Here is a 72,089-nt window from a genome sequence, read left to right as displayed (position 1 = left end):
GGTACCCCCTCATAGTATGGCGTTTTTTATGGATTTTCTTTCTTTATTGTATATCAGACAATATTTATTTTATTTTAAGGTAAAACAGCTATAGAGAATAGGCATATAGAGATACCACTATTAGAAGAACTAGGAATCATTTTTGGGTTGTTTTTTTTTTTTTTTGATAAATGGAATCTGAACTTAAAGTTGATGAATGCATTGGACTCTTGTAAGTTAAGGAGCTGAAACCTTCTCAGCAATGCCTCTGCTGTGTCCATTATAATGCTAACTGAAAGTAGAAATCAGAACTTCTATTTCTGACATCTCCCCACCCCAATTCTCTCATTCAATGAAGAAAAAAGTATATACTCTGACCATGTTGCCAACACAGACTAAGATTAGCGAAAATTTCTGGTGGAAAACTAAAGTGGAGAAAAAAACAACAGTTTCTGCTTGATACATGATGCTAAACCATATGACTTACTTTTACTGACTTGCCTAGCTGTCGTGTCAGTAAGGAAAGTCAACTAAAGAAAGTCCAACTAAAATGATTGACTTGGAATCCTTGAGTCTTGCTATACACTAAACCTGATTATAGATCATTCAGACTGTTTCCCTCAAGGGTTCTAGCTAGAAGCCACAGCATAAAACATAAATTCATTGTCCCTGACAGTTTCGAGGTTCCCCCTAACTATATAGGTTTATTTTATTTTTAACTCGTCTAGTTTCAGTTAATTGCCAGAAATACAACCCAAATCCCACATAAAAACTAAATAAATCCATAAAACAAAGGTTGTCCCAGCCATGAATAATTCATTGTAGTCTAGTCTCCACTGCGGCTAAATATAATCTTGAAAAGAACATAAGTAACTTGCTATTGCTGCTTGGTTTTGTTTCTCTGCAAATACATTGTTGTCACCTGTTAAATATAAGCAAGCTCCCAACAATGTAACCGGAAGGTCAGAGCTGGATATCAATTGAGCCCATGGACATACGTTAGGAAGGTGCTGATAGATAACAGCAAAGGCAAAGGAGTTTAAGAGAGGACCATGACAAGAAGGGCCTCGTCTTTTATTTGTCAAAGCATCTGGCCTGTGTCCGTGGCTAGGTCATATATCTGACAATATCCTCCCTTTTAATGCTTTGCAGATCCAGGGTATATACCCTAAGTCTGAACTCTCCGAAGAAATTATGTCAAGCAATAACCAAGGAAGTAGGATTGTAAAAATGAACCAAGGAACAAGGTATCTGGACTCCGTGATTTAAGCAAAAGGGAGCGTATGCTCCATAAGGTGGCAGTGTGAGACCAGAGAGTCATAACTGATTTCTGGACTTCATTCACTCTTAAAACCCTCTAGGATTCTACTCAACATTTACCCTTGGGGGAGTTGGGGAGAGGGGAGGCAGGAGAGAAGTTCACTTTTAATTTTGGAACTTATCTCTATGCATTCAGAGTATGCCTAAAATTCTCATAAACTTATCTCCCCTGGTTTATTATGAATAGATAACAAATTCCTAATGTGGGTAGGAAACAAAAGTATTTTTATAAAGCCTCTGTGCTAAATGTATTCATTATTTTGATCTGATGACTTATGTGATAGTGATGTTTTAGAGGGAGGTATCAAATCTAGATGATTTATCACCCCAACCCCTTTAAAAAACAATCATTTTCTTTTCAAATACTGCGAATAGTTAGAAATTGTAATGTGTGCTGGCATAGGTACACAGCCATCAAACAACCTTGACTTGGGACTGGATCTATTAAAAATGAGATCCAACTGATAAAAACTACTTAAAATCTTAGTAGGCATTCTTTCCTACAAGCAAGGATTGCGACCACATATTAGCAAGTCTGCAGAGAAAGTTAAAAGTAGAAAAGACTCATTGTGTCTATGGAAATAGGTTTCTTTGTTTGATTACTTCTCGTGAGGACTTCCATGGAATAAACATCAAAGACTCAATTCTCATTTATGGCTAAGAAGAACACATTCCCCACCAGACAGTATTTCCTGAGCACTAAATATGTACTTAATGTCGTGCCAGGTGCTGGGGAGGTACAGAAGGATTTCAAATTCAACCTCCTGAGCCAACTCCAAAAAAACACACAGAATAAAAAACTCCAGTTATCTCCTTGATCATTATTCCAACTAGATCTCAGTCTACTCAACAAATTCAAACTTCTTTACCATCACAAAGTTATGGCCTTTAAATCATACCTATCGATATCTTTGGGGATTTCTTAGGTTCATAGAAAAATACTGTTTCAGAACTTGAAGGAAGTGGAATTTGCAACATCTAACTCGGTTCCTTTTGGTTCATTGGATCATGATGTGCTGGCTTTGCATGCTTTATCTTTTAAAAATCCTTATAGAAACTCACTGGGTTTATCTCCATTTTTCAAATAAAAAAATCGAGGCTTAGGCAAATATTTTCTGAATTTGCTCAATATTTGAAATAAAAATTGAAAAGCAAGCTTGCAAAATTGAATCCAAATCTATGAAATTGTACAATGGGATGATGCGGTATCATGGGTTCTTTTATATGGCTTTTCCTTAGTTCCTTTGAAAGCACTTGAAGGGATTTCCCCCCATAGGTCCTCATGAATCATTGTACACCTTCATTCTAGAGCCCGACAAAAAGGAACAAGAAAGGTTTGATACTCTGTATATGTTGATATATATAAAGAACTTGTGCTTTTAATTAGTATGCTTGGTCCTGGGCTACCGCCTTTCTTATCATTAGTAAACATCTTGCAATGATTGGTCACTAATCTACGCCAATGATATTTACATGGCCTGCAAATAAGGGATTGCTTAGTTGATGTCCTGGTAGCAGGGTCATACTGTGAAGTTGATGAGGCATTTTTGGATATATATATATATATATATATATATACAGCCATCACCACAGAGATTGTGTAGACAAAAGAATGGGCCGGAGAGCGGGAGAAGGCGGTATCAGGAGGAAGCAAAGAGAAGAGAGAATAAGCCAAAAAGAATTCAAGAAGCCACCTAAAAAGGGAGACTCCAGATAGAGCAAGATATGACAAAATAACAATGTATAAATTACAAAGGGCACATGAGGGAGGGGGGAGCGGGGAGGGAGGGGGGAAAAAAAGAGGACCTGATGCAAAGGGCTTAAGTGGAGAGCAAATGCTTTGAGAATGATTGGGGCGGGGAATGTATGGATGTGCTTTATACAATTGATGTATGTATATGTATGGATTGTGATAAGAGTTGTATGAGTCCCTAATAAAATGTAAAAAAAGAAAAGGGAAAAAAAAGAAAGAAAGAAAAGAAAATGATGAGGGCAAAGAATGTACAGATGTGCTTTATACAATTGATGTATGTATATGTATGGACTGTGATAAGAGTTGTATGAGCCCCCAATAAAACGTTTAAAAAAATGTTCCTGTATTGACAAGATCTATAACACAGAAAACAGTGAGCTGTTCTTCTGGTACTGAAGAACCATCATTTCATCAAGTTCAAAAAGCCAACAAATAAATCAGCTCATGGCCATCAGATGTTTACATGGCTCCCAAACACAAGAAACCAACTCTCTCTGAGGTAATTTTCTGCTTCGTTTTGTTTCCTTTTAAAACAAGCTTCACTGTATAAAGGATTCTGATCGTAACCTTCAAAAGAAAGGTAGTATCTTGAAGTAGAGCTAAAAATCTACATGAAAATAATGTAGATAACAGGCAGTGGAGCTTGCAGTTTCTTCTACACTTTAATTTGAATGTGTCAGTTCCCACAAGTGTCTCATGAAAACGCAACATTCGCAGCACACTGCACATTAGAAGAAATTTGCTTCTGAAGAGTCGAGCCCTTTGCTAGAAATCCCACATGGGTCCAGGCACAAGGATGCACCGTTGATGTTGAGTTGAGTTGATGACAGTGTGCAGTAGATTGCGCGGGTATCCTTCATTTCATTTGCAAAAACCTGTTTCCTTTTGCTGTTCTAGAGTCACAGAATCAAGAGTGGCCCAAAGCTATCTGAGAATATCTTCCCCAAAGAAAGATACTAAATCTTCCCATTGCTAACGTCACATGTTAGTACATCTACTAGAACCTCTTGAACCCAGCAAGTCTTGGGATAGCATGCAGTTCATTGCAGGGATCTATCATTCTCTTTCTTTAACTCTTTCCTTCCATCTTTGCATGTCTTAAGAACTAGGAATATCAAGTTGTATCATAGTAAATTGCCAGCACAGGACAGAGTTAAACTTGAATTTGAATAAAAGTGGTTTTTAGTATTAGCCTGGTACTAAAAATTCATTTACGGTTTTTCTAAAATTAAAGATTAACTAAATATTCTGTTTTTTTACTTGCTGAATCTTGCAACTCTAATCTCATTCTACCACAAATGCATATTTGACGACTGTGTCAATGAACGCATTGTTGTGAGTACTAAGTACATTTTTTCAAAATAGATTAAAGCAGCGGTTCTCAATCTGTAGGTCGTGACCCCTTTTAGGATCGAATAACCCTTTCATGGGGGTTCCTCGACTCATAACAGTAGCAAAATTACAGTTATGAAGTAGCAACAAAAATAATTTTATAGTTGGGGAGGTTACCACAACATGAGGAACTGTATGAAAGGGTTGTGACATTAGGAAAGTTGAGAACCACTGGTTCAAAGTATTTCATCTTGAAATTACGGTCAAGATATGTTTCAAAAGTTTTATAAGGTAAACTATTCATTAGTAATTAATGAAGCCAAAAACCATTGGATTCATTCAAATTTAGATTTTCATACCTCAGGTCTGTTTAAAATTTGGCCCTTTTGGATATCACTCCTTGAGTAGTGAAACAATGATGCTGGTCTTCACTAAGGTCTGCCCGCAGATCACTCCCTAACAGTTGGTTCCCAGACCAAAGTTTTGCCACTCATTTTAATGTGTAAAGTTTACCTCCACCAATACTGTTTCTTTCCTAATTTATCTTGTACTATTTTGACCAAAAAGGCTGAAAATATCCTACAATTTGTCCTTTGGAAAAAACAGTATTCTGATATGGATCTCTAAGCCCAAATCAGAGACTTCCATATATAAATTGCTTTTATCTCTTTCAAAATTTCTAACTTTGTCCTGAAGATAAGATATCTAAATTTAGCAAATAAAAACACAGGCTCCAAGTTAAATCTAAGTTTAAGATAAATAATGAATGGTTTAGTACAAATATATCTCATATAGTACAAATATACCTCATGTAGTACCCTTCATGAAGACCTCTTTAAAGGGTTGACGGCAAAGAGATAACTTTGAAGACTAAGGTGCACCTGACCCAAGTCATGGTATTTTCAACCCACTCATGGGCATGTGAAAATGGAACATTGAATAAGGAAGGCTGAGAAAGAATCAATACATTTGAATTGTGGTGCTAGTGAAGACTATTAAAAACATAATAGACTAAAAAAAAACATAATGAACTGCCAAAAGAACTGACAAATCTGTTTTATAAGAAGTACAGTGAGAATGTGTCTTAGATTCAAGGATGTACTTTGGATGTTATCAGGAGAGCCCAGTCCTTGGAAAAGGACATTGTGCTAGCTGGATGACTTTATTTCAACCAGACACTCCTAGCTAGGGATGGAGTCAAAACTACCAATGGAGTCACAGCCTGACGACACCTCCTGCCCCTGTGGGTTTTTTATGAGAGGGAACAAATCTGAGCACTGCCCTATTTTCTGCCCCTTTGTCTTTACATACCTTCCCACTGGGACTTCATTGGGGTTCTATGTGTGCCTCTAAGGTGGCCTTCTGTGGGCCACTAGGCCCAGAGAATTATTGGTGCTCAGCAATTATGTTAGTCTGGGTACATTAGAGAAACAAATCCATAGAAACTCATATGTATAAGAAGGAGTTTTATATAAAGGGTAAGCGCACATCAAGAAAACATTCCAACCCAGTGCTGTCCAAGCCCACAAGTCCAACATTAGCCCATATGCCCGACACTAATCCACAAAGTCCTCCTGCATTTCACAAAACACACACAATGATGCCAACTGCAGGAGGAAAGCCGAATCAGTGAACATGTAAGCATCTCAGCACTGGCAGGGGTCTCCACAAGGCTGTTCCAGCACCCAGGGCTGCATCAGGGTAAGTCCATGTGGCTTCTCCTCAGGGATTTCTTGCAGGAAGTGAACCTTGTCAGCTGAAGCAGGGAACTGGATAAGGCAGCTGTACCCTGGTCCAGCCATCAGAAAGCAAGCGACCGGAGAACTAGAAAGTCGAGGCTCACTGAGCCATTTATCGCTCCACCCTTCAATTAACCTCACATGTGTTTATAGGCCAGGTTGGCACAATAAACTTTAACACTCTCAGCAATGCTTACACTAAACATGCATCCACATGACTCTGTACTCCTGACCTGAGGTTTCCTTGTGTCCTGTTTTACCTTTCTGGGTCACTGGCCAGCAGCTCCATGAATCTGAAGAGGACCCCACTAGCATCAGCTTTAGGGACTTCATTTGGACTTGGATGGGGTACTTTCTTGGTGTAAAGTTGCTTCTTAATGTAAATATCTTTCTTGTACAAAGTGCGACTGGTTTGTTTCTCTAGATCACTGGGCCTAACAGGTTATAGTACCAGTTGAGTGGGGTGCTGGAGAAACATATGAAAATTGAGAGTGGAGGCTAGCCTGACCTCTGCCTTGTGGCAGATGGATGCAATTAGATTTTCAGTCCTTTGGATAACCAGAGCTCAGATGTACCCACACAGTTTTCTTGCTGATTTTCTGGAAAAGGCATGAGAAATGAAACTTTCTAGTCTGTCTTCACTGATTCCTACCTGAAATAGAGCAAAGAGATGTAATAGGTGCTAAATTTCAGCTCAGTGGAGGAAGAGACCTCTTTAATTTCCCTGAGGCAAGTACCAAGCTACCCAGCCAAGATGTGTAATCGTGGGCCAGGTCCTGGTTTGATCCTACCTGGGCCTATTGCCATATTGCATGTGAATGGGATAGCTTAGATAAGAAAATATTGAATTTGAGTATTTTGAAAGGAATTTAGTTTAGGATATGGCTATATAGGATTATGTTGATTTTTCCCTCCTACTGTTATTGACACAATATGTAATAGAAATAAAGATTGTAGATTAATGATTAGAAAGAGTTTTGTAAACTGCCTTCAGCCCTTAAAATTGGATTGATTAAATGTGTATAGGAATTGCCTTCAATGAAGGCTTGTTGCTAGGGATCATTGAAGTGGTTCCAACCCATAGCACCCTGTGCACAACAAAATGAAACACTGCAGGGTCCGGCAACCTTCTCACAATTGTTTCTATGCCTCCGTGCATTATTGCAGCCCCCATTTCCATCCATCTCATTGAGGGCCTTCCTCTTTTTCACTGGCCCTCCACTAGACCAAACCTGTCCCGTCCCACGGAACATTCAACGTGGATCCTAGAGGAGGGAGTGGGAATTGGGGGGACAAAAGACATGCAGAATGAAGACAAGACAGCATCCTGATCAAGTCTTGTTTTAATGAACAAAGAGTTACAGCTTATATCGGCCAGTAAGGGGTGAGCATCCACCGCACATGCAAATTAGACTACTTTGGCAACAGGCCAATCAGGGAACTCAGGGGAGTGCTCCCTACCTGTGAGTCAGTAAGGGCTTACAGTCTTCAATTAGGTATGCTGGCAGGAGTGGCATGTTTATGCAAATCAAGCACAGGTGGGGACAATCTTTTACCCAATCAAGGGGATGCAGGACACAGGTGCTTATCTCAAGAGCATCACACCTTGTTTGCTCAAGCTTTACAGCTGCAGTGCTGTAGGCTGGGGTGGAAGAATATCCAGAGCTCAGGCTAATGAATTCCAAGTAACGGCCGGGCCTCATGGCTCCGGACACAAACCTGATGGCTTTCTACAGGGACAGGTCTCTCCTGACTATATGTCCAAAGTACATAAGAGGAAGTCTTGCTATCCTTGCCTGTAAGGAACACTCTGGCCATACTTTCAAGGCAGGTCAATTTGTCCTTCTAGCAGTCCATGGTACTTTCAGTATTCTTCTCCAGCACCACAATTCAAATGCATCAAGCTTCTTCAGTCTTCCTTATTCAAAATCCAACTTTCACATGCATAAAACAACATTAAAAATGCCATGGTTTGGGTCATGGGCACCTTAATAACACCCTTGTTTTTCAATACTCTAAAGAGATCTTGTACAGCAAATTTACCCAAGGAAACTTATCTTTTGATTTCTTGACTGCTGCTTCCATGAGCCTTTATTGTGAATCAAAGCAAGACAAAACCCTTGACAACGTCAACCTTTCTCCCTTTATCACGATGCTACTGGGTGGTCCAGTGGTGAGGATTTCCGTCTTCGTTGCATTGAGTTTAATCCACGCTGAAGGCTGTACTCCTTGGTCTTCAGCATCAAGTGCTTCAAGTCCTCCTCACGTTCAGCCAGCAAGATTGTGTCATCTGCCTGTCACAAGTTGTTGATAAGCCTTTCTCTGATCCTGGCGCATTATTCTTTCTCATATAATCCATTTTTTCTGATTATTTGATCAGTATAAGATTGAATAAGTATGCTCAATATAAAACCATGTAGTAGATATAACTTTATTGATAGCTGCTGAATATTGAGTGTGCATCCAACCATAATGAAATTCTTGACAACTTGGATATTTTTTCTGTTTATCACGGTGTTTTCTATTGATATCATTGTCAGGATTTTAATTTTGTTTACAATGAGTTGTAATCTGTAATTGTGACTGCAGTTCTTGATCTTCATTTGCCAGGTTTCTTCACTTTCAGCATGGAAGGTTATGCCCTCTGCATAGTAAATATTGTTAATAAATCTTTCTCCAATCCTGAAGCAGTATTCTTAGTATATTTGCTCAGCATACATACTAAATAAAGATGACAAATGCCTTTCCTGATTTTTAACCACATGTCATATTCTTGTTTTGTTTGTATGCATGCCTCTTGGTTCATGTACCGGTTTTACATGAGCACAACAAATTGTTCTAGAATTCTTATTAGTCTCAATGTCATCCATAGCTTGTTATGATCTACTTGGCAAAGTACCTTTATATAGTCAATAAAACACAGACATCTTTCTGTTATTCTCTGTTTTTAACCAAGATCCATCTGACATCAGCAATGATATACTTTGTGGCACCTACTGTTCTGAATTCAGTTTGAATTTCTGGCAGCTCATTTTTGATATACAGCTGTAAACATGTTGAATTATCTTCAGCAAGATTACGTTTTGGTGTGGTATTAATTGTAGGGTTCTATAACTTCTGAATTATGTTGTCTCATGTTTCTTTTAAGTGGGTATAAATCTGGATCTCTTCAGGTAAGTTGTCCAGGTAGCTGTCTTACAAATGTCTTCACCCGGACACTAAAGACATTACGTTGAGTGAAATAAGTTGTTCTCAAAATGACAAATATTGTATGACCCCTTATATAAGAAGACAACAATCTAAACAACTAAACAGAATCGAATGCCCAACACTTCTTATACACTTGAACAAATGAAATAGATGATGTGTTAATGATAGCTCAACAAAATTAATTTAAACCATAATTTAGAATCCAGAAATAATTCCACATGTTTATGATCAATTGGTTTTGGACATGAGTGCTATATCTATTTACTGGAGAAAAATAATCTCCATAATGAATGTGTAGGGAAACTGAATTTCAACATGCAGAAAAATAAAACAGGATCCATTTTTCAAACAATACTCAAAAACATAAAAAATAAATTAGTTTTTACATCAAAGTGTAAAAAGCAAAACCATTAATTTCTTAGAAGAAAATACAAGGGTAATACTGGTGGGTTTAGCTTTAACAATGGATGATCTAATATAAAAATGAAACAAATAAATGAGGCTACATGAATATTGAAAATCTTTTTTCATCAAAAGACTATAGAAAGAATGCAAAAACTTGCTTCCAATGGCAAGATTATTGTGGTAGTTACATAATCTGTTGTCAAGTTGAGAGGATTAAGGTGAAGGGGTGGAGTTTAGCCTGTCAATCAGTTGGCAGCTTGATGATCTCATTTGGAGCCACTCAGGAGATAAATAGCTTGTTGGAGGCAGGACACAGGCTCGCTCCCTGGGCGATATTGCTGCTGATAAAACACATGGAACTATGCTAGTGCCCTGAGCTGGTGGAGCCACATGGAGACCCCTGCCAGCGCTGAGATGCTTACAATGCCACTGGATCCACAAGACTTCCCACCCACTGGCCTGTGATCTCCCTGCATTAGGTATCATTGCATGTGTTTCAAGAGTCTGGAGGCGACTTTATAGATTGGTATTGGACATATGGGCTAATATCGGACTTAGGGACTTGATCTGGACTTGGCTGGGATGTTTTCTTAATGTACAATTACTCTTTATATAAAGCTCTTTCCTATACACATATGAGTGCATATGAATTTATTTATCTAGTCTACCCAGACTAACACATTGATATTTGGGGAATGTATATCTGATAATAACTTTAATGGCAAAATCAATATTAAACATGGACAACTTAACAACAAAAAGACAAATCATTCAAATCATAAAATGAAAAAAAAGGCTCGATAGACTTTTTACCCAATAGAATATTCAAGTGACTACCAAACACATGGGAAAAGATGTTCAACATATTAGCTATGAGAGACTGGCAAATGAAAGCCAATCATCAGATCACCAACTGAAGAATAATTCCACAATACTGAAAATCATGCCTAAATCAAGTTGACACCAATTTGGTAGCTGAAGGGTACAATTCATTCCATCATAAGAGGTTTAACAGTGATGGAAAATTTACACGAATTTAGATGGCATGGCCAATTATTATCATTTCTGACAATAAGCTATCATAAAAAGTTGAATTGGCAAAAGTTATGTGATAGATATGTTTACAACAGTGGCATTAAAAAATAATGTTATCTCCTATCATTAAAGTCCTTGATTTGATGTTTTCCTTGGACACTTAAAAGTGTAAAATTCTCCATTGAAAGCTCAAAGTTCTCCTTACCTTTTCAGACTCACCCAAGGCCACTGTCTACTGCTCTTTCTATGCTCCGTAAACATTTCCTTTCTGCCATTTCTGTTATTCACCAATATATTTTCTTTACGCCAGTGTCCTTTTGTCTGGGTTTCCATTCCTCCTCTCTATAGCTAATCCTCTTCAGGTCTCATTTAAAATATTCCTTTCTCGGAGAAGCCTTACCTCACTCATCCTACCGCCTGCAAGTTGCCCTTTCCTCTTCCTCCCCAAGTTCAAAGAACATTTCAAACAGAATTTGAGTCCCTCAAGGGTGCCGCTTTGAGTTTGGGTCAATCAAGGATTACAGCATTTTGTGGGGAAGGTTAGCAAGCTGGAACTAACACTTTAATGTGTGCTTAGTCCTAGATGGAGGACGTATTGAAAAGCAAGAGCTTTGAGTTTTAATATTTTTGTTTACTAAGGGTTTCTATGATTTTATAACAATTATTTTTTTCTTACCCTTTACTATATTCACATTCATATCTCTATTTTTAGGGTGATTTAATAGGTTTGTTTAAGCCACACTTGACTATTGGCTCCCTAAAAGTAGGAACTATATCTATTTTCTTATGTCCTTGTAATTAATAAAGAAGTGAGTTAAATTAGATGTTCGATCAAGATTTGCTAGTAAACAAGTTCATGCATAGATACTTGTTAATAAATTTCTTGAATCAGTTGGAATTTTAAAAAAATGTTATGGTAGTTTTTTGTTTTTCTTAAAACTTGAGACTTTGTTTGGTTCTCTTTGCAGCTGGGGTAGTTCTCCCGGGTCTGATTCTACCCAAGCTCCACCAGCTTCTTTTTCAGCTGCAGTCGAGTCATGGGTTCCCTTTGAATGTTTATAGAGCCATCTGGAAAACAGAACATGACAGTGGACACGTCAGCCTGGAAATAGAGAGCTAGGCCTTGTGTTGAGAAGTGGGGTATGGAAACACCTGATTCTCCTCGCAATGGCTTTGGACAATTACTTACATCGTTCCTTTTAATTGTCTAACCTCCGGTCTGAGTTTCTAGGAAGATTGGTTTGCTGCTACTTGTGGATGGTTTTGATTTCCTGGCTTGGAGAGTAGAATACTGCTTGAGCAAGTTGGTGTTAAAAGTATGTTGACAAAATACAAATGTGTTTGGTGCTTGTGTTCACGTTCCTTCCAAGATCAAAAGCCAGAGTGGTTTGGTGCTTTGAATCAGTTACAGGGGCAAGGGAGAGTGAACTCTAGTTAAGGAGCTGGTACTGTCTCCCAAGATATTGATGTGACTATAAGAGAAATCAGGTGAGTTTGGGTTTGGGGAACCCCAAGGGATAGAGAAATGGGGAGGCTAAAACAGGCACGTATTCTTTTTTTTATTTTTCATGGTCCCTTACATTGCCTTCCATGCTAGAAAAAACATCTGAAGGTGTTTCTGGACACAATAATTCTCTCTCTCTCTCTCTCTCACACACACACACACACACACACACACACAAGAGGGCATGGAGAAGAGAAAGAGGGCAGGATTTTTACAAGGAAAGAGTATTAAAAATGCGAGTAAACATTTCTTTTCGACCCTGTTGCAACTGTGTTGACTCTAAGGCCCTGTTTACTTGGGCAGACAGCCTCAGCTTTCTCCCGGAGCAAGTGTCACCAGGGCTCTTCTGTGTTTCTATAAGAAGCCTGTAAATTCCACTGTTATATGTTCAATGAGTTATAAAATTTCCAAAACTCACCAGAATAGCTCAAATGACAATGTTGCTACCAGGACTAAAGTTATTTCAAAGTTGTTTCACACATTAGCAATAAATTATCTTATGCCTTAATTTATCAGTGTATTGAATTCTAGCTTCATACTAGGATGTACATTGGAGTTTCAGCATTATTTTAAATTTACCCAGATAATTCTGCTATGCAGCAATGTTAAGAATAGGTCTATAACTAAACTGAAAAGTAGGAATGATATCTCCCACTTAAATATGTATGTATATTATATTTTTGAACATATGGTGTTGCTATACAATTAACTCAATTTAGTAGTCATCATTGTTTCTTATAGGTAAAATAGGCTTTTTTAAGATTGCTGAGTTTACTTAGCTCCCTGAGAAGGGGAGCTGGAGCTGAAGTGGAATGCAACTCAGATCTTTCTGACTTAACAGCTTCGGTGCTAAGCACCCTCTTCTATGTCTGCCTCAGTCCTGGGTCCTGTGATAGGCACATTGAAGATTCTCAGTGAGTAACAGATTGCTTTCAACTAATTGAAAGAATGACCAACAATAAAATTGTTTCCACATTGATATCCACAAGGAAGTTTCTTATGTCACTCATCTTACTTAGATACATATGATCCTAGATGGAGGAGTCCCAGAACTTGCAGTCACCAATCCACACTCCAAACACAGCACCTGCCTTTTAACCAGGGTTTATCTGGGGATAACAGGACCATGGCTGCTGAATTTCTGCAGATCTGGCTGCGGGCCATCGGATAGAAAAACAATAGCCATTTAGCTTGGATAGTGACACCCAGAACTGCTTTGTGCTGCGTGTTGCAAATTCCGCGTTGTTTCCTGTGAGCCATCCTTCTGGAGTGGACTCCTCAGTACCGCATGGGGCCTTCAGTGATGTCTGCCAAACAGTCTGTGCTCTGACCTTTGCACCTCTAGGTCTATAAATCAGACAAGGCAGAGAGCACACTGATGCTTCCAGTGGAGGCCCAGGAGCTCCGTGGGATAAGTGAGCAGAGAATAGAAAGGGTGGGGTAAGGGTCAGGGCAGAGTGAGGAAGGTTAGGCGGGGAACAATGAGAGACCAAGGGAGCAGCTTTATTCTCTAAGAAATTGGTTGCTTCCTTGACGTCAGAATCCTATCATGAGGGGAAGATTGCATAAGGTTGTGGGGATGACGGGTCAAGTAAATATTTTATCATGAGTGATACAACTTTGACTTGGCGTTCTTTGTAAACAACTGGGAAGAGAGCTTTCTCAGAAAAACAAATTAACCAGTTAATTTTAGAAGTTGGAAACACATGAGAAATTGGAAAAGCTCATTAACAAGTCCTTAATATTTTAATATGCTATCAAATATATTAATTTATTCATTAATCCATTCGAGCAGCTTTCTCTTGGTGTCAGGCACTGAGCTCAATGATGAAGCTAGGGCAGGCTACAAGGCTACCTTGTCCCTGTTCCTACATAATTGGCAGCCTCATAGGGACATAAACCTGGGGTAATAAGTACAAGTGTGAGGAATATTTTGGAAGAAAAATGATATGTTTTTATATTTAAACATGTTTTTATTAATAATGTCATGATAAAATTCACTTTTATTGTGGCAAATATACCCAAATACGTTAAAAATGTGCTCCTAGGGTTCTAGTTCACCCATAAGTTTATCCCAAATAAAATGTGTGTAAAGATGCATGTGTGATTAGGGGGTGGCTACAGACAAGTTATCTTAGTAATAAATATGTCTTAGTCTCATTAGGGAGTCTTTAAAATAAGATGCAAACAATCAGTGTCTTCCTAAGGGATCTACTGGGATAGTTAAATTCAAATTAGAGAGGTGAGCTCAAAAGCTTGTGAATTTTTTTGGACTCGAAAGGGGTAAGCTTACTAGTCCTGTGATGTTCACAAAAATGTATCATGGTGACTTATTTTTTTAAATTAAAAACTACATTGATGAGGAAAAAGTCAGGACAATTATGCATTAAAAACTACATCAATGAGGAAAAAGTCAGGACAATTATGCTGAGGAATTTTTTCCATCAAAAAAGTGAACCTGAAGAGTTCATGAGGGAGGGAGGAAAGAAGAAGGAGGGAGGGAGAGGGAAGGAAAAAATAAGAAGCTGATACCAGGGGCTCAAGTTGAAAGAAAATGTTTTGAAAATGATGATGGCAAAAAATGTACGAATGTGCTTGACACAATGGATGGGTGTATGGATTGTGATAAGAGTTGTATAAGCCCCATTAAAATGATTATTTTAAGTTAACCTACTTATACTTCAAGAGTAGCCAGGGATGGCCTATGATAATTTCATCAGGCAGTATTGGTCCAAAGAGCTCTAAATCCCTCACAACAAGATTGGAGAGATAGAAACAGTGCCTTCAGAATTATATACACTGATCGTGCCCCTACATACGTTTGCCATTGGCCCTCTCGGAGCTTTGTGGGTGGGCTGTTTAAGACCATTTAAATAAACGACCTTGCAGCTTCAAAAAAAAAAAAGAATTATAGACACTGAGATGCAGGATGTGTCAAAATAACAATCCATGTACATTTTTAATATTTTGTTTGAGGCATCTATTTTTATTACCTTTTTCATAGTTCAGTTTCTTTCCTTTTTTAAAAAATTAATCATTTTATTGGGGGCTCTTCAACTCTTGTTACAAACCATCAATTGTATCTGACATATTCATGCATACATTCCATCATTCTTTTCTAGACATTTACTTTCCATTGAGCCCTTGGGATCAGCTCTTCCTTTTTTCCCTCCCTCCTCCCTACCCCAACCCTCATGGCTCCCTGAGAGATTGTAGATGGTTAATTATTTTCAAATCTCACTCTGACCTCTGTCCTCTGTCTCTCTTCCCCTCTGGTTTCTGTTGTTCTTCCCCGAGTGAGGGTGTGTGTGTGTGGTGATGTGCTATTCATTGCAATTGGTGTCCCCCCCCTCCACACTTCCCCTCTCCTTGCTCCTACCCTTTTGTCATCTCCATTCCCATTCCTGTTCCTGGGTTCCATGTGTTGTGAGTTTTATCTCTTGCCGATACCTATGTACATGCTCCTGTCTAGTCTAGATTGGGAAGAGGCACTAAGGTTGTGCTAGTGCGGGGTGGGGTGGGGTGGGGGGGTGAGGCAGCCAGGGAAGAGAGGTTTATTGCATGACCCATTAGTGCTTTACTGTACCCGGATTGACTTACCCCCTCCCTGTGACCCCTGTGTGGGGGGATGCCCCACTGTCCATAGATGGGATTTGGGTCTTCTCTCCAACTCCCCTCCATTCTCACCAATGCATTTTTTTTGTTCTTTTGTTTCTTTACTGTTTGTTGTAAATCTTCTGATGCCCATTGCCCAGTCTCGACACCTCATGATCTCACTGGCCGGTGTTCTTCTTCTTTGTGGCTTGCTGCTTCACTCTTGGATAGCTGCTTGTTTAACTTCAAGCCTTTAAGACCCCAGACATTATATCTTTTGATAGCTGGGCACCACCCTCTGTCTTCACCACATCTGCTTATGCACCTATTTTGTCTTCAGCAATCATGTAATGGGAAGGGAATGCCAATTTGTTAGAACAAAATGTTCTTGTATTGAGGGAAGGTATGAGGCGAGGCCCAAGGTCTGTCTGCAGTTTCAGTGTATTGCCTAATAAATATATGTATATACTATTGTTATGGATTAATGTATTTACATAAGTGCACACCTCTGTTAATCTCCCTATCTATGTCTTTGCTTCCAAGAGCTTGCCTCTGTTTCCCTTTGCCTCCTCCTGCCTACCATCACTTCCCCCTTTCACCTCTTAGTACTTCCTCTCCACTATCTTGGTGTTGCTCTAATACTCACAGGATCTCTTACCTCTCCTAGATACTGGTTCCACTTCCCTATTTGGCCCCCTGTCCATTCATTCTCCACACCCTTGTCCCCACTTTCTTCTTCCCCCTCTTCCTTCTGGGACCATTGGTCCCAGCAGTGATACTTTTTACTCATCTAAATATATCTGGGATAACAGAGTTATACAAATAGCATGCTTGCTTGATAAACAAAAAAAAAAGGAAGTTTGAATCCATCAAGTATTGCCTAAGAATAAAGACTATTCATCTACTTCCCAAAATTCAGCCACTGGAAAACATGTAGAGCACCATTTTGCTCTAATATTCATGGGGTCACCATGAATTAGAACAGCTGGGGGAGATATTTTGAATATATATGCATACATATGTATGCATATATAACACATTAGCTATTTCAACCATTTTTACTTGAATAGTTTGATTACATTCATTATATTCCTCATGCAATGGCTTTTGTGTGCTGTGTTTGAGATAGCAATTAAGGGGTGAAAAAAGCACTGGAACTACAGACAGAACACACAGATTCACGTCCTCCTCCATCATTTACCAGTTTGGGGGCCATCTGAGCTTTCTGATACTGATTATAAAATGAAGTTCTGTGCTACTTGTTAAAAAAATGGTGAGAGGATGACATTGTCTGAAATCCACAAACATTCCAAAGAAAAGGAAAATCAAACTCCACATAATCATTGCTGAAGGCCATTCCTATGAAGTCAGATTTCCTCAAACCTACAACCTTCTTCCCAATTCTGACACCAACCCTCTCTCCCACAGCACTCTCTACTTCTCATCTTGGATTGACAGTTCATTACAGTGGTCACAGAGAACTCATAGGCAATCTCATGATGATGGGATTTATTAAGAAAGTTAACGGATTAAAAATGCCCAGAATACAACCATTCGGACAGGAAACTCTCTTCTCCACTGTGCCTGCAGCCAGGCTTCTCTCTTGTCTTTGGTCTCTCATCCACATAGCCATTTGGCCTCTGTAATGCTGGTGCAAAGATGTGAAGTTCTTTTAGGGCTGTGAAAAAATGTCCAAAAAGGCACATGACTCCAGCATAAGTCTCAGCCCTAAGGTATTCACTCCCAGATCCATGGGTCAGAAAACCCAATTCCCCTAATAAAGTGCCAGGAGGTACCTCAATCCATAAGCCGTCTTCTGCCTAAAGGAACTCGGCTTTAATTGTATCATGCCCTGGGGAGTCTACTGCTTGTCTCATGCTCTGGCTCTTGATTCTGCTGCTGCGACTCTTCTATTGCGCCCTGATAGTATAGCTGTCTCATAGATCAAGGAACACATTTCACTTCTGACTCTTCTCTCTTGATGTTAATGAAACACCTCTTCCTGTTTCTGGGATGGCTCATTTTATACCCAACAGATGTAACCCTGTTAACAATTGAACCCGATCAGTATCTTCCTCACCTTCTCTTACCCAGACTCTTCGATAAAAACCCCTTTGGTAGAAGTAGCAGTCTATGGTTCAACTCTCAAGGGCATTAAGTAGATTCTAACTCCTAGCAACCATGCAGACCAGGATAGAACTACTCCCGTGGGTCTCGTGGACTGTAAAATCTTTACAGACAGAAAGCCTCGTCTCTCTCACATGTAGGGGCTTGTGGGGTAGAAATGCTGACCTTGTAGTTAGCAGTCTAACATATAATCCACCACGTCACCAGAGTTCCTACACGATGGCCAGAAGAGTGATTGATTGAGTAATTCACTGTGGGACGTTATCTCAAAACACCATCAGCCTACCTATTTTTCACAATGACTATCCTGAGGCTCTTAACTGCTTCTGACACACTTAATATTGCCACTTTTATGGTGTATTACAAGCAATAAACTTTGCAGCAAAGTGGTTTCTGCATTATCATTCCAATATCTACTGTGACCCAAGCTCCATCAGCAGTCACAACTGTGTAATGAAAACAGTTACCACAGAGAAAACCAGAACCATGAAAGTAGGTCAGACCCGAACTATCTTTGCACCATGTGGTTAGCCGAAACTTCAAGCTTACTTGCTCTCTGACACCTAACTCCCTCTTGAATAACCTCGTCTTAAGAGAGGAAACTATTCCTTGGCATGCTTTTGGTGAATTTGAAGTAAATGTCAAATTGAATTTTACATGCAAACTTACCAAACAGGATGTGTCCATTTTAAAAGGGTTTTTTTTGTTGTTGTTTTTTTTGTGACTCTCTTCACCACTGTAGTTATATATTAGTTGTTTTTCCACTTTCAGGTGATGTTTGCTTGTAAATAAACTTATTCAACCTTATAGCCAACGTTTCACATTTGAACATAATGTTAGAAAGCACTAAGCTTTTCTTTTCTCCCCCCACCCCCACCCCCGTTCTTACCAAAGTCAATATTTGTTTGTTCTCAAAGTTGTATACTCAATGGGATTAAACAGGAATTCCTTAGCTATCAAGGACAGTATTTGCTTGTGACAATGACTTCAAAATTTCCTGATTTTTGTTGTAATTGTTGTTATTGTGGTTGTTTTAAGAATATTTACACAAAAATCTCAATCTCTGCATTAAGCATATCTAAGTGGACAATAGAGCTTACCAGAAAGGTTGCTTCAGATTCAACTGTGCTGCTGTCCCTGGAATCCCGGGAACCCTCAGAATGCGTTATGTAAACCCTGAATTAAAATGAGAAAGAAAGCCGCCCAGCTGGAAACTGGGAGGCAGCACATGAAAGAGAAGGATCACAGACTTTGGACTCACAGACACGGCATAGCTTATGCTAGACATGCACATATCAAATCTTGGTATTGCACTTTATGCAAATGATAAAATTATATATATGTTAGCATTTTATCCATTTAACACTATGGAAGTCTCCTACCCTCACTGTTTCATGTAGTAGGTACATTTGGGCAAAGTCAAGACACATTACAGGCCATAAAATCAGTTCATTTTCTTGCTTTCTTTCAGTAAATAGTAGGCCCCTTAAGACCTTATGTTTTATTTCTCCAGTCAAAATGGTATACATTGTAGACTACTCAGTTGAATGTATAAAATGTGTGACAAGTTGGTGATCAACCTGATAAATAGGAATGCCTAGGGACAGACATTAGAATAAAAGGTGAAACTGAAAAAAATGTTTTAGTTAAATAAACCTTTAGCTGCACTTTACAACATTTTCAAGTTAACATCTCTCCCCCATCCCACCTGCCTTTTTTACCCTTAAAACCCAGGGGCAGTGAAGCAGCTGAGCATTAAGAATAAGCTTAAACTACTCAAGTGTTGTCAAGAGTCTGTCTCATCACTGTATGTTATTCCTGTCTGTGTACGCTCACTTCCCCACCACTCACCCTCTCTGTATGTCCGTCCTTCTCCGAGTCTCCCAACACCCTATGCTACTCTCTGTGGTCTCTTTAGATTCTTCAAACCAAGTTGAAGAAGAGACATTTCCTAAATAAAGAGTTCTATGTTCTCACTCATAGGAGAGGTGGGAGGAATCTCCAATGCTTAAAGACCCAGGGAAAACAAGAGGTTTGGCCGAATATGGAGAAAGACCATCTCCTGTATCTAAGAGCAATACACAGAGGAATATGGTCATATCACACACACACCCACGCACACAGTTTTTGTTGGGAGAGGGTGTTACAAATGTAAAAACCTGAGTGGGAACCTTAACAATCTGAGCTTTAAACCTCCCCAAGAATGCAGAAACCTACACCAGATACAGTCAGGTAATTCAAAGAGAGGACACTAGTGGAAAGAAACAAGAAACGCCCTGGAGTTTTGGCTCTTCTGGCAGAACACTAGAGGAGTTGCCTCGCCCTCTAGTGCTGCAGGCTTTTAAAGAGGAAAGGGGGAAATGTAAGCTGGTTCCTCCTTCCCCACAACAGTTCCAGCAATGACACGTGTTCTAAAAGACAGTGGCATTTATCTCTAAACACACCTGGGGGCAGGGTGGATGAATCCATGCTATGGGGTGTGGAAAATGTGACTGAACTGGAGGTGGGTAGAAATTAAGTGGTTCCCCCAATGCCCTGGGGTTAAGAGAGACTAACCAACCCACTGGATTCCTATCAATTAGGAATGATTTAAATCAGCTGGATGCTAACTTCCAAAGCCAGCATGAACTTAAAATTTGATCTTGTCCCAGCTTACAAGGGCAAGATTAGGTGAACATGCATTGGAGAAAATTGTAATGAGAGAATTTGAATTTTGTTTTTTATTTTAAATTATATTGAACTCTAATTAACATATCGTACAATTTAATAGTTCAGTCTTATCAAAAAGGGTTATGCATTCATAACTACAATCAACTTTGGAACTTTTTCTTTCTCCTTTGTACCAAATTTTATTAGCTACCCATTTCTCCCACCCTCTCTTTCTGTCTCCCCAGGCGATTACCAAGCCATCCATCCTAGTTTCCCTAGACAATTAACACACTAAACAAGTGAAAAGAGCAAACAAGGGCCCAGCAAAACTGACCATTAAAAAAAAAAACACACAGAAAGATCTCAATCTAAAAAAGAAAACAGACAATATTAGAAATGTAGAGTAATTTACAGTGGGTCCAGAGGAAGATCAAATTTGAAAGTGTTTAATTTTAGCCAAAGTATAGTTCCTAAAATCCACTTTATAGTGTTTTTGTCTGATATTAGAATTATTAATGTTCTTAGCCTGTGTACATTAGGAATTCACTGGAGATTTAATCTATGTGGGGACCCTGTAAATGGATTTTGGGCTACCACTATTTCCAGTTTTCCAGAACAAGGTATTTAGAACTTAGTCACTAGTACTATTCCCTCCTCCAGATTTAGATCTTATTATTTTTATTCCTTAAAGCACACAAGCTGGTGGGCTTCTTTCATGTGTGGACTTAACTGACTCCTCACTTAGAAGGTTACTTATTTTGAGACAAGCTTTTAGGATCCCAGATGGTATTTTCATAATAGTCAGCCACATCTGACTTCTTCACTAAACTTTGCTATGGTACCCATGTCTTCAGTGATCTCCCCATGAGGGCAACTACCAGGTAGGGCCATGCCATAAGCACTCCTTGTTCTTATATTAGGGCTACAATTATGTGAGAACTCAAAATCCATTCATATAAATATTGTTTCTGTAAGTCTCTGGCCCCCTTTGGGAAATATCATTGTCATTTTGTTGTAGTACATCATAGATCTTCTCCATGGGGCTTAAGGCAAGTTATTGATAGTAATATGATTCTAGTCAATGGTAAAGCACTTTTGAGATAAGGCTTTTAGACATGTCTAAAACTTTTTATCAGATTCCAGTACATGAATTTTTAAAATATGGATGACTGGACATCTAGTAGCACATGCCATAAGGGTTGGATATATGGTAACACTTTCAGTAACACACACTGTGGAGGGCATAACTATGCCTCATAGAATAAAACATGTCACATAAAGGCAGAGAAAGCATGAAAAACAGCAATTATTTGCTGGTCCTGAGACACCATTTGTTGGGCACCTTCATAGCAATACGTTCAAACCTACCCAAAGTCCAGCTATCACCAATTCCTCAGTCTTAGGACAGTGACCATTGGCTCCTTCTTCCACTAGAGCATTTTAGCTGAAAGTTCAATGGAGCATTTCCATTCCTTGATAATGTTACAAGTGATTTTAAGGTAAAGGCTGGTTCACTTAATGTCTTTTCCAGTTCAAGTCCTTCTAGTATGGTCTATTAAGCATGTTGTGTAGCTCATATGGACAGAGTCTAATGTCTCAATTGTCCGTAGCATGTTGCCTGGGTCACCAGGGGTTGGTTGGGCACTTGGTCAAAAGTGCTCAGTTAGGAACATAATTTCATTTTCCAAGCAATGGAAGGCCAATTAAGAATGCTATATACAGCAAAATTATCCTTCAAATATGAGGGAGAAATAAAGACATTTTCAAAAAAGAAAAACTAAAGGAATTTTTAAAATGCCAAGCTGTATTAAAAATACTAGAGTTCTGTGGATAGACAATCAACAAGAATAACAGATAGCAATGTAAAATCATCATGAAAGAGACCATTATTTGGAAATAATGCTACTTAGATCTTTCACAAAGTGAAAAACGGCCACAAGATGCAAAGCAAGGAACCAAAGATAATATTTTGAAATGAAAACAACAATCATGTAGTAGAGACAACAAAGTAGCTATAAAACAGCCCAATAAAAAAGAAACCAAGTAGTTGATAAAAGACAACACCTGGGAGAATTCTGTGAAGATGGCGCTGATGTAGGATGGCTCATGTGAAGAGCTCACTGTGGGATCGGCACATTTGCGGGCAAGGTAGCCATGTTGATGGACTGGGATGTGTGAGAACGTGTCTCTAGGCACCCAGGGTTCTTTCCTCAGCAATCCCACAGAGAGCACAACTGTGCTCCTCATGAACCAGGTCTCTTTTGACAGCGCCCGCCCAAGCTTTGCCTCCTTTGTTGGTGCAGCAACAACTGCAGGCTGCCCCCATCTCTGCCCACCCATGATCCTTATGGTCACTTGCAGTGTGGGAAAGTGGCCCAGGAGAGTTTATACTTTATGGGAATCTCATGGACTCCCGCTCAGACTCCTGGAGACCCTGGATGTTAGATGTTGTGGCAGCCTGTTAAATAGAGTTCCCATTTTGATAATCCCTAATCGAGGCCCAGCTCCCTCCCCTGGTGGCTCTGCATGTAAATAGCCCCAGCTAGTTGGAGAAAGATTTAGCACAAGAGACACAGAGAAGCTGCTGGAAACTGAAACACAGCAGGCTCCAGGAGGTTAATAGAATTGTTCCTGCTTTGCTTTGAGAAAGGAAAAATAAAACTCCTCACCCTGCCAGATGAAACAGGACCTGGCATTTCTGGGTTTCTTGGCATCTTTCCCACCACAGGCTAGATCACTCTCTGATCAGAAAGCCCCCTTCCCTGGGCCAGCCACTATAATAGACCATTTATACCCTAGGACCACGAATAAGGACCCATCAGTTCTGAGTTGTACAGGAATCTACTGTTACAAACACAACAGCGGAAAGTCTGCACTCTCCCTACATGATACGCAGGGATGATAAGGGACTCAGGTAGATTCATTACACCTCTCCCTTACCCCAATTGAAATAACCTCTGGAACATGTTCCCTCCATCTCAGCAACCTACAATCACCTGTACTTTACCAAGTAAAACCACATTTCCCATAACCCCCTTCAACTCATTTAAAATTATTATACCTAAGAGAAGGGTTCCTAGGATTAATACCACTACTTCGGAGCCCCTAAGCACTAATCATCCTATTAACTAAACTAACACTCCTTCCTCATCTGTACATAATATGTTGCAAAGCACCTAACTGATCCTCCCCTAACCTAAAGAGCCAGCCCCTCCCCACTACATGTCCCAGAAGATTACACGCCACCATCAGCTCACCCAAGATGCAAAACTAAAATCAAGTACTGAAGATGATCCCAACCCAACTGTTTACACAGAAGAAGCAACCCTTCATATACAAGTGGAAAAATGCTCAACACTTTTGTTTAGTGTTGTACAGGAAACGAGGAGATCAGTCCTGAAAACTAATGAAGCAATCAGGAAACTAGAATCCTCACATCGAAGGGAAATCCAGGAGTTAAGAAATAACAGTTAAAATAGTAAGGAAAATATTGGAAGAAAGTTTCCCCAATATCACAAAGGACAAGACGATAACAATTCCAGAAGCAGAGAGAACACCAATTGGATTAACAGCCCCCAACTCCACCCCTGAAAACAAATCAAGACATATTAATCAAGGTACGTAATTTCAAGAAGGAGAGAATCATGAGAGAATAATGCAGTCACATATAAAGATAAACAGATAAAAATAAGCTCAGACCTCTCCACAGAGACCATGCAGGAAAAAAGAAACTGGAGCAACATATTCTAACAGTTGACGACAACAACTGCTATCCAAAAATCCTTTATCCAGCAAAGCTCTCTATCAAATTTGAAGGAGATATAAAACTTTTCCATAATAAGAAAACATTTAAAGAATTTGTAAAAACAAAGCCAGCATTACAAAAAATATTTTCCAGTTATTTATGGGCAGAAAACCATCAACTCCAGCACACAAACATGGGACCACAACATGGTATAACACCACTCAGAAACTAACTGACTGAAAAGAGTACCCAAAACATTACAGATACAATGGAGAAAAAAAGACAAGGATAAACTCCTCACACACACGCACGCACACACGCACACACACGCGCACACACACGCGCACACACACACGCACACACACACGCACACACACGCACACACACACGCACACACACACGCACACACACATGCACACACACACACGCACACACGCGCGCACACACACACCATCCTATAAAGCAGAAGAAAGGAAAATAACACACAAATAGTAGAAATGACAATACATTTACATTTAATAATATGGAATGTTGACAATCTAAACACACCTATTAAAAGACAAAGAGTAGCAGACTGGATAAGACAACAAGACCCATCAATCTACTGCCTCCAAGACACAAATCTCACACTCAGACAAAAATAGACTTAGTCAAAGAATGGTGTAAAATCTACAAGCTAATAACAATTTTAAAAAAAAGGCTGGAGTGGCAATACTAATCTATGACACAATAAACATCAAATACATGATATAGCAAGAGATGAGAATGAGTATTACATAAGGCTCAAGGGATCAATAGACCAAGAACCCATAGTAGCAAAAGAAAATAAATAATAGAATTTAGAGCAGAGATACATTAACTGGTAAACAGATGAACAATGGAAAAAATCAACAGCGCAAACATTGGTTCTTTGAAGGGATCAACAAACTGGACAAACTGCTAGTAAACTTAACCACGGAAAAGGTGCAGATGTCAATGTTTAGAATTAGAAATAAAACAGGGGAAGTAAAGACAGACCCTGATGAAAATAAAAGATTAATTACGCAGTACTATGAAAAATTATGTTGCTACAAATTCAATAATTTGGAGCACATGGACAAATATCAGGAAAATCACTCTCTCCCCAAATTAACCAATATGGACACTAAAAATTTGAATCGTCCTAGAACAAAAGAAGAAATGGACAAGCTCATCAAGAAACTTCCAACTAAAAAAGCCCTGGTCCAGATGGCTTCACAGGAGAATTCTACCAAGCATTCAGAGAAGAGCTGACACCAATTCTACACAAGCTCTTCCAGACCATAGAAAGGGACAGCAAACTCCCAAACTAATTCTATGAAGCCAGCATTAGCCTGATACTCAGACCAGACAAAGACTCCACAAGGATAGAGAATTCCAGACTAATGTCTCATGAACATAGAAGCAAAAGTCCTCAACAAAATCTTGGCCAATAGAATCCAACAATATATCAAACCCATCTGCAGAGGAGCTAGTCAGATTGAGCCACTGGCTCTAACCACAGGCAATAGTCCCTAACAGCCTCACTATCAGGCAGAGACCATTGTGATCTTGACTATGCTGGGTCAAACTTGATACGTGGCCAGTTGACCTCTCTATAGAAATGACCTGATTTTTTCCTGAGTATAATGTGTGTGTGGGATGGGGTGGGGTGGGGAGGAAGCATTTAGGAACTAGAGGAAAGTTGTATTTTTCATTGTTGCTACATCATACCCTGACTGGCTCGTCTCCTCCCCAAGACCCCTCTGCCAGGGGATCTCCAGTGGCCTACGAATGGGCTTCGTGTCTCCACTCTGCACTCCCCCCTTCATTCACTATGGTAAAAATTTTTGTTCTGATGATACCTGATCCCTTTGAAACCTCATGATCACACAGGCTGGTGTGCTTTTTCCATGTGGGCTTTGTTGCTTCTGAGCTAGATGGCCGCTTGTTTACCTTCAATCCTTTAAGATCTCAGAAGCTATATCTTTTGATAGCTGGGAAGTATCTCTTTCTTATTCCATGAGAGAAATTTCTTCCCTGGCATTTTAAATATTGGTAGGGGCCTTTTCCTCCTTACCCATTATATGTCATTTTGTCTTTATACCATTATAATTCTATCCTTACCACCTTATTGGGTTTTATTTTGTATTGTTTTCAGTTGGGTTTCCCAGCTGTGAAGCACAGGAGGAGTGGATGCATATTGATAATAACTGACACAAGGGGCTATAGGGCATGCAGTGGTAGGGGGTGTGATGGGAAGGAAAAGGGACTTCAGCAGTCAATAAAGAAGGCAGGAGGGGGCAGGGAGAACTGCAATGGTCTGTGACTGTGCAACCTATTTTAAAGGTGATTTAATCATGGAGTGGAGGGGAGGATGTTTTCAAATCAATGTGGACATGATTGTATAATTCTCCTTGATGTGATTGGATGATGGAGCCATTGAATTATATGTGTACATTATGTGCCAATAAACTATTGTGGGGGAAAAAGGCAACTGTCTTAAATTTGGAAATAAAAAAAATCAAAAGCATACTAATCTCAAACAAAATGACAGAAACTTCAACAAACTAAAACAGAGGGAAAAATAAAAATCCTCTGAACAGTAAAATAAAAAATTTAAGTGTTGAAAAGGAAATCCACAAATGAAATAAGGTCAGCATAGAAAATCAGAATGGAAAAAAAACTAACAACATCATAAGTGGCAGTAATAAAACCATACTTAACAAAAATGGTAAATGTAAATGGATTAAATTCACAAGTTAAGAGACAAAGGCTAGAAGAATGGATAAGAAAGAGGTTAGTTACAAGAAAAAAGACTGACACAAGCAAACCAAAAAAGCCCTCAGTGTCCTCAAAGGGATCCCAACTTGGCGTGGCCGTGTGGGACGAAGTAGAACTGTCCATGTGGGTCTCCAGGACTGTGCTTGTTTATGCAGGCATGCGGAGTCTCAGCTCCTCCTGTGGAGTGCTGCCAGCTTCAGCACACTTACCTGGTGGGTAGCAGCCCAATGCACCAGAGCCCGAAAATCAAAGAACAGGAGAAAAAATACCAAGCGAATGGTGTTTACGAAAAAGGTAGGAACAGAATACTAGTGTCTGACAGAGTAGATGCCAAACTAAAAGCCGCCATCAGAGTCACACAATACATTAATCAAACTTGAATATAGTTGAAGAAATAAATAGGCAATAATACCATAATAGTAGGAAATTTTAATGCATCATCTTTGCGCAAAGGCAGATCAACTAGAAAGGCTATCCATAGCTATAAAAGAAATAAATAACATAATTTATCAACTTGATCTCTTAGAAGCAACACAACCCAATACACATTTTTTCCAGTGTTCCTGGAAGATATTCTGTAGTATACGTGTTAGGCCACAAAGTAAGCATCAATAAATTTTAAAACATCCAAAAACTACAAACTATATTTCAGATCATAATGCTATAAAATTAGAAATGCAGAACAGAAAGATCAAGCAAAAAATCGATTCAATAGAAATTGACTAAGCCATTCCTTAAAAACCATTGGATTGGATTGAACAAAATTCTTGATAACAAAATAGTTTTCAAAATACATCATGAAGAAATGGAAATCATACCTGGTATGCATTCAATATTAGAAAGACAATCAGTGCGATCCACCATATAAACAAAACCAAAAAAAATCATGTTTACATCAACTGATGCAGAAAAGGCATTATATAATTCAACAATCATTCTTCAATAAAACATGAATTCTGCAACACTTAGTAGAGAGAAATGGAAAACATTCCCTTATAGTATTAGGGTTTACATAGAGGCATTGAACTAAAAAGAAATGATCACTGCTCATTTCAAGAGGTGATGCATGGTCGACTCAATTGTACTGTGTCACTGAAGGCATTCGTGAAAACCAAGAATTGATAGACTACCAACCGAAATGTTTCAACGAATGGATGCAGCACTAGAAGCACTCTAAGCCAAAACATTTGGAAGACAACTCTCTGGGTAGAGTGTGGTAGAGATCTATGTCAGTAACCATTACAGAGAAAGGGGCCCAACAGAATGTGTTTCTGCGATCAGTGCTGCCTCTCCTCCCCCCACAGAGGACTATTCTCTTGCCGAATCTCTCTCTCTCATAGGGAGCAGCACGACTTTTGCTGAGGTTAATTCTAGGGGAGCTTCAAAAGGTTTGTGGAGAATCAGAATTATAACAGATTTCCTGTGAACTCTTTTTTGTTTGTTTTCATAATTCTATTTTTTATTTTAATAAACCATTGGGGGAGGGGTTTCTTACAGCTCTTACAGCACTCCACCAATCAATTGCATCAAGCACATTTATACATATGTTGCTATCATCATTTCCAAAACATGTTCTTTCTACTTGGACTCTTGGTATCAGCTCCTGTTTTGTACCTTCCTTCCCCCAACCTCTCACTTTGTGAACCTTTTATAATCTATCATTTGTGTTCATATTTTACACCCATCTGCTGTCTCCCTTCACCCACATTTCTGTTGTTTGTCCCCCTCGGAAGATGGGTTGTACATTGATCATTGTGATCAGTACCTCCTTTCTTCCCCTTTCCCCCTACCCTCATGGTATCACTACTCTCATTCTTAGTCCTGAGAGGTTTATCTGTCTTGGATCCTGTGTGTTGAGTGCTCTTAGCTGTACCAGTGTACATGATCTGATCTAGCCAGATTTGCAAGATAGAATTGGGGTCACGATAGTGGGGGTGAGGGTGAGAGGAAGCCTTAAAGAACTAGAGGAATGTTGTGTGTTTTGTCGGTGCTATTCTGTACCCTCGCCGGCTCCTCCTTTCCTTGTGACCCTTCTGTGAGGGGATGTTCAATTGTCTACAGATGGGCTTTGCATCTCCATTCAGAACCCCCTCATCCACATCGAAATGGCTGTTTGTTTGGGGTCTTCTGATGCCTGATATCTGATCTCATTGAAATCTCATGATCACACAGATTAGTATACTTCTTCCATGCGGGCTTTATTGCTTCCCTGCTAGATGGTCGCTTGTTTAACTTCGAGTTTTTAAGACCCCACATGCTATATCTTGTAATAGCTGGGCACCATCAGCTTTCTTTAGCATATTAATTTATGCACGCACTTTGTCTTCAGCAATTGTGTCCGAAAGGTGAGCATCTCAGAATTCCAGGTTATTAGAACAGTGTGTTATGCATTGAGGACTTGAGTAGAGGGTCAGTGTCCATCTGCTACCTTAATATTTAACCTATAAATATATGCACATAGACCTATATCTCTTGTTATATATAAATATATTTTTGAAGCCCCTTTGTACATATGCATATTCACACGCATACACATTATGGATCTAACAAATATTTTGTGATTATTTTATCAGTGAGGTCCTTATGGTCATCTTCTGTCCTATGTTCTTCCAAAATCTGCAATGGGGATAATTTGGCTATGTTTAAAGGAAGGCAGAATTAGGGTCTTTAAAAAGATTACACCAATTTTTTTCAATACCTATGTTAGGGTAGCCAGAAATGCATTTTTGTGAATATTAGGAATCTGGCTACAGAACCTTTAGATCTTTTGCATTTTTCCACCTATTCAGTAACAAATGCCAACTGTGTGTGTTTGTGTGTACAAGGAAAATATCATTGACACCAATGACCCATTTGATGCCCTACACTCTAGAGCTCATACACACAGGCTTGTTTCAGATTCTCTACATTAACTGAAACACAGCCCTCAGTTTCCTTAGAAACAAAGGATTTCAGGAAGATTGTGGTAATTTTTACTGGGAATTGATGCATTTGATATTGAACAAGCAATTTTGAAGTTTACTATCATCATGAATGGTGCCAGACATGCCTCTGGAAATCATAATCCACAGGTGATGACAGAGAAGTGAAAAATACAGTGTGAACAGAGCTACCATATAGTAAAATGTGCAGTGTTTTTGAGTTCACAGGATGCTCTTCTTAAGGAAACTTTGAGTCATGAAAAGATAAGTTGTAGAGTCTTTAAGGGCAAGGAGAACACCAAGTTGAGACAGCAGGGATGAGAACAAGAGGACTGGTATTTAAAGAGGAAGGGTATTTTAAAATGTCTTCCTAACCACGGATGAAGGAAATCTAATCTCAAATGTCTGACTTCAAAAATCAGGTACATTGTTGACTGTGATTTTTTATTTGATATTTTCATACACCACAGAACCCCACTAACTGAAATGCCCCACAAGGTTCAGAAACCTCATCCTTTCACCAGAAGATAAAGCTGAATTTGTAGTGTGTTTCAAACTCCTGGCTCTCCAGAGAATGAGTGCTTATTGTGTAACAGAAGGCCTATCTGTCAGCAGCTACATCACTCATCCTCAGGCCCTGAACATCATGTCACACATTCCTGACTCTTTGCAACATCATAAAAAATGTTGTTATCAAAGATTGATGTCCCCTATCTCTGAACTCAACCTCGTCATCGTTATATATTACTAAAGACAGGCATAAATACAGCATAGTCGTGCTGGGAAACACATTCCAGTTGTCTGCGTGCTCCATTTCCCCAGCAGGATTGTTATAGCCAGAGCACTAAGCCAAGGAACAGACGTGTAAGTCATTACTGCACAAAGTATATGGCTGAGCCATTTTGCTTGGCTTTAACAACTTCCATTGTCCCTGCCTGTGTTTCTAAATTACAGTCCCATCTCTACCTGATGTACTGCAAAGTTCCTGACAAAGATGGTTAAATATGTGCCTGGTATGTCTCTGGGTGGTGCAAACAGTTAGTCACTCAGATACTACCTGAAAAGTTGATGGTTGTGTATCCATCCAGAGGATCTTCAGAAGATAGGCCAAGTGATTTACTTCTGAAAGATCATATTGACCACCTTATCATACACAGTACCAATCAGACACAAATGAGCTCACCATACTGAAATTTAAATGGCATCAACAAGTTGGTGGCAAGAAGTTGGTGGCTTTATAACTCTACTGACATTGATATAAATATGTTCAGACAAACATATGCAAGAGCAATACAAAATTACTATTGCTAATAGGGTTACATTCAATATGAATGACTTTATTGCAAGCAAAAGACACTTGCATACTTCTCTTTAATCAGTGGATGGCTGCAGACAAGTTCAGTAATACAATTGTCTTAGTCTCATTAAGGTGACTTCAAAAAAAAGGGTCCAATCAAAACCGTGGTTTCTGAGATGCTTCATTTAAAGAGAGGACCAGGATGGCAGCAATGGGCTCTCCAGATCCTGTACAAAAACAACCCAAGAAGACAAGTGAAATGAAGAGAGATGGCAATCCAGGAACACATAGTTTCAAAGAAGAGGATGAAGAAGTAGATCAATCTGGACGCCATCTTCCACTAGACCTCAGACTCACTAGGAAGGACCAGATAGGTCCTTGAAAATGTTGAACAATTTCAAAGCAGACGAGGAATTCTCAGAAACCCCTTCAAGAAACAAAAAGGGTTGATTTGAAAACCAATTATGATTGCGAATCATGAGCTCTGATGGCACAATGGTTAAAGTACTGCCGCGCTGACCAAAAGATCAGCACTTTAAACTCACCAACAGCCCTCAGGGGCAAGGGATCCACAATCAGTGCTCAGGGAAGCAAGAGTCAAGAGATCAAGACACATTGCATCACAGAAGTCTGCTGCAGGAGACCTTTTTAGAGTGTTGACGATCAAGGATGTTTCTTTGAGGACGAAGATGTTCCTCACCCAAGCCCTGGTATTCTCCATGACATCTTATGCATGGGAAAGTTGGATGTTGAATGAAAGACCAAAGAAGAATAGATGCTGGAGAAGATGGTTGCAAATATCCTGGACTTCTAAGAGGACAAACATCTGTACTGGAAGAAAGCAGGCCAAAGAGCTCCTTACAGGCGAAGATAGCAAGACTTTGTCTTACATAATTTGGACATATTATCAGGAGAGACTAGTCCCTGAAGAAGTGTACCACGCTTAGCAAAGTAGTGGGACTGTGAAGAAGAGGCAGGCCCTGGAGAGATGGACGGACACAGTGACTGCATCAATGGGCTCAGGCAGAGAAACAATCGTGAACAGGGCACCGGACTGCGCAGTGTTTCATTCTGTTGAGCAGAGTGTCGCAAAGGGTTGGAACCAACTCTATGGCATCTAACAACAACAACCACAAATTGGATGATTTGGTTTTTTCTTATTGTGGTGTTGCAGAATTCTGTAGATTTTAGTATTTACTCCCTTGTATGTTATGTCATTACAAATTTGCCTGAGTACAGTTCTTCATAGTATTATTTTATTATGTGTTATGTTTCTATTGGTTTTATTGTGACATTGTGTTTCATTTTTTTCATTTCTTATTTTTGTTAATTGCATTGTATTTTGTTACATTTTCTGGTACTTTGTAAATTTTGTTGATCTTTTTAAAGAACCAACTTATTTTATTCATAATTTCTATTGATTTTGTCTTCTTTATTTCTCTTCTAGCTTTTTAAAATCATTTCATTAAGGGGACATACAACTCTTATCACAATCCATACATATGCTCTTTTCTAGTTTTTACTATTTCTTTTATTCTGGTGATTGCATGCTTATTTTGCTTATTTTTTCTAGTGATTTTTATCTACAACGTCAATTTTCTTTTTCATAATTAGTTAAAAGGCTTAAAATACCATTCTTCTGAAGTTATATCAGGTAGTTCATGCCTCTTCTTTTGAGAAATGGTCTACTGAGTTTGCGTATTATTCATTTGTTTGTGATGTTCTATCTTTGTTTCTTCTCAATTTTTTGTAGTTTCTAAGACATGGTGGTGGTGGTATTGTATTGGTAAACCCCAATCCTATCAATATAATCAATGAGAAAATTGGAAACCTCAGGGTCCTTTTAGCGGGCATATACAGATTACCAAATAGAATAAAGGAGCACACACACATTGGAAGACTAAGTAGATGACTGGGACCCATTAAAAAGAAAACATTTATGAACATAAAGACTTCATCAAAAAGGTAACTATATTTCAGTCTTTAGTAATGATCCCTGTATGCTCCACCACATTCATGGATCTATTTGCAGCTCAGATACACGGACACAAATGTCCTCTTTCAAACCTACATATATTTGTGAGTATTGTCCTATTCTCCCTTCTACATCGGCTCAACCTGTGAGTCTACCAACGTATGTACATGTAGGTTACCATCGTTGCAGGCTTCCGTATGAACACAATTTACTTCGCTCCTCTTCAACTCTTGAAGTCTCATAGTTTCTTCCCCTGTCTCCACAGTTTATTCCTAATCTTGTAAGGAGTTCTGGTGCTGTAGTGCGTACAAATTGGGCTGTGATCCACATGGTCAGCAGTTTGAAACCAGCAGATCAGGGGAAGAAAGACAAGTTTTCAACTCCTGTCAACAGTGTCAGTCTCAGACACTCACTGGGGCTGGCTATGAGTCAGCATTGACTTTATGGCAGTAAGAGGTTGTTGTGTATTCCCTGCTCATCCATCCAAGTTAATATTTCTCTACTTCATAGCTCATGACTTCCTCTCCTCTGTTCCTTCCCATGCCTAGTAACTATCAAATAATGTTTATTGTATTGTGAAAACTTTTTCTTTACTTTTTAATAATAGGGGTCACATATAATATTTGTCTTTGTATGATCAACTAATTTCACTGAGCATAATGTTCTACAGGTTCATCCATGCTACGAGATGTATCACAGATTCAACTGAAAATAGTGTTTTCAATGGTCAATATTTCAAAGCTAGATGACTAGATTTTTCTTCCAATATGACTCAGAATACATTCTGGTCCCATGAATTAAGTTTCTCCACTTCAAATTCATAGCAGAAACCTTTTTAAAGTGTAGATGCCTAAATCTAAACTAGACCCTCAAACCAGGATCTCTGATAAGCAGCACAACTTAAAAGCTCTTGGTAATTGTTAAGTATATCCAGAGTCGATAAAAAAATTTTCTAAATAGTTCCATTTACTATACTAATTGTAAAAATATCAAGTATATTAATATTCATTATGAATTATTTCAAAAGTGAATATATGATAGCCATAGCTACATCTTATCATATGCCATCATCACAACTATAAAAAAAATCTAATGAACACTCAACCAGAAAATACAAAAATGGAGATTCTAAGGATATCTATCACATTGATTTTGAAATTTAATAAGACAATGGATACAAAGTATATATAATAGCATGTCAAAAATGTTTATTTTTCAGTGTTGAGAATTACTATTGTTAATTAAATATAGATTGGTCTTCTTCTACATTTCAAACACCAAAGTTTATTTTCAAAAGAGCAATCAGAATCGGTCGACATCATATTTAAGAAGCTTCTCCAGCCTGCCACTGCTCCACGAGGGCTCATCAATTTTCGGGATACGTGTGTGTGCGCGTGCATGTGTGTGTTTCATTGGTTTGTTACTCTGGTAAACTCAGGCTAGGACACTCTTGTTTCCTAAGATTTTAGAATGATTGGCTTAGGTATAAAAGCTCTGGGGAAAGGCAACTTAATAAATATGAAATATTCTCTTTGCTGCAGGAAGAATAAAACAAGGTTAAGTAGCAAACATGGTCTATCACTTGAAAGGTATAAAAATAAGGAAGACTCAAGAGCATGGGGTAGACAATAGGATGGCCTAATAGAAAGAGGACTTGGGGCACAGTGACTGGAATGCGTTCATGGGGCTAAGATCATCTGTATAATGAAATCGTTTTCGAGGGAAATGGTGGCAACCTTTAACTTGAGGATCTCTGCAACATGATTGGACTAGGCTCCAGAGAGCATTCCTTGTGCTATTTGCTTTTTAGTTTCGTTGTTGTTTTTTAATAAGAGGCAGCAATATGAGGTGATGTGTCTTTTCTGCTCTAACACCATTTAATCGCGTCTGCACTTAAGATGGTCTCTCCCTCAGGTTATTCATTTTGGAACCTAATACTAATTAGTTCAGTGGTGGTTCAGGCAGTCACCGAAAACCAAGCTCACTGCCATCAGGGCGGTTCTGCCTCATGGCGACCCTGTAGGTCTGGGTAGAACTGCTTTTGCGGGTTTCCGAGACGCTAACTCTTGAAACGAGAAGAAAGCCTTGTCTTTCTCCTGCAAAGTGGCTGGAGGCTTGAACTGCTGACCTTGAGATTTGTAGCCCAAATGTGCCCACCAGGTCTCCTCAGGCAGGCACGTATGTGAGTTATCTCCAGGAATTTCCTCCCGAAGTAAATGTAGCAACAACTGGGCTTTCTCATTTTTCTCCCTCCCTTATTCCCTTCCCTCTATCCTTACTGCCTCCCTCCCTTCCCCTCCATCCATCGGGTATCTGTCCCTAATTTTCCTTCCTTCTTCAATTTACTTTCCTATATTCCTTCCTTTCTTTTAAATCTTATTATACTTTTTCCAGAAGTGTATTTTTTTTTCTTTTCCATCATCAGCACCTAAACCATTTTATATTAATCAGTGCTTTGGAAAAGTCTATGTGGTAAAAGCACACCAAAGTTGGAAGAAATAAAAAATAAGCTAATAGAACTGGTGTATAAATCTAATGGATTGATGCTATCCATCTTTGCTGTCAGATAATTCTTAAGTATCAGTCTAATAGCAAGCTTGAATTCTATTAGTGCAAGATGGGGAACATATATTATATAATCAAAAAGTATTCCACAGTCTATAATTATCCACAATAGCTTTCAACTCTTTCAAATTTATTATGCAATTTTTTCACCTTCCACCTGTCTTTGTTATATATCAAGTCTAAAAGACATTTCTTCTTGCTTCTAATATACTACCTTTGCCCTGACATACATTTCAGACTATTGAACCACAAGGGTTCACCAGGTAAAAGAGCAAGCAGAGGCAAATGTAATTATGTAATAGTTCCATCGGAAACAGCTGGAGGCATTAAGAGAATGACACAATCAAGGTCAGCTACAGGAAAAAGATATGCTTGCATTAATCATCATGTTAATAAAATCATAGCATTCCAGTTACCTTGACAAGAGAGGGAGAACAGGAAAACCCGTTCTCATACTGTTGGAGGCAAACTGATTTTCCACAAGAAGATCACTAAGCCTTTCTTCCAAGGCACCTCTGGGTGGAATTGAACCTACAACATTTAGATAAGTAGCTGAATAGATGAAAAAGTTGCACCATTCAAAACACCTGAGAAGCATATACAAAGAACTGTCTTTGAATTTAGACATTCAATCCCTGCATCCTCAGAGGGCATGTTGTTCTGGGAGGTGTACAGCTATGTTTACATGCCTATCCTTGCTCTCACAGTATGGGAGCATACAGATGCTTAGTGTATAGTTCAAATTTTATACTGGGAATACTTTATCTCCAAAGTGTATAAACTCAGTCACCTCAAAACGCAGAAGCTTCTATATTTCCCAGGACCTTCATCTCCAGTACCCTTCGGTCTGAATATATACACACACATATATATATTATATATACACACATATACATAAACCAGGGTGCTTCAAAAAGTTTGTGGAAAACTAGAATTCAAGATAATGAAAATTTCCCATACATTTTTGAAGCCACTATATTTTTCCCCTTGCGCTGTCCAAGTTCTTAAATATTGACATTAACTTCCCATCTTCACTACATGACCCTGGACATCATTACAACTCACTGCTTACAACTCTGCCTTAAATTGACACAGAGAAATGATGCTGTGATGCTAATCTGAAATCATAGTAAAAAATTTTATATTATCACCAAAACCAAACTTACGGTCATCAAGTTAATTCTCGATCATTGTAACCCTAAAGGGCAAAGTGGACATTGTCTTAGGGGGTCCAAGCCTGTAAATCTTTATAAGAGGAGAAAAGTATCGTGTTTATATCACAGAGTGGCTAGTGGTTTCAAATTGCTGGCCTTGCAGTTAGCAGCCCAACAAATGACTGGATAACCAGCACTTTATTGTTTGATTGACAATAGTATATTTTTCATTATCAAAAAAGTACAGATGCCCAAAAGTAAAAGAAAATTATTCACAATGTGCATTTAACTTTCTGTATTCATATTTGGGGAGTATCTAATGATATAAGACGATTTTTTTGCTGTTCATCTGAATCTCTTTGTTGTCTTCATTCTTATTATATTACAAGAAAGAAATAGAAAAACACTCAGTATAGTGTGATGTGTGATGGGTCACTTTGTATGATCACTAACCATGATTTTCTAACTCCTATGAAATAATTGGATGTGCCTATGCAAATAAGTTTCTTATGGCTCACCAAGGGGATTAGATAGCTAATAATGCAAATAAAGTACATAGAACCCTGAAACTGAGTGGGACCGTGGAAATAAAATGTACAAACCCCTAAGATATTTTGCCATCATAATACCTTTAAAAGGGGCCATTCCAGAGGCAGAAAGAAGGGATCTCACTAACAGTAATAAGAAGACAAAGAAATTTGTTAGAACTGCCTAGGGTTCCCTCACTGAAAATCTAGACCCAGGAGACAGACAGAGAGAGCTGTAGATACAGAGTTGTAACACCAGTGTGGGAAACTAACCCTGAAGGAAATATGAAAAGGTCTATATTCGCTAACTTCTAACAGAGGGAATCTCGAAAACTAGATTTCCACAGTAGGAAAAGTATAGGTCAAGTCCAAGCACATCATCCTGCTTTAAAAAATCATTCCCACAGGTTCTTCCCTAACAGCTATGCTGCCTTAAAGTGAACACCTGGTTGATTTTATCTCCCTATAGAAGCAGACATGTATATGTGTGCCTTCTGGCCCTGCAGTTGGAGGCTGGATCCATCGGACAGACGTGTCCCTCGTGGGGATAGCAGGAAAGGAACTCTTGGAGCTATTCGCTGTGTGAAGATTGCAAAGCCCCATCAAACAGGAGAGTGACTTGGGAAACTATTTGAAGTGAGGACCTGGTTGGGGGATTAGTAGATAAGTAGTAATAAGAAAGATAATATAATATTTTAAAGAGAGCAATGGGGCAAGACAGAATAAACCTAAAATTTATGCTATTACCCTCACCCACTTACTGAAAAAAAAAAGATGGTAGCAGTAACAAATAAAAATATGCAAGCTTTTATACAAATAGTAAAATAAGAATAACCCATGGTTCCCAGAGGAAGGAACTTCAGATCTAGGAATCTGGAAGAAAGTAGGTACGAACTTAAAGAAAGCACACAGAGAGGGGCAGAGTATGTCCCTGGAGACATGGTACCTGTGGACTCAAGTCAAGATGGTTTTAGAACCTCTACAGACAGAGCAGGTGAGGAAAAAGGAACAACAACATAAGAAAAAGCCTGAAATAAACTACCTAACATTAAAGAAGAAGGCAAAAGTGATCCAAAATGAGTATGAGATAGTTGAGAAGGTTTTAGAAAAACTAAAGAAATTAAGTCTGATTTAAAAGATAGCCTCATGGCAAGTGCCTCTGCCCCACCTGAAAGGCATAAATCAAAGGAAGTAGTTAAGGGCAAGGAGGATACTAAGCATAACACAGCACCTTTAGGTTCAAAGGCAGAAAGAGGGATTGCAGAAGGAGATTTAGAAACCAGACTAGTTTTTCATGTTCCTATAATAGAAAGACCACCCAATGCAGACAAACTACAGAGATATCAAGAACACCACTATGGGGCATTTCACTTTGTGTTAGACAGGGTTCTCTAGAGAAACAAAACCAGGACACTTATGATTTGATAGATAGATAGATATAGAGATGTACAGTATGAAGGAATACACCCACTAATTAGTCCACACAGCAGTACAGAAGGCTCAGTTCAACTCACTTCTGCAGAACAGTTAATATACTGGAAGTCCTTCAACTCACGAAGGTTGCTTGGTCCGAAGTCAAAGACAGCTGGGCAACGCAGGCAGTCCGGCCACAGGCAGCAAACAGCAGGGCAGGTCACCAACAGTCAGCAAGATGACAAGATCTGACAGACAGTCCCAACCTCAAGCAATGAATACACCAACAGCGTAGTGAAGCAGGTCTCAAAGGAACCTCAAGCTCTAGTGACATGATCCACAGATTGGAAGTCCAAAAGGTAATGCAGCTCACAAGCTGAGGCAGGGGACTAGCTGCCCCAAGCTGGTACAATCACCAAAAGTCAAAGAGAGAGGTGGAGCTTGCTTAACCAAGCCATTCATCTCTTGCCTTCCAATCAAACTGCAACTTTATTAATCCCATATGTTCCTATTGGCCAGGTTGACACAATAAACCTACCTATCATACCCTTTAAGTTGCTAAAGGACATCAAACAGGCAGTGGCAAGCTATAGGCCAGACTCCCCTTTTGTGATCAGCATGATTAAATCTCCAGCTGATGCTGAGCATCTGATTCTCACAGATTGGAATGCCTTGACTAAGGTCTGCCTCTCCCCTTCAGATATTTTGCAGGACCGAATCTGGTGGACTGAAGGAACTGACACAAAGGCTTGCTGGAATGCAGAGCGGGGTGTACCCCTAGGGTTAGGTCAGTTCCGGGGAATGGTCATTTCATCACAGTGGAAGCATGATTGCAGGTTACCAAACAAGCGTTGACACAGATACTCAATGTTTGTGTGCGGACTTGGGATAAAATCATACCATCCGGAGAGAAATGTTCCAGTTGCATGGCTAGACGGCAGCATAACGATGAGTCCTACATAGATTTGTACCCCAAATAGAGGATGCTGTGCACAAAAGTATCACGAATGTGCAAGCAGTGAATAGCCTAACAAAGACATTAGCTTTTAAGAATGCTTCCCATGACTGCGAATGCGCTATACACTCACACAAGGAACAGGGCAAGTTCTTAGACTATGTTGAGCTCTGCAGAGGAAGAGGAGCTGAGACATACAAGGCAGGCTTCCTAGTCACTACCATGGCCAATTACATCAGGCCTAAAGGGATTTAGCTGCCAGCAGATTGGTCATTTTCAAAGAGTGCCAGCAGTATAGCCCAATGAGCCTCTCTTTGAGAAGTGGGCTGTGGCCTGAACAGACCAGGACCACCAAGGTCAGGCTTAAGCGACCCTCCTTCTTTATAAGCCACGGTACATCAGATTTAACCAGTGCCTTAATCTCTGTTGCTGAAGTTACCCAAAACGTCAAGAAGACCTCGCAGATTCATGAGAATGGCAATTGCTGCGTAACACACTTCTACCATTGCTGATGCTCAGAGACATTTTAGGACTCGATCACAGCTGATCCTTTTACTATTACAACAGGCTGTTCACTTGCTAACAGATCAAGATTATGGACTTGCAACCTCAATCAAGGCTAACATGTGAGTAGAATGTAACTGATTTCTGTGTAACCCCTTATCCATATAATGAGACATTGCATGATTGGGATTTGCTTAGAAAGCATTTTCAGAGTTTAAGGAAAGCTTTTCTCTAAATGTAATTCAGCTGCAAATGGATATTTTGTCTACATTCAAGGATAGACATAGAGTATCTCCTAGCTCTAAGGTAATTACACAGTTAGTGGGTGGCATAGCGGGGTCGCATGGATTCATAGTATTTCACATAGCTTAGGCTCTGGTCTGACTGTGCTGCTCATTATCACAATTCTATACTCTCAGTCTCACACTGCTTCTGTAGAAGGCTAAGAGATATGAAAACATGTAACTTCTCTGACCTCTGTTAAATTGTAAACAGTGCAGAAGGAGGAAATGTGGGAAACTAACACTGAAGAAAATATGACACGGTCTATGTTCCCTAACTTATACCAGAAGGACTCTGGAAAACTAGTGTTCCACGGTAGGAAAGCCTCCACTTTGGTAAATTGGAGGTAAAGTGCATCATCCTGCCTTAAAGATCATTCCCCCAGATTCTCCCCTAACAGTTCTGCTGCCTTAAAGTGAGCACATGGTTTATCTCCCCATAGAAGCAGGCATCCTTTTGCTTTCTCTTCCCGCCATATTATCCAACCCTCCTCATGCAGGTATTAGATTTCCTCACCTATGAGCTCAGGGACTTTAATGTAGATAGCACCCACCTTGTGATGCAGGCAACTACTGAATATGCATGTCTTATGGCTACCTATAAAAGTCCCAAGAGAGTAAAGTTTTGCTCTCTCTTCTCCCAGTTCCACGGGGACTATCGAGGAGCTAAGGTGAGCATGCTACCATCAAATGTCTGACTCCTTTATTGTATTCGCTCTTATCTTTCCTAACCTCTATGACTTTACTATGATCTTTATTATTGCCATACATTTGCGCCTTCTGGCCCTTCAGTTGTTGGAAGCTGGTTTCCTCGGACACACCAGAGATGGTATAAGATATTTAGAAGCAGCAGCAGAGAAATGGCAACAGCAGGCCCAGGCTTCTGTGCCCATGAAGCAAGGTGGCTATAGTGAGTGGGTGCTGGCCCACTGAGAGAATTGAGCACCTGTGGGAAGGAGATTTCTTGGCAGAGAGCGGTGGGACATATGACAGGGCTTGTTTGGCTGACCCACAGAGCTAGGGACCGAGTGCATTTGAGTCAAAGATCAGTGGTGAAGTTGTGTACAGCTGGCATTTATCATTAGGGCTAAAGATCTTTGCATAACTTGCAAACACAACTCAAAGGCCCAAGAGGCCCAAGAATCCCAGGGGTTGAAGCCCACGAACAGGGCTGCCTGGAGGTACATTCAAGAAACTGTCCTGAGTGAAAAACAGCATTGCTCCTAATCCTGAATCATAATCTGGTACTTTAATAACTTCCATAATCATAAATATTCCATTTGGCATATATTCTCTGTTGTCTGTCATGTGCTAGGCCAGCAATTTTAAATTATCAGCCTCTCTGCAGCATAAAGATGAGGTTTATATCCCTTTAAAGAGTTACAGACTTGGAAACCCCGAGGGGCAGTCCTGAAAGGTCACACTATGTGTAGGAATCAAATCAATGGCAGTGAATTTGGTTTGGGTATAGTAGATAGGAATCGCTGATGTGATCATTAGTAAACACATTGGAGCTTACCTCCACCTAATAACAATCAGTCGGTTTATTTGGCTGTTGATCTGATCACTGTGATTCCTGCCCGCCCCTGGTGAATTAGAGGAGGCCAGACACTCCCACGGTGACAGTTTTTGCACCCAGACTGTTCTTGTTTGCAGTCTAGCCCATGATTCTCAGACTGCCAGAAGGGTCTTCTGTTATAAAATCCATTCTCTTACATCTTCAAGACTTGCCTTTTACTAGAAAAAGGGTGGTTGTGGTAACTGAATGATAGAAATTGAGATATATTTCTAGCTTCTGACCCCTACTTATCATACAATTGAATGTATTGAGTGAGATAGACAGTGCATCAGGTTAAACTGCAAAGCACGTGCACACTCACCTTTCATCTTTAAATTACGAATGTACTGCAGACTCCTGGGGGAAAAGTCCCCAGATAAAAGAAATTCAGGACAGTTAAAAAACAACACACTCATGAAAGACACTTCCATGAATGTCTGAAGTGAGACTCACTCCGTGGAAACTTTAGTGGATTCAGACTCCCTTCTGAGTTAAATAAGACAATAAAAGGCTTTAATGATAACGTATATTTTAAAATGCAATGTTAATGCCTTAGGCATCTTGGTAACCAGTGCCAATTAAATGGATTGGTGACGGTTTCTAATGCTTTGCACAAACATGTATTTACAAACATCTGTCTATATGCTTGCGAGTTCCCACATATGGACATACAATTTGTGGAAGACTGGTTTTCATTAGTCTGGGAAAGAATTGGTTCCACTTTTTTTTCCCTTCAGGATTTGAATTCTTTATAAGAAGACAAGGGAAAGGGGGCCATGGGAGGCAGGATCTAGCCAAATAATGGACTGAAATATAAGAACCAAATAGAACACTTCACAGACTAGAGAAAACGCTGATTCAATTACTGGGCAGAATGATTTTTAGACAAGGATGAAGTGCAATCATGTCCATCTTACTCAGAATTTGAGTATGCTACACGAAACTTACCACATCCAAATGCAGTTCTTACCTTTTGAGCTTGATATCGGCAGTTTTGTGGTCACTGCATTTATTTGTCAATGCAATGGCTGCCGGTAAACTCTTATCAGGGTAGTTTTGGTAAACCTAACGATCACTACAAGTCAGCATCCACTTGATGACAGTGAGTTGTCTTTTTTGTTTCTTTGTTTTTTAAAAGGTTTATTTGTGTCATTACTTCTAGTCTCCCAACTTTCTGAATTTCTAGTTCCGGAATTCTCAAATGTAAAAGTCCTGAAGGCACAGAAATATCTCATTAAAAAGTAAAACCTCAAGCCTCACCCAAATAGTAAGTCCATAAGTCCAGGATGATGTACTGGAAATTGCATGTGTAGTAAACACCGTACAGATAATTTTGATGCAGATGAATGATGAAAACACTACAAATACTCTCTGAGGAATATTGTCCATGCCACCTTAGCTTTTATCTTATAAATATTTGGGCAGGGGGCCATGTAATTCAGACTTATCTAGGAAAATAGAATCAATGTGAAGGATAGATAAATAGTATTTCAAATGCATAAGGGAGTGACATAAAAGTTTCCTCAAAGAAAGTTGTATTGACATCTTCAATAAAGTGTGGGATAACAGCAGTATCTCAGAATTAAGGATGTCAAAGTCCCTTTATCAGCATCAGTCCATATGTCCCCATTTCAGGTTCAGGATGCCATTTGAGAACTCTTTTAAGTTGCGTTTCCTAGAGAAACAGATCCAGTGATACTAATATACATATATGAAAAAGCTTTACATCAAGAAATAAATTTATATCAAAGTATGAACCAAGTCTAGGAGAACTCAAAGGCATGGGTCAGATACTAGCTGGAGGCCCCTCCAAAACCACGCGGTTGACAGCTGATGGAAATAAGGTGAAATGCAAAGCCCGGAGATCATAGGCAGCTGGGTACAGAGCAGAGTGGGTCAAAGTTTGGCAGGACTATGGCAAAATGCCATCAGCTCCCACGATCAACAGGCCTAGAAGCCAAAGGTAGGGTTCAATGCAGGAAAGAAAGGTGGGCAAAAGAAAGCCCATTTCTCCACAGTGTTTCCTATAAATAGGCTATTCTATTTATAAGTATACATCCTTAGGAGACATCACTAGGCTGTCTCCTGATTGCGAAGTTGGTCTCCATCCATACCTTTCCACAGGTGTACCAAATTGAGACAACACCTAACCATTACAAGAACCAATTTCAGAAACCCCAAAAGCAATCCAGAAAATGTATCCTTAAGATTACTTACACTTGAAGCATTCTCAGGACCACAATTTTTATCAGTCATGGTGCTTGTGATTATAGCTAGATGATAAATAGATAGATAATTTGAAAGAATTGGTTCATTGTTAGGGCTAGCAAATTTAAAATCTATAGGGTAAGCAGGTTGGAACCTCAGAAAATATTGGATATAGCAGTTTGAAGCTGAAATTTATAGTACAAACTGGCAGGTTGGTGAGTAAGGCAGGATGCCTATTTTATAGTCTTGAGGCAGAATTTCTTATTCTCTTGGAAACCTCAGAATTTCCTATTACTGTCTTCAATAAATTATACAAGGACTTCTCACATTATCAAAGTAGATTATTAAGGGTAATTTGCTTAAAGTGAATTGATTACAAATGTTGATCACAACAAAAGTATATCTTCACAGCATCATTGAGCCTTGGGTCAGCAAATTTTGGCTCTGGAGCCATATGCAACTCTTTTGATATGTACATATGACTCTGAAGTACAACTGAAAAAAATTTAAGGATATTATTGGGAAAATGGTCATTTCATTTGTTTGTAAAATATATTTATGATTCCTGAATATTTTTAAATTGTTGTGAGGGACAGCATTGGCTCTTGTGTCTCATAAGTTTGCTGACCCCTGATCTAAAGTTTTACCAACTAATCAAGCACATAGGCTATCCAAGATGACACAAAAACTCCACAGAAGCCTTCATAAAGTTTTCTCTGTCTTGATTATTGGACAGCAGGTCATTACTACATTACTTCTTATAGCACCTTCATGTTTATACACCTTAAAGGATGAGTTATCCTACAATGATGCCCAAAAGATACCCAATCAATTGCTCTATTCCAAAAATGACTTTGATAATGAACATTAATTTTGCTTTATGATAAAAATTAGTAGAAAACAAAAAGTCAACAATGAAAAGGAACTCTCATAATGCATTTCTATTATCATAATTATATAGTCTATTAATATTAATTTCACATATAGTATGAGTTTTCTATCTTATATCACATTATTTTGGAACAAGGACATTTTATTGGAAGCATAACAAGAACAACAAAATGAGGTATCTACGCCAATTTGATTTCAGTATACTATAGCTTGGATTACCTGGAAATTCTATATGTAACTATAGATTTTTTCTTGATCACCCAATTATCATTTTTTCTGAATATGATTATTCTATTCCATTTGTACTCATGATTGTTTGTATTTATCCAAAGCTCACTTTTCTTCAAAAAATGCAATCACCAACAGAAATTTTAAAAACTAAGCTAAACAAAAAATAAGCTACATTTTTATAGGAATAAATATTTAAAAATAAATTTAAAAATAAATAAAATTGGAAGGAATATTCAAGAGAGGATTTGGAATGTTTCCAGCCAAATACCAGCTGGCTTGTAACGGTGTGGGTGGAAGCTCATAAGCTAATGAAGGGAGAAAATCAGTTTTAGCTGAATGAGCTATTTCTATATTAACCGTAAATGAATGAATGAATATTATGTAAATTGATATGAAAATAAGAGCTTTATGACTAAGAATATTGCCATACCTCAGTTTCTAATGTCTGCTTTCCAACGAATTCAAAGGCTCTATTAAAAAAAGAGCAATTTAACCCAAATGCTCCAAGATGTGAATGCAACATGCCAGTGTGGAGTAGGGAATCAGGGGAGAGGTCTGAAGGGTCAGCTCTAATCCCAACTAATACATGGACACCTGCCCCTCCCCCCAGAAGAATTTATTTCAAAGGACGGCATTAAATCTGCAGCTCTGAGAGGGACATATCTGATCAGAGCACTCGGATGCAGATGAAGGGGAAGAAGGAGAGGAGCACATCCTGGCCCACCAGGCCTTGAGGACAATGTTCCCAAATAGAGCAGCCAGTCCACAGAGAGAACCACATGGCCGGCCCCACTATGAAGCATGCCGTCACTCACTGACCCATAACCCTACAGGGAACAACACTGGAGACACAGTGTAGAAATTGTGCCCGATCTGGTCCCACCACATCGAGGCAAAACACTAAGGGGGTGCAACAGAACAGCAAGGGAACAGAGTGATGAGGCCCCCAGGGAAGGCTGAAGGTGAACTTTGGGGCCAGGGCATGGTGCCCCAACAGAATGGACTGGAAAACACTCATAAAGGCCAACAAACAGTCCTTGAACTAACTACAAGCTTTTCTTGTTGTGTTGTTTTGGGTTTTTTTTTCATTGGTTTATTATGTTGTTGTTTTGTTGTATATTGTTGCTTGGTGTTGCTCTGTCTTGTTTTTGTGCATGTTATTTTCTCCGCAGTTCTGTCTAAATAAGATAGGCTGGATGAACAATATGGAGAAGCAAACAACAGGACCAACAGTTCCGGGGGGACATGGGGAAGGGGGAGGTGGGAGGAAAGGTAGTGGTGTTAACAAACACAGGGACAAAGGAAGAACAAGTGATCCAAATCGGTGGTGAGGAGGGTGTAGGAGGCCTGGCAGGGCATGATCAAGGGTAATGTAACCAAGAGGAATTACTGAAACCCAAATGAAAACTGAGCATGATAGTGGGACAAGACAAGAGGAAAGTCAAAGGAAGTAGAGGAAAGAGCTAGTAGGCAAAGGGCATTTATAGAAGTCTAAATAAAGGCATGTACATATGTAAATATATTTATATATGAGAATGGCAAAATAGATCTTTGTGCATGTATTTATAGGTTTAGTATTAAGCTCAAAGAAGGACATTGGACCTCCACTCAAGTACTTCCTCAATGCAATAATATTTTCATTTATTAAACTGGCATTCTATGATGCTAACTTTCCCGACACAACTGCTGAAGACAAATGGGTGCATAAGCAAATGTGGTGAAAAAAGCTGATGGTGCCCAGCTATCAAAAGATGTAGCATCTGTGGTCTTAAAGGCTTGAAGGTAAACAAGCGGTCATCTAGCTCAGAAGCAACAAACCTCACATGGAGGAGGCACACCATCCTGTGCGATCATGAGGTGTTGAAGGGATCAGGTACCAGGTATCATTAGAACAAAAAAATCATATCATTGTGAATGAGGGGGAGAGTGCAGAGTGAAGACCAAAGGCCCATTTGTAGGTCATTGGTCATCCCCTTACAGAAGGGTAGAGATGAGCCAGTCAGGGTGCAATGTAGTAACGATGAAAAATACAATTTTCCTCTAGTTCCTGAATGCTTCTTTCCCCACCCCACCCCCACTATCATCCGAATTCTACCTTGCAAGTCTGGCTAGAGCAGAGGATGTACACTGGTACAGACAAGAACTGGAAACACAGGGAATCCAGGGTGGATGATCCCATCAGGACCAGTGGTGTGAGTGGTGATACTGGGAGGGTGGAGGGAGGATGGGTTGGAAAGGGGGAACTGATTACAAGGATCTACATATAACCCCCTCCCTTGGAGTCAGACAACAGAAAATTGGGTGAAGGAGGTGTCGGGCAGTGCAAGATATGACAAAATTTTACACAATTGATGTATGTATGGATTGTGATAAGTGTTGTATGAGCCCCTAATAAAATGATAAAAAATAAAAGAGCAATTAAAGAAAAGCCACACTCAGTCTCTAGTCATGCCCTCTAGTCATGCCCAGTATTATCTCTATAACAATAAATACAAGATTACACTTGGTAATATACATCTTAAAATGACTGGACATTGTGTCTTCTACTTAATAAATAATAATAAGAGTAATAGTAACAATATCTAGTACCTAGTGAGTGTTTGTAACATGCTGGAAACTTTGTGGGGATTATTCAATTTTCCTCAAACTTCATGAATGAGATAGTAACTCTAAAGTCAACTTTCAGTTTAGGAAACAGGAATACATGGGAACCAGCCCTACTTTTGGATGATCATAAGGGGCCCCTCGTGTAATTGAGGGGTGAGCTAGTTAAAGTTTATTCTGCCAACCTGGCCGATAAACACATGTAGAGTTAATTGAAGGGCTCACTTCCTGCAAGACATCCCTGAGGAGAAGCCACATGGACCTACCCCAATGCAGCCCTAGGTGCTGGAGCAGCCGTGTGGAGACCACTGGCAGTATTGAGATGCTTATACGTTCACTGATTCGGCTTTCGTCCTGCAGTTGGTGTCATAGTGTGTATTTTGTGAGATGGCGGAGGACTTTGTGGATTGGCATTGGATATCTGGGTTCATGTTGGGATGTTTTCCTGATGTGCACTTAACCTTTATATAAAACTCTCTCTCTCTAGATTTGTTTCTCTAAAATACTCAGACTCACACAAGGGGTAAATTAAAGATACAAGAGACAAGGCATTCAAGGGATCACCTCTTTCATGATGATTGGAACCAGAATGAGGCCATAATGTATTCTCTCACGAGTTTATGTAATCTTGGGCACGCAAGCCACAGTAAGCACATACATAGCAGGAAGGGATTGTATTAAAGGTATATTCGTAAGAGGATGGGGCGAGCTAGGGGTATACACGTAATGAGAAAGGGAGGCACTAGAGGCATACAGGTGACAGGAAGGCACATATGTAACAAGATGGGTGGGTTCTAGAGTCAAGATGGCAGTCTAACCTTGGTCATCTCTGAGCTGGCTTGGCCTTAAGTGTCTGAGCTGTCCTCCAGGGGGAATAATCTGGGATCCTTCTTACATATGTTTGAAATTCAAGTCTGATTCCAGAAATTCTGTTCTTTTTAACCACTCTCATATGCATGCAATGTTGAACCTTATATTTTAATTGGGTGGGTTTATAAGAGAGTAAAAATCAATTAGAAAGTTGAACGTGCAGAATGGTGTCATTCCCAATCCCCAGTTTCAGAGTCATCATACAATCAAAAACCCAAACTCACTATCAAGTTGATTCTGATTCATAGTGAGCCTATAGGACAGAGTAAAACTGCCCTGGTAAGTTTCCTGGATGGTAACTCAATAGGAAAATAGAAAGCCAAGTCTCTCTCGCAGAGAGCAACTAGTGTTTTCAAACTGCTGACCTTAAAGTTAGCAGCCCAACATGCAGCCATTATGTCACTAGGACTCTTCCATCATGTAATAAGCCAATAAATATTAAAAACCCTATGTCATTCCATTAGAAACTAAGGATACACATATAATATGTGTTGTTTTTGCCCATATAATATGTGTTGTTTTTAGGTACCATGGTGTCCATTCTGACCCCAGTGACCTCATGGACAGCAAAATGAAATGTTGCCTGACCCCACACCGTCTTCACAATTGTTCCCATGTCTGAGCCTGTTGCTGCAGCCACTGTGTCAGGCCTTCTCCTTAAGCTTCTTCCTCGTGTTCGCAGCCCCACGACGTTAGCTAACATGATGTCCTTCTCAAGGACTCCTGCTACCCCTCCAGATAATATGTCCAAAAAATGGAAAACAAAGTCGCACCATCCTTTCCTCTAAGGAGTACTCTGGCTGTATGTCTTTCTCTTTTTAAAATCACTTTGTTGGGGGCTTGCACAACTCTTATCACAATCCATACGTATATCCATTGTGTCAAGCACATATGTACACTTGTTGCCATCATCTGGCAATATTTCTTCCAAGAGTTCAGTTTATCCTTTTAGCCATCCATGTACTTTCAATATTCTTCTCCAGAACCATAATTCAAATGCAAAGATTCTTCTTGGGTCTTCTTTCTGCGTATGAGGCAATGGAAAATACCATGACTGGAGGAGGCACGCCTTAATTCTCAAAGTAACAGCCTTGCTTTTCAATACATTAAAGAGATCTTGTACAGCAAATTTACCCAATGTACTCACCTTTTTATCTCTTGACTGCTGCTTCTATGAGCATTGATTGTGGGTCCAAACAAGACAAAATCCTTGACAACTTCAATCCTTTCTCCATTTATTATGATGTTACCTATTAGTCCAGTTGTGAGGATTTTGGTCCTCTTTACATCGAGTTGCAACCTATACTGAAGGGGGCAATTCTTGATCTTCATTAGCAAGTGCTTTAATTCCTCCTAAGTTTCAGGAAGCAAGGTTGTATCGTGTTTATTGTAAGCTGGTAAACCTTCCTCTGATTCTGATTCCACATTCTTTTTCCTATAAATCAGATTCTCTGATTAGTTGCTCAGCGTACAGATTGAATAAGTATAGTGAGAGGGTACAACCCTGACGCACAACTTTGCTGATTTTAAACCATGCCATAATCCTTTAGTCGATTCACACAACTGTTTTTTGATTCATGTGCAAGCTCCTCAGGCACACGATGAAGTGTTCCGGAGTTCCCATTCCTCTCAAGGTTTCCATAGTTTGTTATGCTCCAGACAATCAAATGCCTTGGCATAGTCAACAAGTAAACATTTTTCTGGTATTCTCTGCTTTCATACAAGCCCCATCAGACATCAACAATGACATTCCTTGTTCCACATCCTCTTCTGAATCCATCCTAAGCCACTGTCAATAGACTGATGCAACCATTTTTCAACGATCTTCAGAAAAATTTTACTTGCATGTGATATCGATGATATTGTTCTAGAATTTGAGCATTCTGCTGGGTCACGTTTCTTTGGAACAGGTGCAAATATGGATCTTGTCCACTTAGTTCGCCACGTGGCTCTTTGGCAAATTTCCTGCCATCGATGAGTGAGTGCTCCCAGTGCTTTACCAGCTTGCGTAAACACTTCACTTGGTATTCCATCAATTCCTGGAGAGATATTTTTGGTTAATGCTTTCAGGGTAGCTTGAACTCCTTTCTTCAATCCTACTGCTTCTAGCTCATAAGCTACCTCCTGAACTAATGGAATTTCAACTAGTTCTTTTTACTGCAATGCCTCTGTGTTGTTTCCATCTTCTTTTGCTGTTTCCTGCATCATTTAAATTTTGTCCATAGAATCTTCCAGTCTTCCACTCCAGGCTTGAGTTGTTTCTGGAGTCCTTTTGGTTTCAGATATGCATGAGTATGTTCTTACCTTTTGTTTTTCTAATTCTAGGTTTTGGCACACTTCCTTATAATATTTAACTTTGTCTTCTTGAACTGCCCTTTGAAACGTCCTATTCAGTTCTTTAACATCATCAATTCTTACATTTGTTTTACCTAGTCTACAATTAAGAGCAAGTTTCAGAATCTCTTCTGGCATTCATTTTGATCTTTTCTGTATTTTTAATGACCATTTGCTTTCTTCACAAAAGATATTTATCTATCTATCTATTTATTTATTAATAGATCATTTTTATTTGGGGCTCTTCCAGCTCTTATACCATGCCATACATCAATTGTATCAAGCATATTTGTATATATGTCGACAATCATTATTTTCCAAACATTTGCTTTTTATTGAGCCCTTTGTATCAGCTCCTCTTTTCCCCTGCCCCCGTCCTCATGACCCCTTTATCAATTATTATTTTCATATCTTACACCGACCACTGTCTCCCTTCCCCCATGGTTACTGTTGTTTGTCCCCCTCAAAGGTGATGGTGGTCATGGTGATGGTTATGTGTCAGTCATTGCAATCGGGTTCCCTTTCCTCCCCTCCACTCACCCCTTTCCCCCTACCCTCATGGTAACACTACTCCCATTCCTGTTGCTGGATTCCATGTGTCCTGAGCTCGGATCTCTTATCTGTGCCTGTGCCTGTGTCTAGCCTTCAGTGAAAGGCAGGACTGGGGTCAAGATAGTGGGGGGAGGGGGAGGGGGGAGGAAGCATCAAGGGACCAGAGGAATATTGTGTATTTCATCAGTACTATACTGTGCCCTGGTTGACTCATCCCTTCCTTGTTACCATTCTGTGAGGGGATATCCAATTGGACACAGATGGGTTTTGGGTCTTTGTTCTGATCCCCTCGTCTCAACAATATGGTTTGTTTGTTTGCTTATTTTGGGTCTTCTAATGCCTGTTACTTGATCCTGTCGAACCATCATGATCTCACAGGCTGGTGTGCTTCTTCCATGTGGGCTTGTTTCTTCTTTGCTAGATGGCCGCTTATTTAACTTCAAGGCTTTCAGACCCCAGATGCTGTATCTTTTAATAGCCAGGCACCATCTGCTTCCTTCACCCAGTTTGCTTATGCACCCAGTTTGTCTTCAACGATCATGCTGGGAGGGTGAGTATCACAGAATGCCAGGTTGTTAGAACAAAGTATTCTTGCATTGAGGGAGGGCATGAGAAGAGGTCCGAAGTCCATCCACTACCTTAGTATATTGCCATATAAGCATATATACATAGGCCAAATACCTCCATTTTTAATGAACTAATGTATTTACATATGTACACTCCTATGTTTATACCTCTATCCATAGCTTTGCTTCCTAGATCTTTCCTGTTTCCTTTTACCTTTCTCCTGCTCCACCATCACTCTCACCTCTTTCTGCCTCTTAGTAATTCCTCTCAGCTAGATTGTTGTTGCTCCAACACCCCCAGATCTCTATGTCCTCCTTATTGTTGATTTTAATTCCTTAGTTGTTCCCCTGTCTATGGTGTTGTTTGTTCACTGCCCCCTTCCGCCACTTCCTTCTCCTTTCAGATCCCTCTGGAACCGTCAGTCCTGTTGCTTTTTCTTCCAGCTTGCTTCCCATGTCTATCTTATATAAGTAGGGAAACCAACAAAAACAGACACCAAACCAAAAGAAAACAAAAGATTGAATAAAAAGAGAGGGGGTGGGGGGAAGAATACTTTATTCCAGGTCTGTCATCTGACCTTTAAGACTATCTCTCTACTGGTCCTGAGGCATATCCAGGACCCACACCTCCTAGCCTGAAGTCAATTTTGGAGGCCCCTTCAGGGGCTTTGTGGATTTGTTTTGGCCCTGTTGCTGATCTGTTATGTTCCCTGATTGGTTTGCCCATCTGCAGGATGCTCAGATAGGACCTAGCCTGTGTGTCCCAGTGTTGAGCAGTTAGCCCTGTGGTCCTCTGTACCTTAGCAGCACCGGGCAGGGACGTTGTCCTCCAGGCTTTGTGTGCCGATATGGGGTCTAGACCATCTCTCACTTTTTCCTTTCTGGTTTGGCTCTGTGTGAGCATGCCTTCCCAGCCCCTCTCTGCAACCTGCAGGTTTTGTGTTATCCACTGTAGCACATACTTCTAGGGAGGGGGTCAGTTTGGCTCTGGCCCTGTAGCCCACTCTTTTCATGCATCACTCCACATGATTACATTTCCCTCGAGGTTTGGTGCACAAAGGTGGGGTCTGCATGCAAGCTTCCAATTCTGTGGAGACATAACAAATACTCTCCCCCTGGGTGGGTTAGTCCCCTGCTCCCCTGGTGACATCATTGCCCTTCCCCCCACCTTTTCTCCCTCCCCTTTCCCCTGTTTCCCCTTCTTTGTGTTGGACTAACATGCACCTCCTTGGATTTGTTCTGACCCCCACCCAACTGCCTGCACCTCAACCTGTATAGTGTGAGATTAATGGATTTTCCTCTATATTTACTGTGCTGGTTTTACTTACCTCAGGGTACTCATATTGTACTTGTCCTTTGTGATTGGCTGACTTCACTTAGAATAATTTTCTCCAACTCTTCCCAATGAACGATGTGCGTCCTGTGATCATCAGTGCTTTTTAGTGATGCATAGTACTCCATTGTGTGTATGTGCCAGAGTTTTCTTATCTACTCATCTCTCAATGGAAGTTTAGGTTGTTTCCAATTCTTTGCCACTGAGAAGTACACCACACTAAACATTGGAGCACAGAGAACTGGCCATGGTTTATTTCTTACCTCTTCTGGGTGTATGCCCAGTAGAGGGATATCTGGGTCATAAAGTAACTCATTTGCATTAAATATTGCTAGATAGCTTTCCACAGAAGCTGTGTGTTTCTACACCACCAGCAGCAGTGAGAGAGTTCCTATCTTTCCACCTCCCCTTCAACATTTGTTGCTCTCTGACTTTATGATTTGAGTTATCCTCAAGTGTGTTAGGTAGTATCTCATGGTTGTTTTTATTTGCCCTTCTGATGGCTAATAATTGGGAGCATTTTCTCATGTTTATGGGCCATATGGGTCTCCTCCCTAGTGACATATCTTTTGCCCACTTCCTCAGGGGGGTTAACCATTTCCAATTTTTGCAGGCTAGGAGGATATTGTAGATTTCAGAAATGAGCCCTTTGTTTGTTGTGTCATTGCAAAGAATCCTCTCCCAGTCTGTGGGTTCTCTTGTTACTCTCTTGGTGAAGTCGTTCGAAGGACACAGGTGTTTTATCCTTCATATATCCCACTTGTCGGTTTCAGGTTTACCTGTGTGTGTACCCTTCCTTATTGCAGTTAGCGTATGCATTCCCTGAGCCAAAGTTCTTAGGTTTGTTCTGATTCTTTCATTTATGGTCCTGGTAGTTTGGGATTTTGCTTCTTGGTCTGTGATCCACCTTGAGTTTGTTCTTGTGCATTGGGCGAGGTAAGCGTATTGTTTTCATTTCTCTACAGATGGATGTCTTTTGTTTCCAGCACCACTTGTTAAAGAGGGCATCCAGTTTCCACTTGATGCTTTTTGGGTCCTTGTTGAAGATAATTTGTCTGTATGCTTATGTTTTTATTTCTGGGTTGTCTGTTCTTTTCCATTGGTCTGAGTATCTGAGATTATACCAGTACCACACTGTTTTGACTGCTGTGTCTGTGTAGTTGGTGTCAAAGTCAGCTAAAGTGAGTCCTCTGGTTTTCCCCTTCTTTTTGAGGTGTTCTCTGCTATTTCTGGGCATCTTCCCTTTCCACATGAAATTGGTGCTCAGTTTTTCAAATTATTTGAAGAAGGTTGTTGGTATTTGAATCAGAATCATATTAAACTTATATAGAGCCTTGGGTAAGATTGACATATTTACTATATTGAGTCTTGGATCCATGAGCATAGAATATTCTTTTTATTTATTTTAAAATTGTTAAATCATTTTGTTGGAGGCTCATATAGCTCTTATCACAATCAATACACCCATCCATTGTGTCGGGCACATCTGTGCATATGTTGCCACCATCATTTTCAAAACATTTTCTTTCTACTTGAGCCCAGGGCGTCATCTCATTCCCCCACCCCAACACCATCCCCCACCCCACTCCCCACCCTTGCTCCTTATGAACCTTTTGATAATTTACAAAAACGTCTCCCATGCCTTACACTAACAGATGTCTCCCTTCACCCACCTCTCTGCTGTCCATCCCCCTGGGAGGGGGTTATATGTAGATCATCGTAATCAGTTCCCATTATTTCCCCCACCTTCCCCTTATCCTACTGGTATCACTATCTGTACCAGTGTACATGTTCTGGTCTAGCCAGATTTGTAAGGTAGAATTGGGATCTAGATAGTTGGGGGGAGAAAGCATTAAAGAACTAGAGGAAAGTTTCATCAGTGCTATACTACACCCTGACTAGCCTGTCTTCTCCCTGCGACTCTTCTTCCTGTGATTCTTCCATAAGAGGATGTCCAATTGCCTACAGATTGACTTTGAGCCTCCACTCTGCATGTGTGCGCGCGCACACACACACACACACACACACCATTCATATTGACATGATTTTTTGTTCTGGGCCTTTGATGCCTGATACCTGACCCCATCGACACCTCATGATCACACAGGCTGGTGTGCTTCGTCCATGCTGCTTCTCAACTAGATGGCTGCTTGTTTATCTTCAAGCCTTTAAGACTCCAGATGCTATATCTTTTGATAGCCAGGCACCGTCAACTTTCTTCAACAGACTTGCTTATGCACCCAGTTTGTCTTCAGTGATTGTATCGGGAAGGTGAGCATCATGGAATGCCAGGTTATTAGAAGAAAGCGTTCTTGTTGAGGGCGCACTTAAGTAGAGACCCAATATCCATCTGCTACCTTATTATTTAACATATAAATATATAAAATTAGAGCTATTCCCTATTGTTATATATAAATATTTTACATACATATATGCCTGTATTTAGACCTTTATAAGTGTCCTTTGCCTCCTAGTTATTTCCTCTATTTCCTTTTACTTTCCACATGTCCCACTACCATGGTTGGCCTTCATTCAGGTTTCAGTAATTCCTCTCAGCTATATTGCCCTTGATCAACCCCACTAGGCATCCTATACCCTCCTCGCCATTGATTTTAGATCATTTTTCGTTCCCTTGTTCCTGAGTTGTTGACACCCGGATTCTCTCCTCGGCCTCCCCGTCTCCTGTATCCCCTCCAAAACCATCGGCCCCTTGTTTTTGCCTCCAGATTGTTTATCCCACCTATCTGATCAAGACAGACATTCAGAGACAATAATAAATACAAAAACAAGACAGAGCAAAGCAACAAAAAAAAAAGGAAAATGACCACAAAAAAGAGAAAGAAAGGTCTGTAAATAGCTCCAGGTATATTTGTTGACCGTTAGGAGTGTTTTCCAGTCAAGTCTGATGGGGTGCCATGCCCTGGCCCCAAAGTCTATTTTTTATATTCCCCAGGGACTTCATTGCTTTGGTCCCCTTGTTGCTCTGTTGCATGCCTTTAGGGTTTTGCCCCAGTGTGGTGGGGTCAGATTGGGCACAAGTTTCTTACTGTGTCTCCAGTGTTGTCCTTCATTGTTCAATGAGGAATATCTTGTGTCTGTGGTGGAGCCAGCCCTATGGTCCACTCTGTGCATTGGCTGTTCTGAGCAAGAATATCCTCCTTGGGGCTTGGTGGGCCAGGCTGTGTTCCACTCTCTCTCCTTCCCTCTTTGTTTGCTTCTGCGTGCTTTCATTAAACATGCCCTGATCCCTGAGCTGTAGCTTCAGTGCTGTCCTCTGAAGTGCATTCTTCTGGGGGGAGGTGGCTGTGTCCGCGTAGTTGGGATTGGGGCCAGCCCTGCGGACACCTCTATTGGTTCCCAGCTCATGTTGAATTCACATGTTGGTGCACTGGGTTGAAGTCTGGTCCCTCTCCCCCTCTCCTGTGGAGATATAAATAATATCCTCCCCTTGGGTGAGTTAGTGCCCTGTGCCCCTGCTGCCCATGTCTTTTCTCTCTCTCTCTTTCTCTCTTCTTTCTTTCGCCCTCCTTTTTAGTTGGCTGCCATATGTATCCCTAGATTGGGTCTGGCCCCTGCCATAATACCTGGTCCTCACCCCAGAAATGTATCTATACAGTAACTTTTCCCCTATCCCCTTTTACATTTTTAAACTTACCTCAGCGAACTCATGTTCTGCTTGTTCTTTTGTACTTGGCTTACTTCATTTAGCATAATTTCCTCAATGCTTCCCATGCAGTGATGTACTTCATACATTCATCAATTCTTTTTAGGGAAGCATAGTATCCTATCATCTGCATGTATCACCATTTTTTAATCCATTTGTCAGTTGATGGAAATCTGGGTTGTTTCCAACTCTTTACAATTATGAACTGTGCCACGATGAACATTGGAGCACAATATCTGGCTGTGGTTTGCTTCTTGCCCTTCTGGGTATATGCCCAGTAGGGGGATTCCTGGGTCGTATAATAATTCAATATCCTTTTGTTCTGGATATCACTAAATCAATTTCCATATTGAGTGTACATAACTACAGGTCCAACAGCAGTGGACGAGAGTTCCTATCTCACCACAGCCCTTCAACACTTGTTTCTTTCTAATTTTTTTAATTGGGCTATCTTTGAGGGTGTGAAATGCTATCTCAGTTTTTCTCATATGCATTTTTCTTATGGCTAATGATAGGGAACATTTTCTTACATGTTTATTGTCCATTAGGATCTCTGCCCTTGTGAAACATCTTTTCAGTCCTTTGCCCACCTCCTCAGGGTCAATTAGTTTTTTTCTTTTTGGAAGCTAGCAGAGTATTGTAGATTTTAGTAATGAGGCCTTTGTCTGATGTGTCATTGTTAAAGAAGGTTTCCTAGTCTGTGGGCTCTCTTATTACTCTCTTGGTGAATTCTTTTGATGTACACCAGTCTTTTATCTTCAGTATATCCCACTTGTCAATTTGTGACTCATTTGTCTTTGTGTCTTCCCCTATTTCTGATAATCTGTGTATTCCCTGCACCAAAATCCCCTTATTGTTGGCCCTAATAGTTTGGGGTTTTACCTCAAGGTCTGTGATCACCTGATTTTTGTGCATGGCGTGAGATAAGGGTCTTGCTTCATTTTCTCTGCAGGTAGATATCCATTTTTCCTGCACCACTTGTTGAAGTGGGTAGCCACTTCATATTTCCTATTTCTGGGGCCCTTATCAAAGATCAGTTGTCTGTATGCTTATAATTTCATTTCTGGGTTTTCAGATCTTTTCCATTGGTATGAGTATCTGTCATTATACCAATACCACACTGTTTTGACCACTGTGGCTATATAATTGGTGCAAAAGTCAGGTAAAGCAAGCCCTCTGCCTCTTTCCTTCTTCTTGAATTCTCTGCTAATTCTGGGCTTCTTCCCTCTCCATATGAAGTTGCTAATCAATTGTTCCAATTCATCGAAGAAAGATGATGATACTTGTTTCAGGATAGCATTATAATTACATAGTGCCTTGGGCAGAACTGACATCGTTACTAGGTTGAGTCTCCCTATCCATGAACATGGGATATTCTTCCATTTGTTGAGGTCACTCTTGGTTTCTTTCAATCGTGTTCTGTAGTTTTCCTCGTACAAATCTTTTGTTGTTTAGTCAGGTATATCCCTAGATATTTCAATTTGTGCTTGGTTATTGTGAAGGGTACCACCTTTTTGATCCCCGCTTCCATAGTTTTATCTGATATGTATAGCAGTCTGATAGACTTATGTTTGTTGATCTTGTATCCTGCCACTCTACCATACTCTAATGCTTCCAGTACTCCCTTTGTGGAGCTTTTGGGATTTTCCATATATAAAATCATATCATCTGCGAATAGCGATAGTTTCACCTCTTCCTTCCCCAGGCAAATAGCTTTGGTGTCTTTTCTTTGCCTTATGCTGTTAGCTATGACCTCCAGTATGGTCCCCCTTTATTATCCATTGACTACCACTTTGGCTGTCGATTTTTCATATATAGTTTGTATTATATTGAGAAATTTTCCTTCCATTCCTATCTTGAATGTCTTAAACAGGAATTGATGTTGGATGTTGTCAAATGCTTTTTCCACATCTATCAATATCATCTGGTTCTTATAATTTTCATTGCAATGTGGTGAATTTTACTAATGGTCTTTCATATGTTGGAATATTCTTCCATTTGTGGAGTTTGTTAATCTGGGTACTTTAGAGAAACAAATCCACAGAAACTCAAGTATAAGAGAGAGTTTTATATAAAGGGTAAGTGTGCATCCCAACCCAGTGCTGCCCAAGCCACAAGTCCAACATTAACCCATATGTCTAACACCAATCCACAAAGTCCTCCTCCAGCTCACAAAACACACACAATGGATACCAACTGTAGGAGGAAAGCTGAATCAGTGAATGTGTAAACATCTCAGCGCTGGCAGGGGTCTCCACATGGGTACTACAGCACCCAGGGCTGCATCGGTGTGGGTCATGCGGCTTCTCCTCAGGGATGTCTTGAAGAAAGTGAACCTTGCCAGCTAAAGCAGGGAACTGGCTAAGGCAGCTTCACCCTGGTCCGACCATCAAAAAGTAAGAGACCCAAGAACTAGAAAGGTAAGGCTCACCAAGCCATTTATCCCTCCACCCTTCAATTAACCTTACATGTGTTTATCAGCTAGGTTGGCACAATAACCTAACTCATGGAGATCACTTTTAGTTTCCTATAGTAGGTTCCTGTAGTTTTATAGCAAACCAGAAGACTTCTTTTTGTTGATCTTATATCCTGCCATCCTTCCATATTGCTCTATTGCTGTCAGTACTTCTGTTGTGGAGCTTTTGTTATTTTCAATGTATAGATTCATGTCATCTGCAAAGGCAGAGGTCTGACCCAGACTCTATCACCCTGAATCTATTTTTAGTACCCAGCCTCCCAGTATTGGCCTCCTTACCTCTTAATTTTGTGGTCTGACAGCAGGAGGGCTGAGCGGGTGAGTCACACAAATGATAATCTTCATGTGCACCCACAGCTCACCAGATCTTCTCTCATAATTGTTCAATGTGTAAAATTTGTTCTTGAGATAGATGTTCTCAAATTTTAGGTGAAATAGACTCACGGTCATAATTTGCCTCTGGTTGACTTATTTTTATTTCACTCAGCTTTATCCTATGAGAAATTTTATATATGAGCAATTTTATTATCTGTTCCATAATCATCCCCTGGCTTGATTTTAGCTGCTCATATTAAACTTATTTATTGTGTCTTCCCACAGATGTCATCAATTTAATTTGAAATTCCATATGAGGAATTGATGATCTGTGTTGGTTATTGTTATTGGCCACGTTCTACCTTAATATATTGAACTTCTCCATCATTTCTTTCCATAGATGAAATCAATTTTATTCTTGTGTAGTCTATCCAGCAAAGTCCATGAATATAAAATAAAATAACACAAAACAAGCAAGGAAAGAACCACCGGGAGTGAACTCCATTCACAATAATCTAGTTGGACAGAGTACAACTGCCTCTTTGGGTTTACAAGATTTTAACTCCTTACATAAGTAAAAGCCTCTTTTTTTCTCCCAAGGAGAATCTAGTGGATTAAATTGCTGACTATAAGATTATTAGTTCAATGCTTATCCTTCTGTATCACCAGATAGATTATGCATTGAGTGGGTAACTCCAATTTTATGAGTGCCACTTAATTTTGGATAAGTTCCAATATTCCTAAATTCATACTTTCAACCTTCCATGTATTGATTATTAATAAATGTTTATGGCTCTTCCTACTCATTTTTTGAGTCATGCCCCGTGAGTAAATTCATGTCCTCAAAGCTTGACTCATCCATGTTGTTAAAGTTGACGTCTTCCCTGGTTGTATTTTGCATGTCTTCCATCTGACTGGGCCCATCTTCAAGCACTATATCAGACACTATTCCACTGTCAATCCTAACAAGATTGTCAATGGCCAGCCATCATGTCCTTCTTTCTTGTGTGTTTTAGCCTGGAAACTGCAACAATCTCTCCACCTTGGATGACCTTACTAATTGAAATATCGATGTCATAGCTTCCAGCACCATTCCCCCAATTCCCCCTACCCCCCATGTCCATATTTTTTCCTTGTCACCTCCTTTTTAGTTCACTGCCATATGTATCCCTGGGTTTGGTCTGACCCCTGCCAGACTGCCTGGACCTCACCCCAGGAATGTATGCATATAGTAGCTTCCCCCTCTTACCCTTTTGCTTTTTTAAACTTGTCTCGGTGAACTCATGTTGCACTTGTCCTTTTGTGCTTGGCTTATTTCGCTTAACATAATTTCCTCCAACTCTTCCCATATGGCGATGTGCCTCATGCATTCATCACTGCATTTTTAGGAATGCACAGTACTCTATTGTATTATGTACCAGAGTTTTTTTAATCCATTCATCCGCTGATATTAATTTAGGTTGTTTACAACTCCTGTTGATTGTGAACTGTGTCGTGATGAACAATGGAGCACAGAGGTCTGGCTGTGGTCTGTTTCTTGCTTCTTCTGGGTATATGCTCAATATTGAGATTGTGGGTCATACAGTAGTTCAATTTCCATCTCATTTAGGTATCGCCAAATTTCCATAATGGCTGCACATTTCTATAGGTCCACCAGCAATGGATGAGAGGTCCTATCTCACCGCAGCCCTTCCAACACTTATTACTTTCTGATTTTTTTAGTTGGGCTATCTTTGAGGGATTTAGGTGGCACCTCATAATTGTTTTAATTTGCATTTCTCTTATGGTTAAAAATCAGGAACATTTTCTCATCTGTTTATTGGCCATTAGGATCTCTGCCCTGTGAAAGAAACATCTTTTCAGATCCTTTACCCACCTCCTCAATGGGCTATTAGCTGTTTACTATTATTATTGTAGGCTACCACAGTATTATAGATTTTAGAAATAAGGCCTTTGTCTGATGTGTCATTGCTAAAGATGTTTCCCATTCTGTGGGCTCTCTTATTACTCTCTTGGTGGAGTCTTTTGATGTACACAGGTGTTTTATCTTCAGGATATCCCACTTATCAATTTATACCTCCCCTGTGTTTGTGCCCCTCCCTATTTCTGACAGCCTATGTATTCCCTGCACCAATGTTCTCTGTTTTGTCCTAATTCCCTCATTAATTGTCTAAGAGTTTGGGGTTTTACCTCAAGATCTGTGATGCACCTGGAGTTTATTCTTATACATGGAATGAGGTAAGAATCTTGCTTTATTTTTCTGCAGGTAGATATCTATTTTTCATAGCACCACTTGTTGACGAGGTTAGCCACTTCCCATTTGATATTTTGGGGGCCCTTATCAAAGATCAGTTGTCTGTATGCTGATGATTTCATTTCTGGGTTTTCAGTCCTTTTCCACTGGTCTGAGTGTCTGTCATTAAACCAGTGTCATGTTTTTTTGGCCACTGTGGCTGTAGAAAAGTGCTAATGTCAGGTAAAGCAAGCCCTCTGACTTTGTTCTTCTCCGTCAGGTAAAGCAAGCCCTCTGACTTTGTTCTTCTTCTTGAAGTTCTTCTGGAGTTCTCTGCTAATTCTGGGCGTCTTCCCTTTTCACTTGAAGTTGGTAATCAGTTTTTCCATTTCTTTGAAGAAGGGTGATGGTATTGGTATCAGGATAGCATTAAACTTATATAGTGCCTTGGGCAGAACTGACATTTTTACTATATTGAATATCCCAGTCCCTGAGCATGGGATATTCTTCCCTTTGTGGAACTAACTAACTAATCTAAATAACTCTTGGTTTCTTTTAATAGTGTTCTGTACTTTTTCTCATACAAAACTTTTGGGGTTTTTTTGGTTAGGTATATGCCTGGACAGTTCAATTTGTGCTTGGCTATTTTGAAGTGTACTACCTTTTTGACATCTTATTCCATGGCTTTGTCCAATGTATATAGAAGTCTGGTAGACTTTTTTTGTTGATCTTGTATCCTGCCACTCTTCCGTAGTCCTCTGTCCCTTCCAGCACTCTCCTTGTGGAGCTTTTGTGGTTTTCCATATATAAAATCACATCATCATCAAATAATGACAGTTTCACCTCTTCTTTCCCAAGCTGAATAAAAGGAAGCTTTCTAATAGCACACCCAACCCACCCAAAATAAACCTACTGCCATGAATTAATTCCAACTCATAGTGAACATAACAATAGTGTGGAGCTGGTGAACTTGAACAACCAACCTTTGGTTATCAGCCAAGCACTTAACCAATGCACCAGCAGTTAACCTTAAGTAGCATATAAACGCTAACCTCACTGCCATTGAGTTAATTATTAGTCAGAGTCAACTTATGCAGGATTTCTGAAATTGTAAATATTGAAGAGGGCACACAATTTCACCTTTCTCTTGTGGAGTATCTGGTGGGTTTGATCCACCAAACTTGTGTTTAGCAGCCCAATGCATATTCAATGGCAGAACAAGGGTTCGTTACATCATACCCCCTAAAACCAACCAAATTCACAGCCATCTCATCAATTCTGACTCATAGTGTTGTTTGTAAATCACACCTCAAGGATACATCAATTTATCAGTTCAGACAGGTACACAATTCTCTTCCTGGTGGCTTCATGCATAGTAAGTTAAAACGAAGTTACCTAATAAACTCCAAAGGAGGTAAAAGTAGGTAGGCACTCTATGTTTCATGAGTCAAGAAAGGGTTAAACAAATGCAAGACAAATACATTTCTTTCTTTCCTTAAAAAACAGTGTGATATGTGGAGACCCACGCCAGTGCTGAGATGCGTCCACTACCACCGGATCCACAAGACTTTCTACCCAGTGACCTGTGCTCTTCCTGCATTTGGCATCATGTATGTGTTGCCTGAGTCTGAAGAGGAATTTATAGACTGGTATCGGACATATGGGCTAATATCGGACTTAGGGACTTGATCTGGACTAGGCTGGGATGTTTTCTCAATATACAACTGTTTTTTTACATAAAGCTCTCTCTCTCTCTCTCTCACACACACACACACACATACACACACACACACACCATTCAAACACAAAGCCATGCTTTTAAGGAGAGGACCTGCAACTCCCAGAAACAGAATTCAGAAGAATCATGCTTTCATATTTTCATTTTTTTAAATTATTTTATTGGGGCTTCATACAACTCTTACCACAATCCATACATCCATCAATTGTGTAAAGTACATTTGTATATTCTCAAAACATTTTCTCTCCACCTAAGCCCCTGGCATCAGCTATTCATTTTTCCACTCCCTGCCCACTACCCCCTCTCTCCTGAACCCTTGATAATTTATAAATTATTATTTTTTCATATCTTACAGTGTCTGATGTCTCACTTCACCCACTTTTCTGTTGTCCATCCCCTAGGGAGGAGGTTATATGTAGATCCCTGTAATCGGTTCCACCTTTCCTCCTCACCCTCCCTCCAATCTCCCAGTATCACCACTGTCACCACTGGGGATCATCTACCCTGGATTCCATATGTTTCCAGTTCCTATCGGTACCAGTGTACATCCTCTGGTCTGGCCAGATTTGAAAGATAGAATTGGGATCATGATAGTGGGGTTAGGGGGGAGAAAGCATTTAAGAACTAGGAGAGAGTTAGAGTTGTATGTTTCATCGTTGCTACACTGCACTCTGACTGGCTCATTTTCTCCCCACAATCACACAGGCTGGTGTGCTTCTTCCATGTGGGCTTTGCTGCTTCTGAACAGAGACCCCAGATGCTACATCTTTTGATAGCCGGGCACCATCAGCTTTCTTCACCACATTTGCTTATGCACCATTGGTCTTCAGCAATCATATCAGGGAGGTGAGTACACAATGATATGATTTTTTTTTTGTTCTTTGATGCCTGATAACTATTCCCTTCAGCACCTTGTGATCACACAGGCTGCTGTGCTTCTTCCATGTGGGCTTTGTTGCTTCTGAGCTAGATGGCTGTGTGTTTACGTTCAAGCCTTTAAGATCCCAGATGCTATATCTTTTGCTAGCTGGGACACCATCAGCTTTCTTCACCACATTTTCTTATGCACCCACTTTGTCTTCGGTGATTGTGTAGGGAAGGTGAGCATCATGGAATGCCAGCTTAATAAAAGAAAGTATTTCTTTGATCTTTTCAAGAGATATGAGAAACATTCATTAAACCAAGGAAGAAACTGAAAAATTAGTCTTTAAATCAAAATTAATCCGAGAAGTTAAACAATGAGGTAATAGAGTTAGGCAACATAGTAAGAGACTTTATGAATATAATGGAAAATGAAAGAAATTCAATCAGAGAAATTGCAGACAATCTTTCTGACTATAATTAATGAGATAAGCAACCATCAAACAAACAAACAAACAGAAGTGCAAAGAAAACCTGAGAGTCAAATGGGACATTATCATGAGAAACAACCTACATCTCATCAGGAATCTGAAACAAGAAGACACAAACAAATCAAAAATCTAAAGATAAATATTACAAGAAAACATGAAAAACAATATACCCAACATCACAAAGGAGGAGAAAATAATCATTCAAGAAGCTGAGAGAACCCATAATAGGATAGACACCCATACACAAATAAAAACCTCATCACATTTTGTAGTCAAATTCCAAGTAAAAACAGAGAATTCTGAGAGCTTTTAGAGACAAAAGAACAATCATTGATAGGAAAATGAATATTGTACACTTAGAATTCTCAACATTATACAGGCAAGAAGACAGTGACATGACATATTTAAAATTCTAAAAGAAAAAAAATTGCTAACCAAGGATCCTATATCCATGTGACCTTAAACCCACCAACCTCTTGACTTCTAACTTTGCCTCCCAGCTTCATTGGTCAGTAGTTACATGAGCCTGGAAGTGTCTCCAGCTAGAACTTGACCCATGGGATTAAGTTTGGCTAGACTGGATTACTTCTTTGAACTAATTTTGACTTTGATATGAAGCTCAAAGACATATATATATGTCACTAGCTTTGTTTCTCTAGAAAATTCAGCCTAACACACTAAGCCTGGGCTCAGAGCTCTTACTGAAGTGGTGAATAAAATACGTATATACTCGTGTATAAGACGAGTTTTTCAGCACAAAAAAATGTGCTGAAAAACTGGGGTTCTGCTTACACATGGGTCAGTGGTACCCAGGCGAGGTGTAACATCTCACTGTCCCCCCCCCCCCCCCCCCCCGCCCAGGTAACGGGATGAGCGCCCGTTATCTCGCGGGTCATTGTCATTTCTCTGCTAGTCATTCAAAGCCCTGCTGACACTGCAGGGCTTTGAATGTTTGTTTATGCACATCTAACCAATCAGAGCTGTCCTATGACATGGACAGCTCCAATTCGCAGAAGCACCCTATTGATTCAATTACTCTGGCAGCTGAACTGGTAAGGATGTGACTGTGGCTGCCCTCTGGTCTCTATGTTAATTCACATCCTCCACTCCCGACACGCACAGACTGCCCCCCCTCTTCCCGGCTAACAGGTCGCAGGGGGCGGGGGGGGGGGGAGGAGATTACCATGAAAGTTCTTTTTCAAAGTCTTTTTTTTATCCTAATAGAAATGGATACTCTTGAACCAAAACAAAAATGCTGGCCATATGAGGCTGGTTTCAAAATGAAGCTTGTGTCAAGAGCAGAAGAGAGCAATAAAAGTATTGCAAGTAGGGAATTGTGTCTGGACAAAAAGCAAGTGAGAGAGTGGTGGAAAATGAAGTGAAGGCTGACTTGGAACCGATTCCAAAAGCTAAAAAAGCTCATCATGGTTTAATGTCTTTTTATGAGGCTCTAGAGAGTGAATTGCATAAATGGGTTATGGAGTGTCATCAAAATGGTTACTGTGAACCGCACATGGGAATCTGTATACGTGCTCTACAAATGGCTAAGGATGACAAATATAAAGCACCAGGCATTGATAAATTTGCTGCATCAGCAGCATGATATACCTGCTCCATGAGTAGGTTTGGCCTACTATGTTTGAGACAAAAACAAAGATTTCCCAGAAATTGCCACAAGACCTTGCAGAATACCGTATGTCATTCCAGGCATTTATTATAAAACAAAAAGGATTTATAATTATGACCTGGCAGATATTGGGAATATGGATGAAACTGCCATGACTTTTGATGTTCCAAGCAGCAGAACTGTGGCAAGTTTAGGAGAAAAAAAACCAAAACATTTTTCTCAAAACCACAGGAAATGAAAAAAAAAACACTTTACAGTTGTTCTATCATGTTTGGCTAATGGAACTAAGCTGTGTCCTGTCATTATTTTTAAAAGAAAGATCTTGTCTAAAAAGATCAATTTCCCACCAAGAATTATTGTGTGTGCACATGTTAAAGCCTGGATGGATGAAGACGGAACAAAAAAAATGGCTGGAAGAAATTTGGAACCGACGATCAAGAGCAGCCTTAAAGAAAAAGTCATCATTACTTGTTTGGGATATGTTCAGAGCCCACCTATCGGATGACATAAAAAATGGGCAAAATCTAGTAAAGTTACAGTACTTTAGCCATTATTCTAGGTGGGCTTACATCTGTATTGCAGCCTCTTGATTTATCTTTGAATAAGCCTTTTAAAGACCATGTGGGAAGGATGTGGCATGAATGGATGTCATCTGGTCAAGCCCAACTACCAAAAGGAGGAAATCTCATGAAGCCTGACATAGAGTTAATAGCAAAGTGGGTTCGAGATGCATGGGAAGACATTCCAGAAGACATGGTGCGACGTGCCTTCCAGAAATGTAGTATTAGTAATGCTATGGATGGCAGTGAAGACTGCGCTTTGTATGAAAATGACAGCAGTGATGGTGATGACGGCGATCTCAGTGAGGACAGCGTCTGTGATGACCTCGCACCAGCTGAAGTTATGCATTGGGATATGGATGATGATGAGGAATCCAGTTTTGAAGGATTTTAACTCTTTACATTTTAGCTTGGTTGCTGATTGAGCTCAGGGAATAGTACTCTTAAGGTATCATTGTTGATACCTTATTGCTTTTGTTGAACCTATTTTCCACTTACTGTGCTGGCTTATTAATATTAAATGACTTGTCCTTTTATTTATGTTTTTATTTAAAATAAATATTTAAATACATTACCCCACTGATGTCTCAATTTTTAGTAATTTAATTTCATTTGTTTTGATTATTGAAACTCACCAATAGCTTCTGCATTTTCCACCCTAGGCTTATACTCAAGTCAATCAGTTTTTCTGGTTTCCCAGGTAATAATTAGGTACCTCGGCTTATACTCACATCAACTTATATTGAAGTATATACGGTAATTGTGCTAAATTCAGTCATTTAAAAAAAGGCTGCTGAGCCTGATCACATACATTTTAAATTTATACATGAAATAAAAAAGAAGTAAATGCTCTAAAAGTGATTGTGGTGATGATTGTACAGCTCTTCTTGATGAGATTGAACTATTGAATTGGATAGTATGCGTACTGTGTGCCAATAAAACTTTAGGGAAAACACATACAAACCTTAGACCTAGAGAAGATATGTGCAGCATATGTGATGTTTATTCAGCATATAAAGACAATAATCAATCAAATAATCTAATAAAAATGGACTTAGTATTTTCATGGGTCAGTCACAGAAAAAGAAACCATAATAGTCAAATACATATTAAAATGTTCTTGAATGTGCAAATGATGAGGGAACTTCAAAATACTTACCTTCAGACATAACAAACTAACAAAATCATAGTTTTGGCTTTGAATGTATTAAAATGGAAACTGGCTTTTAGTTCTACACGAGTGTAAGTTTAGAGAACCATAGATAGCCAAGTGCATGGCCATACCCCCCAAAAGGTACACATTCTATTGTGTGTGGGTAAGTTTACCCTAGTGGATAAGTTTATATGAACCTTGGAAGTTCATATAAACTTAAAAGAGTTTATATGAAAACTCTGAGAATTTCATATAAATTCTCAATGAGTAAAGTGTAATAATATACAAAGTTTTTCAATACAACATTGTTGTAACAAAAAAAGTTAGAGATAATCAAAATTTCTACAGACAGTAGAAATGAATAATTAAATACATTGGAGATATCAAGGAATGAACTATGTAGCTATTATGAAGGTATCTTGAAAATATAATACTGAACTTAATATTGAATAAGAAAGCAAACATGAAAACTTTACACATACTCTAGTGTAGTCAGAGAAAGTATATCTTTTCATTACCATTATTTATAGTAATACATGTAGTAATATAAAACTTTCTAGAGTTTTACACACACATACAAACACCATAAATATATGCATTTGCTGATGGGGAAAGAAAGTAAGAAGACATATCTACACATATAATTGGAACTTGGAATTTACAAAGCATAAATCTAGAAAACTTTGAAATAGGCAAAAATAAAATGGAGTGCATAAAGATCAATGTACTAGGTGTGGTAGTTAGATAAATTTATGTCAAATTAAAAGATGTACAAAGGTGTAGGGGTGGAATCCAACCTATCAATCAGGGCATAGCTGGATGATGCTTCCTTGTGGGTGAGGCCTTCTTATAACCCAGAAAAAACTCGGAACCACCCTCATTCTGTCCTTTTACCTTCCTGCCTACTGGGACTCTTACACTGATACAGAGAGCTGCTGGTCTTCTGCCATGTTTCCAACGACCTTGGATGCATGTAACTCTACATCCACTGGCCGATGATTTTCTTGCATTCTGTGTCATTACATGTGACTACATAAATCTGAAGAAGCCCGTATGGACAAGTACCAGATTTACGAACTTGAGTTGGACTGGGCTGAGTTGCCTTCTTCTTATGTAATTACTTATAAGACTCTTTCTTATACATAGAACAGAGTCATTGGATTTGTTTGTCTAGTCAACTAAACTAACACACTAGGCATTAGTGAACAGACATGGACTAGTGTTGGTAATTTTGAATTAGAAAATCAAATGGTTTACTGTACTGGAAATGACAAGTTCTAGGGAAATGGTGTTGCATTCATTGTGAAAAAGGACATTCCAAGATCTATCTTGCAGTACAATATCTCTGAATGGGTGGATCATATAACAAACTAGAGATTACATTAAAAGAATAGGAATTATAGAATACTTCATTGTGCTCACACAACCATTCCAACAAAACAAGGGAAGACTGTATGGTTTAAAATCAGGAAAGATTTGTGTTAAAGTTGTATCCTTTCAACATATTAAATCAATTTCTATGTTAAGCAAACAATCTGAGAAGTAGGATTACATAAAGTAGAACCCAGCATCAGGTTTGGAGGAACACTTAGTAACAACCTTTGTTATAAAGCTGGCACAACCCTGCCTGATGAGAGTGAGATGAACTTGAAACACTTGCTGATGAAGACGGTTGCCTTCAATATGTATTACAGTTCGATGTAAAGAAAACAAACTTCCCTACAACTGCACCAATTGGCAGTATCATGGCAATCAGAGAAAAGATTGACGTTGTCAGAGATTTCACCTGCCTTGGATCCACAATGAATGCTCATGAGAGCAGCAGTCAAGGAATCAAACAACACACTGTATTAGGCAAATGTGCCATCCAGGATCTCATTCACACGTTGGAGAGGAAGGGTGTCCCTTTGAGGAGGACGGTACCCCTGACCTAAACCATGGAATTTCAATCTCCTCATATTCACGTGAGAATTAGACATTAAATAAGTAAGAGCAAAGAAAGTTAGATGCATTTGAATTGCAATGGTGTTGGAGAATATTGAAAATCTCAAAAGAACAAACAAATATGTCTTAGAAGAAGTATAGCCAGAACGTTCCTTAGAAGTGAGAATGAACAGATTTCTCTCACATACTTTGAATATGTTGTCAGGAGCGCTCAGGCCCTAGAAAAGGACATAGTGCTTGGGAAAGTAGAAGGGTGGCCGAAAAGAGAAAGATTCTCAATAAGGTGGACTGACCCAGCGGCTCCAACAATGGTGAGGTTGGTGCATGAGTGAGCTGTGTTTTGTTCTATTGTACAGTGTCTCTATCAGCCAGAACCAACAAGGTGGCACCTAACAACAACAACAACAACAAGCTAAAGCTATCTGGTCCTAGGAAGAGTTAGTCTCAGAAATTTCATTTTAGGTTTCCATGAGTCAGAAGGGAATTTATGGCCATGGGTTAAAGAGTGTTACAAAATTTTTGGAACTAAAAAATTTAAGCGGAACATTGAGGGATGCCGTGGTGCATAGTGGTTATGCATTGGGCTATCATCCAAAATGCTGGCTGTTCAAAACCACGAGCAACTCTGAGGGAGAAGGATGGGGCTTTCTACTCCCGTAAACAGTTACAGTCTCGGAAACTCACCGACACAATTCTACCCTGTTCTATAGGGTCACTCTGAGTCATTATTTTTTCGATGGCAGTGAGTTCTGAGTTTGTGTGATGTATACGCACAGGCAGAGTCACCATCATGATGAAGATACGCAAGTGCAGTCATCTGGGAACACACGTGGACAAGGGAGAATGAAGATGGATATGCAGCAGCACGTATTCTTCCGATATGGAGGGGCTATCACTCGATTGTGTGTCTTTCCTTCAAGGGCTCTAACTAAAAAGGGAGGCAGATTAAACTCAATATTAGAATTTTCTAATAATTCTAACTGTGGAAAAGTTATTTAGAAAAATCAGGAGGCAGTAAGTTCTCATTACTAGGGTCAGATTTGTCTAGTGTGAAAGAAACAGTGTAAAGGCAGATTTGGAGGCTGACTGATGCCTACAATAGATGGAGGTTTGAT

This window comes from Tenrec ecaudatus, chromosome 12 (genome assembly GCF_050624435.1).
Source record: "Tenrec ecaudatus isolate mTenEca1 chromosome 12, mTenEca1.hap1, whole genome shotgun sequence".
Taxonomy (NCBI): Eukaryota; Metazoa; Chordata; class Mammalia; order Afrosoricida; family Tenrecidae; genus Tenrec; species Tenrec ecaudatus.
The sequence above is the reverse complement of the archived record's forward strand: the minus strand, read 5'-3'. Positions refer to the sequence as shown.